We start from the raw sequence: 72,089 nt of genomic DNA, 5'->3' as shown, positions 1-72,089 counted from the left end.
GCGAGATGCATTATGGTGCCCATACTTTTCCAACCTGCTGCTGGGATATGACCACTCACCTAAATCTGTGAAAGGGCAAGTCCTGAGAAAATTTGGTTGGAAATCTACTTAATATGACACCAGAAGGTCCTCAACCCAGAAGTAATCTTTTCATCTCGAAGTTTCCTTTGATTCTTTGCTCATATGTTCTTGTGTGTATATGGGGGGTGGGATGGGCAAGATTGTTTGCCCTTTCTGCTGTGTCTGTTTGCTTCTTACTTCTATGCTTTTTCTGACCCTTGCTGGTTTTTTCTTTTCTTTTAGACCTCAGGTACAAGCTTGGTTTCAGTTCAAGATAACTGTATGTTTCAAAGTTGTGATAGCTCACTGTTGAATTTTTAAAGAGTTCTTGGAAGCCACATCTCTCTGATTTAGACTCCAATGATGTGAAGTCTCCTGTTTTCTAAAAGCTGATAGCAGCCCAGGCAGCTTGTGAGGTGAGGATAGATGGGATAGAGACGGAGAGAAAGGCTGTGGAAATCCTTTTATCTTTGGTCATTTTCCAGCTCAGAATCATTCTCCCAAAGCTTCTTTTCCCCCTATCTGTTTGGTGGCTGTGCTGTTGGTAGAGAAGGAGATATAGAAACTTCTGCAACTGAAAATGCAACCTCGGGAGGGTTGATTTTGATCTGGAATATAACCAGGATTTGGGGTGGGGATGAGCAAGCAGTATACTACTAGTAACATCTCATTTAAATAATATTTTTCATGCAAAGTTTATTGTATTAAAGTTGTAATTTTTAGCTGTTTAATGCACTGCCCATAACATTCTCCCCACTGTATTTTTTCACTTTGTTGATTTCTCTTTTATTTTTGAATACAACTCCCCCCACTTAACTGAGTATATCATGTTAACTTTCTGACTTGCTACCTTTCCCCTCCCCCTGGAAATGTATACTGCTGTCAACAGCGTTTTCTCCATCATGAGATTTATAGGCCTGCATTCACATTCAAATATTTCTTCTTATTTAAATTCCCACTGCTTATTTCCTGGCTGTTACTAATTGTCCCATCTAATCCAATCCTATCTAATTTTATTTGTTTTAGCCCTGGGCAATAGCAAAGTTACAGATAAACATACATGCCAAATAAGGCAAACTGATGCTGGTGGAGAAAATTATATAAATGAGAATTCATGAAGATCTAGAGTAGAGATCCCACTTTCCTTCCTTGCTAAGCAACGTTCCATAGTTAGATTCATTTTATAGCAAAATGAAATAAAATGAACATGATAAAAAAGTGAACAACACACCAAACTATACCCCAAACGATGAAAATCCCATACAAATTTGTATAAAGCCTTCAAGACCTTCCCACCAGGTCCCAAGGACCCGAAGAATGCCAAGAGGTCTCTTATCTCCTAGTGAACCCTCATGCTCAGCCCTCTCAGCCTGGGTCTGGAGTTCTTGTCATCATAGGATCCCTTCTTAATTTGAAATTCCTTCCTCTAAAGCAACAATGTCCAACCGGTCAACTGTGATCAACAGATAGATCACCAGGGTTCTCCAGGTTGATTGTGGGAGTTAAAAAAGAGATTGCCCGGTTGCTCTTGAGCAATTGTGATGCCCCCACCCCCAGTGCTATGTCCCATCAGTGCCGTTGGTGCTGCTGTTAAAGCTTTTATTCCCTTCGTCTGCTGCAGTTGGAAGGAGAGAGGGGTGCGGACTGTTGGGTCAGCAAATTTATGCAACCCTTCCCCAAAAAAGCTCAACAACTGTGGTCACCCTCCTGCTGTAAGAAGCTCAAAATCTCTTGCCCATCCTTATTAAGAAAAGCACAACAACTCTGGTCTCCCCCCCTAAAAATGCTCAGCAACTATGGGCAATGACAATGGGTAGACCACTGCCAGTTTTATTATATTGGGAGTAGATCACAGTCTCTATAGAGTTGGACGTGGCTGCTCTACAGCATGTATTTCTTATATAACCTACCTCTGAACCAGCTCCTGCTTCTTGTCCATGCTCTAGCTCACTCCTGAGGTGGTTTATGACACTCCACAGAATTTCTTTACAGTATGTGTCTCTTTAAGCAGAAGTTTCTCAGGGACAAATCTTGCCCAGTTACTTCAGTTTTGCTACCTTCCTCCCATCCTTCAAATATCTTGGTGCCAATTCCTTCCTCCCTGCCCAGCCTTCACAGGACCTCTCTTATCTTTGTTTAGCCCTTCACAGCTGTAATGGTTGTAAGGGGTTACTTGTGCGTAAATTGCCTTCAGTTTAGTCAGTTTGTTTGCTCAACCATGTTTAGGGTTAGAGCTCGCCCTCCGTGACCTGTTAGTCACTTGCAGAATCCGTCAGTGGGCGTTTCTTGAACCTCTTCCAGCATAAAAGCTGTTTGACCCCAAGTCTCCTCCTATGTTCCCTGCGCGGAACGTGTCTGCGCAAGTGAGGGGAAGGCAGGGGCGTGCCAGCGCTCTCTCCACTAGATTCGGGTGAAGGGTCTTGGAGCCCTGTCACCAATTCCTCCATCTCCCTCTCATCTCTATTGGTGTTACGCTGAATTCCTTCCCCCCTGCTGGTCCCCTCTCCGGCATCGCCCTGGAGCCCTGCCTCCGCCTCTCGCTCTGCTCGCTCTGATGTCAGTTCCCTGACAACAGCCTTTGTTTTTTTTTTTTTTATTACCATATAATTTTTATTATTAAACATAAAACATAAACATAAAACAAGACAAACGACAACAACAACGAAAAATAATATATATATATATACAGTAGTTTCACATCATTTTCATCACTACATTTTCTTTCAAACTTCCCTCAGCTGTCCCGTAAATCATCCGTATTCATCACTTTCATTACGCATTCCTCAATCTTGTATTGACATTATTTATCTCTTTTCCTCCTATTCCCTTTAATCAATACTTATTACTTTTTTACAGTGCTTCTTTAAATCCCTTAAGCGTCATCTTTCCTTTACTTAAGCATTCCAGATAATCTACATATTTCTTCCAGTCCCCGATGAATTTTTGGTCTCTTAAGTATCTAATCTTTCCTGTCAATTTATCTAACTCTGCGTATTCTAGCAATTTTGTTCTCCAATCCTCTATGGTCGGTATTTCCTGTTGTCTCCATCTCTGGGCCAATAACACTCTTGCGGCTGTGATTGCATATCTAAAAAATTTGCAGTCTTCCTTTTTTATTTCCTTTCCTATTAGTCCTAGTAAAAAGACTTCTGGCTCCTTTCTAAACGTATACTTTAAGATCTTCTTTAACTCATTGTATATTTTCTCCCAGAAGTCTTTCACCTTCCCACAGCCCCACCACATGTGATAGAATGTACCCTCCTTATCCTTACACTTCCAGCATCTATTGCATGTCTTATACATCCTCGCCAATTTCACCGGTGTCATATACCATCTATAAAACATCTTCATCGTGTTCTCTTTTAACGTCATACATGCCGTGAATTTTAAGCCCTCCTTCCATAATTTTTCCCATTCCTCAAATTGTATATTGTGGCCCACATCCTTTGCCCAACTAATCATTACCGACTTAACTTCTTCATCTACCAGATTCCAATCCAATAACAGTTTATACATTTTTGATAAATTTTTCGTATCATTACCTATAACCTCGCTTTGAAATAACGATTCTTTGTCCATGAAACCTCGTTCTTTACTGTCTTTTTTAAACACCTCATTCATTTGGAAATAGTGCATCCAGTCATAAACATATTCCTTCACCTGCTCATACGGTTTTATTTTCCACTTTTCCCCTTCTTTATATAACAGTTGGTCATATGTTATCCATTTACTTCCCATATTTAATCTCTTTATACTCTTTGCTTCTAAGGGTGAAAACCAGCGTGGTGTTCTAAGTTCTAATAGATTTTTGTATCTATCCCAGACCTCAATTAAGGGACCTCGGAATATGTGGTTCTCAAAGCCCTTATGAACTCTCTTTTTTTCGTGCCATAAATAAGCATGCCACCCAAATCTGTTGTTGAATCCCTCCAAATCCAACAGTTCGTTATTCTTCAATTTAATCCACTCTTTCGTCCAGCAAAGACATGAGGCCTCGTAATACAATTTCAGATCTGGCAGGGCAAAACCTCCGACAACAGCCTTTGTTTACATGTCCTATTTTGCTTTCAGCCTCCTAGTCCTTTATTTCTCTCTGAGTTTATGTCCGGAAACATTCAACTTCACCCAGTCCCTTCTGAGTGCGTCTCAAGTTCTCCTGCTCTCTTTCCTTCTGCTAACTCTCCCAAGGACCTTCTCTAGCTGCTGCTCTGCAGTCTCTGCCTTTATTTAAAGGCCTGCCGAGTCTCTCTTCTTTTCTGCAGCATGGCTCTGCCCTGCCCCTTTTGAGTTCCCTTAAATTCCTAGGATTCGCGCAACCTTTGATTTTCCGAACCATGAAGTATGTCAAAGCTTTGCTTGCGTTGGTTTAATTCCTTCATCCCAGCCACACTCTCTTTTCTGATGTTTATGTTCCGTCCTCACTTGCCATTGTCCATTTTTGGAATCATCCAGCTGTGGATGTAAAGCTTCACCATTTCCCCAATCCTGGGTTTTATTTATCTGTGTGGAACTTGCAGGATGATGGTGATGAGGGGAACCACACACACACCCCTCAAGACTTTCTTGGAAACCTCCAAGGTCTCCACCATGAATACATTTCTGCCACCTTTCTAAATCCATGACCATGGCACATCTGCTTTACCAAAAGGCGGAGTGATGAGTGAGGAAAACAAAGAGTAAGCAGCCATGTGCACACTCTCAGCTTTCAGTTTGCGCTATTAAAATTCGAACGATAATGATATGCCAGACTTTGCCATCCATCCTGTGAAAGCTTGTCAGATTTCATTTATTCAGCTCATAATAGTCATTAATTCTCTAGCATTACAAGAAAATAACCTGCATGAAATTTCAGGTGATCCTTGGAGTTTGTGTAACAGAAATGCCTCTATGCTCAGTTGCCAGCCACTGGTACAGAAGTTGCTCAGTAACAAACTGAATGCCTGTATTCTTATTTAAATTGTGGCAGCACAGTGGGATTTTAATGGTGGATGAAAAATGCATAAAATGCTGGGAAACTTTAAAATAGATCATGCTATCTACTCAAAAAGAAACAAACAACTCCCTCCTCTTTTTTAAAAAAAGCCGCAAGGTGTGTGACTATTCATATACTTAGAATATCCTGACAATGAAACATGCTACTTCTTTTACTTTGGAAAAATATGTTGTTGTTTTTCTGAGGAACAAATGATAATGTAGTTTAAAGGCTGATTGCTGCCACCGGTGTAATTTATTGGTTTCTCTCATAATACCTGCTGGGAAAGCAAGTAAGAATAGACACAATGGAATTTCCTGCAGTAGTCATTATGCGTTGTGTGGTGATAGCATCAGAAGCCAACATGCAATAACAGCAGTTGCGTTTTAATGTTCTTGCTATGATAGAGAACACAGGAATGGGTAAAGTGGCAAGAATTGATTTGCACACAGTAAAACCATGTGAGTCTTCCCCACTTGACCCACACATGGTGCCATGTTGGTATTGCCAGTGTATGCTGTTTGGTGTGCTGCTATTATTACATATTTACTGAAATGTCCTTCATGAATGAGCATGATCTGCAGGCACTAACAATGTATTTGTCACAATAGGCTGTCACGATTTTGAGACATGCAAAAATGTGTTTTTCAGTGCTCCTTGCATTCCAAGCTATGAGCTGACTTACTAGCTCATGGGACTGTGCCATTAATTAATGTTGCATTGATCCAACCTAGATGGTTAATGGGCTGATTCCCAGAATGTTTTGTAAGGTCTTTGGAAGAGCCTTATATCATAGAAGAGCTGTTAGGTTTTGCTTGCTAGGGGACTTCCCTATTTGTCCAAGCTACTATTAATGGAGAAAGTATTTTTGTTCACAGGCTTGCCTTGAAGCCGAGTAGCCTTTGCTCCTTGCATTCAAATCTGTGAGCTGGTTTAGTAGCTCATGGGACTAGGGCATTAATTTATGTCACATTGATTTAACCTAGCACACAAATGGGATCAGAATGGAAATGCACATATTTGCTTTTACAATCCATAATGCATTTTGATTTCTTGCTCCATAAAGTATTGATATTGACAATACGCATGGTATCAAAAAGAAATTCAATTGAAATACTTTCTTCAGAATGCCCAATCACACATTGCATTGCTTTAATTTACATACCATTGCATGTGCACTAAGCATAACTAAAGTTGATCCCCTGAAATGCAGAGTGTCAGAGAATCAGCAAAAGGATAAATTAGATTGGGTGTTTGTCATCAATTCATATACAGTGCTTGTTCCCTACATAATTTATATTACTTACGCTTTGCATTTATTTGGTAAGAGGAAAATTATAATCATGCAGAAGCCACAGCTCATCTTGCCTGCAAAGATTAATCTAGTAAAAGCATGTCTAAGATGGGCTAAGTGAGAAACAGCTTTTTCCAACATCTGAAACAATGAACAATGCTAGTTTTCCAACTGCTCTACACATCCTCTGTGTTTAAATTAATAACTTTGAATCAGTTGAGAAAGCTAACACAGTGCATCATGAAGCTTGTCTTCCTCTCATGGTATAATAATGTCTCATACTCTGATTGTATTGCACTATGGGATGTGAAACGAACCTTAATTAATATTCTTTCAACTACAATATCTATCACTTTCATATTGGTCTAATATTCATGAGATACCAAGGACTGGATTAATGAATGGAAAACTAAAAGAATACTACAATCTCTTCAGCCTGTTATTTGATGGGATGTTTAACCCCTTATTTTCCGCTACTCCAAGCAAGTTGCTTGTCTTTATGCATTTTTAGTTTTTCGCTATGGGCATAGGGATTCCTTATTCATTTCAGTCTATCCTTTTGTGCTCTCCCCCTAAAGTAATCAGTTCAAATTTTCAGGTGTTCCATGTGCACATGGGAATGCATGACAACATGAGGACCAAGGCAACTATGTTTCAAAACAGGCATCAGAACTTCAAAATTGGTCATGTTCAAACTTACTTTTGAAGCCATCACAATGAGATAAATGTATGGCACAGCTCATTTTAGTTCTGACCCTTTAGTAGTAGCACACTGAAGTCAGGAGACTCCCTTTTTCTAAAAAGCAATCCTGTTCTCCCCCCACCCCTGCTCATCCTCAGATGCTGCTTCACCTAGATGGACCAGGGAGATGTTATCAAGACCATCTTTTGGGGGGAGAAACTTGATGGATGGCTTTAGCTTGCAGACTTCACTGTCTAATTTGGGATTGTGAAGGAACACCTGTTCCAGCCTGATGCAGGTCAGTTAGCTGATGGTTTTCCAAGTTGAGGCAGGCATGTATTATCAGTGATTTCTCTTTCAAACTTTATACAGGATAATAAACTATGCAAAAGTTTTGAAACCAATATTTACAAAGAGTAATGGTGATAATCAGTCCTTCACATATTAATGAGATTTTGTTTTTGTTTTTTGAAGCATACAGTGCACAGGAATGGCAGCATTTTTAAGAGCAGGAGCTAATAAACTAGTATGTATGTTTGCACTTTAGTTGGCTCATGGGAGTGAGATGTGTCGCTGATATCATGCCAGAAGGTTGGGTGTGAAGCTGTTAAAAGTTTTCCTTAGGAAGGAATAGCCAAGCATAAATATTGCTCCTGTGTGGGTTTTTAAGGTGGCATGCGTGCAAATGAGAAGGGCTCTAATGCAGTTAGTTGGGGACAATGTTAATATAACAGTAGCAGTTACTTGTGCTTAAATATGAAACTGCAGGAAACCTATAGAAAGAAGGCTTGGGAACTCACATAGAAAGTGAGCTTGGAGGGAAGGAAAACAGTTTGGGAGAGGAGCTTGGGAGCAGTATTTAAAAGTTGCCTTCTCTTTTTACACAATTGTGTGGCAGTCCTGTTTTAAAAACGCAGAATGGCCACTGTCTTGTATAGTTTGGCCTTTCCTTTTAACTGTGTGTTAATGTCAGTGAGTTGTATTCAACTGCTGTTTATTTAGAGTTTACCTATTGAAATTATTAGACCTAAGTTCCTCATGGCCATTAATTTCAATGAGTCTACGACAAGTAAACTTTAGCCGAATACAACCCAATGGTTTTCATACTTCTGCTAATGTCTATAGTTCTCATGGACAATACTTTGATTCCACTAAATTAGGGCTGCCATATATCTGGAATTTCTGAGACATAGCCATTGGAAACAGCGTCTGGGCAGAAATCGCTGAAACCCATGTCGGCAGTGTCGTTTCCCCTTCAAAATAGCCCAAAAACTTGAAATTTTTGAACCTAAAAAAAGTTAGCTCAATAGCTTTTCTGTCTGGATTTTGAAATATTCGGTATCGTTCTCTATCATTAAAAACTGATTAGCTATCTTAGTCAGAAGGCAGTCAATGAAAGACCATCAATCCACCATCCAAAAGTCGCATCAGGCCTGGAACACACAGGATGAAACGGTTAAATCAGCTATGATTAAGTGGGCACAAGATGTTGGTCATGATATTATGTTTGCTGACTGGGAGCAGTTATGGACCACAGGTATTAAATTTACGGCATGTAGTGCCTTGAAAGAGAATATAATGAAAATGATCTATAGGTGGTACATGACTCCAGTCAAGCTTGCAAAGATATATCATCTGCCCAATAACAATTGCTGGAAGTGTAATGAAGGCGAAGGAACTTTTTATCATCTTTGGTGGACCTGCCCGAAGATTAAGGCCTACTGGGAAATGATCTATAATGAAATTAAGAAAATCCTTAAGTGGACATTTACAAAGAAACCAGAGGCTTTTCTCTTGGGCATGGTGGGCCAAATGGTTCCAAAGAAAGATAGAACATTCTTTATGTACGCAACAACAGCAGCAAGAATTCTTTTGGCGAAGTATTGGAAGACTAAATAAGTACCCACTCTGGAAGAATGGCAGACCAAGGTGACTGAATTTATGGGATTGGCAGAGATGACCGGCAGAATCCGTGACCAGAAGAGAGAGACAGTGGAAGAAGACTGGAAAAAATTCAAAATCTATCTTAAAAATTGTTGTAAAATTTCGGAATGTTAAGATGTCAAGGGATTGGATATAAAGAATTACAGCTGTAAAAATTGAAATTTTAAAAAAAAGCCTTAAAGAGAATTAAATATAAAAAGGGATGAAGGATTGCTAAAAAATTTTAAAATAAGGATGCAGTGAAGGGGAGGTTTGGGGAAGTCGTGTTATGTTTGTCTGTTTTTTTGTTTATGTTGTAAAATTAATAAAAATTATTTAAAAAACAAACAAACAAAAGTCGCATCAGGCCTTCATTGTTGTGTACCTGCCCTTTGCAACTCTCTGCCATAGTAGACAAGTACCTTCTCTATTGTCTTCTCAGTGCCTGCTAAGGACTTTCCTCTTTCAACAAGCCTTCTAATAATTTTAGCCCAGCTGGTATCTGTGTTGGATTTGGATTGGTTTTCTGTATGGGCTCTTTCTGTTTTAAACTGTTTTTTTAAAAAATATTTATAACTTTATAAGAATAGCTTAGATATGCAAGTGTTTTAACTGTTTTTATATTTGTTTAACTGTTTTATATAGGTTATTATCTTGTAAATCACTTTAGGATGCTTCATGGGATGTGATTCATAAATGAAATTAATTAATTAGCAAGTCTTCAAGCCCCATATAACCCAAACCATAGCACCATTTGATCAGTTCCCTCTAAACTTTTTATGCTCACATGCATTCTTTTCTTAATTAGAACAAGCATACACTTGATTTGCATTTTTAATACCTTAAACTTGTGGTCACTTTGGAGCCTAAGAAAGAGGGTATATTACACATAGAAACAAACTGATTAGGTAGAATAATAAATAGATACTTCTTATGAACATGTTTCCAGATTAATATATTTCAGTTGGAAAACCTGTTATAATAAAAGTTGTCATGAAGAACAGTGCTTCCTAATAGGGCATGATATAGAAAATCTGACAGTGTGTACTCATAAGTAAAATCAGCTTTTCAAAATTTGCTCTGCTATGTGCAGTAAATAATTGTTGATGCCCATGGTGAATAAATAAAAACTCTTGCTCACAAGGGCTGGAGTTTTGCAATAACAGCTGACAAAGGGAATACACGTTTGCAAATAACGTAAGCTGAAATAAAACACTTTTCAGTTGACCTACTCTAAAAGTCATTAGCTAGCAGTATGCTGACAGCATGGAAAAAATAATATTCTGGAGATTTTTATTAGTTTTTCAAGAGTTACATTTAAAGCTAGGGCCAATTTATTCAGTTATCTCCCCAATGATCTAATGGACTCCTAATGATTTCATATTGCAGTGTCTTGATGGTGGTGCCTTGTATATTTCAGCTTCAAGCTCATAAAATTCACTGTTCATCCTGGAAATCATGTGCCAAGTTGCTTGTTAATGAAGATAGATGTTTTCTGTCATTTAACATCCAGTCAATTATATGTGTACCTGGGATAAAAGGATTCTTGCTAGTCGCTATAAACATGATGGCATAAATAAATTCTGACTTAGGTTAATGGATAGGTTATCTCATTTAGTCAGGTGTTACTTAGAGTAAAGTAAGATCTACAAAAACACCCTGGAATAAAGATAGGAGAAAGTATCTGAATTTATGGCAGGCCACAAGTTTATTGAGTAGCTACAGGATAGTCAACTCAACTTAACTCTGAACTTTTAGTGGGGTACCATAGAATATAGACTCTAAGTTTTTGCCCTTACCCATAGAAATTCCACCCTAGATGTGTTCTTGGCACAGCTCAATAATTGGGGTTTTCCTTAAAAAAGCTCAGCAACTTTCAGGGTCTTCTGGTTTTTAGTTTTTGAAATATGGCAACTCTAGTGATGGGGCACCACTGCTCATCCAACCTCTGGTCAGTCACATCACTGCTGTTTATCAGGAGGAAGAGAGTGAAGGGTGAGACAACTGTGAGGTTGACAAGATGCAGACACAGCAGTGGAACCAATCCAGTGCTCCGCCAGTGTGGTTGCACCATGCCAACCCCCTCACCCCTTTCCCTCTAATGCCCAGTGGTGATATGAACAATTGGAGGGAAATCTTAGGGAAATCTCAGCAACTGCTCAAGCTGCTCAGCATTTAATTACTTCCTTGCCTCTTAGTTTCTAGTCAGGGAGTTGAGGGAGCTGTCTGCATTTCCACCATGAGGAAAATCACTTGACTACAAGTGGTAGCTTTTCAGTGAAGACCCTTCTGGCCCAGGACTGAATCTGGTGACTCATACTAGACATTTTTATTTATATAAATACTTCCATATTGAAATTTCATTTTTTTAAAAATCAAAGTGCTTTACAAACAATAAAAACAATAAAATAAAGGTCAAAATGAATCATTGGATCCTGTTGGACAGGAAGACACAGAAGAAGGCTTCCTGCAGCTAAGTTTTGCTCAAGCAATAAGGGCATTCTGAGCTCTGAGTAGGTTGACCAGGTTCTCCACCTGAAAGTCAAGTTCCAAGTTTGTAACTGCAGCCAATAAAAGAAATCAAGGGGGGGGGAGGGAGATATTCAAGAATAATTTTACACTCCAGAGTTGATGTTCGGTTTTTCCTTTTCTTTCTGTACTCCTACTTAGCAGTAGTTTGAAGACGTCAAATGAAACTTTTAGAACATGAAAGAAACCATGAAGATTAACCATATGGCAAATCATCCGAGTGTGGTTTCCATTAATAACCTCATTGCAGATTCATAAGAGACTGTGCCAATTAGCTTGTATTCTCAAAACATGTTGAGAATGGACCTCATCGAGTGAATTACTTTGAGCCTCTCTCCTCTTTTCACCTTGGGGGGAAAAAATATTGCACTTTGTGCAAGTATATCATGTCGGTGATATTAAAATTAACTCTCTGGCATCCAATTCTTACATTAGATTACAAAAATTGAGTGCCAGAAAGTAGTAAATCTAGTTTTCAACAAACAACCACAATGTTATATGCATGCTTACTCTTACATAAATCAAAATGATTTCAAAGAACCTTACTCCTGAATAAATATGCTTTGCATTGCATCCTAAATCTGAGAATTGAATGACAGAATTGTTAAACTGGATGAAACAGGAATGCAATTTGGCCACACATTGATTGAAGCAAGGTAATCTGCGCATACGTACATCCCTGACAAATATTTCAATATTGCCCAGATTTTAGTATGCCAGCAAGTGAGATGACAGCATGTGCAATGGATCAACATCTTGCTATTCCCTCAAATTATTCAAAAAAATCTGCTTTCAGTAATTCCACTGTACATTAAACCAGGAGGTACTCTATTTATTTGTTTATAGGCCTCGTTTCAAGAAATGTTTTCAATGCACTTTACAACATAAACATCCTCACAAGCCTGTGAGAAAACCTGAGTCCATCAGTGCTTTCCCCACTTGTGATGCCAAACAGCTGGTATTCAGAGGCCTACTGCCTCTGGCAGTGAAGACAGAATTTAGCCATCATGGTTAGTAGTTATTGATAGCCTTACCTTTCATAAAGATGTCTAATTCCCATTCAATGCAGTTCAAAATGGTGGCATCGTGACACCTTGTGGGTGTACTCTGTAAGCTGCCCATTCCTTCCTTTTCCACATTTCTCCAAATTCCCAACTTGTGGGTGACAGAGTGAAGGTAAAACAGCAGCTGAGAAGAAGTTGTGGGTTACCCTCGAAAGCTTTTGAGCATGCCTACAGCCTGCATTGCTGCTGGCAATTCTGCCTTGCATCTGTCATGTCCCAGATTCAATCCCTGGTGTGTCCAAGTAGGGCTGGGGAAAGACTCTTGCCTGAAACCCTGGAGAACTGCTGCCAGTCACTGTACACAATACTGAGTTAGGTGGCCTGGCTCAGTACAAGACAGCATCCTATGTTTCTAACTGCATTTTTTTTTTTTCATATTCTTCCTTATCAATGAGCATACCACACTTTCCGAACATACCATAGTATGTTTGCATTAATGCAGTAGCTCCATGAACAGCCATAGTCTTCTAGATGTAAATGCTATCCTGAGAGGTTATTTCCACATCTTATCCACCTAGCTGCAGATATCTGACCGTAACCACCAATGATACACAGGATCTACAGAAGCATGTAATATGAATAGACTGGGGAAAAGACACACAGTCATAGCATGAATATACTGCTTTAGTTCATTCTAAAGCTACCCTGGTTTCTACAGTGGAGTGTTGTCACCCAATAGTGATTTCTGGATATGTTCATGAGATGTTCCTATCTAACTGCAGTGCTAAGCTAACAGTTTTTGAGGTTTAGTTGGGGTAGGGAACCTTTCTGGCTCCATGGGCCAGATCCTTATCAGGGTCAGCCTCATAGGTCAAATTTGGCAGGTGGGTGAGGCATCAGACCCATTCTAGACCTGAATGTTTCACCAACCTGAAGCTGGCATAAGGATCAGGTTTGCTTACCCTGCTCTGCTACATTCTAGCACACCAACTGTGAACAATCTTTGGCTGCATATGTGTCAGGGAACTGCCATCGGAGCCAGAGGGAGAGGGAGAGCTCCAGAGGGATTCTGGAGAGCGTCCCGAGAGGGAGAGAAGCAGCCCATCTTCTGGGGAAGGAAATCAGCGTAGCACCAGTGGAGAAGGGGGGCAGATGGGGGAATTGGCGAGGTGGCTCCATGACTCCTCGCCGGAGACCGGCGGGGAGAGCACGGGTCCTCCGCTGCCCACACCCTCCCTGCGCAGAAGGCTTCCGCGCAGGGAGAGTAGGCGGAGACTAGGCGTCAAAGAGCTTCTTTGCTGGAAGAAGTTCAAGAAATGCCCACTGACGGATTCTGCCAGCGATTGAGTCAGCCACGGGTGAGTGGCTGTCCGGACAGAAAGGCTGTCCGGACAGAAAGGCAACCCAGCCAGGTCTGGTGCCGATTTATGCACGAGCAACCCCTAGAACCATTACAATATGCAATGACGGTTCCACCACTCTATGAAGCCCTGCTAGCAGTGGATGTGGGTTTGGCTTGCACCCTAATTCACCACATATTTTCTTAACAGAGGTCCAAAGTTTAAATAGTGCTAACTTGGAATTGCCACAAAATCTGAGGACCAGTTGTATTCATCATTATCATTTGTAACCCCCCCCCCAAATCTGTATACCAATAAAAGATGCAACTTCTGAAATAATATCTAGTTTTTTCTTTTGGCATGAATATACATAAAGTCATCCATAACAGCAACAAAGTAGAACAGATTTCACACTTATGCATTCTGCTGTTTGCATTACTGCAAGTTATCTTCTATGTCCACAATAGAAGTTAAACCACGGAGATCCACTACATCGTTTGACATACCTATTGGCATTATACAATTACAGTACACAGTGCTTTCTAAGGAGATTGCGTTAAACTCTTGACTTTTTTGTGGTCTATGATATTATTTGAGATGTGCAGCCCTTCAGATTTATCATTAAAACCAAGCAATATACAAATCATTTGCCAATGTAATCATTCATCCTTTAACGGTAAGTCAGATAACCAATGCATCCTGGATAAGCTTCGGCTTGCATCTGTGTGACAGATAAGAAATTCCATTGGACAGGTTGCATCTATGATAGACAGAAGTAATATCTCCAGCAACAGGAGTACTCAACCATTTAAGTCTCTATAAAGTTAACACCTTCCAAGTAAACAGGTTTTATGCAACAAAGGGCTTATGAGAAAAATCTCACAAAATGTTGTATAGCCTATATGAATGATAGGCATATCTTACAGTGATTCACAAAAACTCAGGAAATATGAGAATATTGTGCAGAGTAATGGCTAAACTGCTGGCCATGTTATATGTCAGGATTGGCCTTTAAGAAAGAAAAACCCCAACCTCTTTCCCAGCCTTATTTAAATCATGGGCAGATGACATGGTGGAACAGTACCACCACTCACCTGAGTTCTGGTTGGTAGAGGCAGGTAGAGGCAGAGAGGTGAGGTGGCAGGGAGGTCTGTGTGGTGCAAATGCACCAGCAGGAGCACCAAATGGCGCTTACTTTGCTTCCACCTCACCCTTCCTAGTAAGCATGATTGACCAGTGGTCAGGTGAAAAGTGTGACCCCACCATTACCAGTTTAAATGGAAGTTTTGAAATGACCTTTCCTATACTATAGAGTTGGGAAAGGTTCAGAAGAGAGCAGCCAAAATGATCAAGGGGGTGGAGTGACTCTTCCTTGAAGAAAGGTTGCAGTGCTTGGGAGGAAGAGTTGAGTAGGTGGTGACATTGTAGAAGCTTATGGAATCATGCATGGCCTGGAGAAAGCAGGGAGAGAACAGTTTTTCTCCCTCTCTCATAACACTACAGCTTGTGGACATCCAATGAAGCGAAATGTTGGAAGATTCAGGAGTGGTAACAGAATGTAATTTACGCAGCACATGGTCAAATTATGGAACTCGGTCCCACAGGAGGCAGTGATGGCCACAACTTGGATGGCGCTAAAAGATGATTAGACAAATCCATGGAAGAGAGGGCTGTCAATGGCTACTAACCAACAGGTCTATGCTCTGCCTCCTCAGTTGGAGGTAGCACTGCTTCTGAATACCAGTTGCTAGAAACCACAGGAGGGGAGAGGGCTCTTGTGATCAGGTCCTCTTTGCTGGTTTCCCAAAGGCATCTATTTGGCCACTGCGAGAACAGGGCGCAGGACTAGATGGGCCATTGGCCTGATCCAGCCGGCTCTCCTTTTGTTCTGATCTCCCCAGAATGCCTCTGGGACTGATAGTTGTTCTCTTTGACATCTGGTGGGAGGGTGTTCCACAGGGCTGGTGCCACTACCGAGAAGGCCCTCTGCCTGGTTTCCTGTAACTTGGCTTCTCGCAGTGAGGGGACCGCAGGAAGGCCCATGGCACTAGACCTCAGTGTCCGGATAGAACGAGGGGGGTAGAGACACTCCTTCAGATATACTGGACCAAGGCCATTTAGGGCTTTAAAGGTCAGCACCAACCCTTTGAATTGTGCTCGGAAACACACAAGATAGCATTTATATAACCAACCTGAAAAAGCAACAATTAGATCAATACCAGGGACAGTCTAGTTGTGTGTAGGAGTCCTTTTGGAAGCATTCCCGCGTTTCAGCAGTCTTTCAAAAAAGTGTTTCTTTAACTCTGATTACTCTCTCTCACACACTCATTTTGCTCATTCATTGAGACTTTTCAATGGCTTGTCTTCACCTTGCTTATGAGTTCCCTCCCTCCCTCCCTCCCTCCCTTCCTCCCTCCCTCCCTCCCTCCCTCCCTCCCTCCCTCCCTCCCTCCCTTCCTTCGTGTTTTGTGAAGCGCTTAGTAGTTCGAATTTATAATGGCATTTTTTCTTTACCTTTCAGTTTTGTTTTTTTTATAAAATATGGCTTACCCCCCCCCACTGAACTTTAACACATCATTAACTTTTGCTGCTTTGTGCATTTTTCTACAGCTTTTTGTATTTATTACACTGACACTAATACAGTTGTTGCTATCCAATAGTCTGGAACACAAAGGACCAGGCAGTGTCTGGGCTAATAGTCAAAATATTTGTACAAGCTGTCTCCCAATATGAAAGAATGCATAATTTAAAGCAATACTATCGGGGGAAAACATTTTCAGCTTGCAATCAAGCAACATGCTCTAACAAAATATGCTCTCAAATCTGGAATGTTACAGAAATAATCTATTGGTTCCCCACTCAAAAGATGGTGGTGGGATGTTTTACGGTAAAAGGGTATTTATAGAGCATTAATTTACCATATAGTAATGGTAATCAAATATTAAGAGGAATCATTATGAATAAGTTAACTAATATATTTTTGTGTGGTGTAGAGGTCAGGGGGTCGAATCAGCATCTGGAAGACCAGAGTTCAAATTACCTCTCAGCTATGGAGCTCACTGGGTGACCTAGGGCCGGTCACTGCCTCTCAGCCTAATCTTCCTTTATTGCATAAAGTATTTGTAGCAGTTACAGAGGCATAAACCTTTCTCAGTTACTACAGCCTGATATTTAAGGCAATGGACACTGAGAATTTGTGAAGTCTTGACTCAGTCGATTGAACTGAAAGATGTAGCACCTGTGCTTTTCAGTACATGGGGTTTCCACCCCCCTGGGCATCTCTTGTACTGTCGCCCCCCAACTTTGCAAGATTAGGGAAAAATTGGCAGAGATATGGGTTCCACTCATAATGTTTCCCTGGATGGGTGATCTGTGACCAGTTCCATCTATTCCAAATATTAGCACCATCACTATTGCTTGTGACAGTGTTTCATTTTCAGTGCCATAATACCAGCCAAGTCAGTTTGTAGAAATACTGAATTTACTTTCTTAGCTACTTGATAACCCAGTACAGAATCAAGGAAACTTAAATGTGCATAACTAAGCATTGGACGGCGGCCTAATCCTGGAACTGCTTTTATATTTAGTTTCCTTTCTAAAGAACCAAATCAACAAAAGATCCACTTGCAAGAAAAGTCTGGATTTCCCTCCTCCCCACAAATAGCACCACCTCTAAGGATGGTGACCGACAAGAGAGTTAAAAATGAAGGTTAACTGAAGCTGATGAACAGGGACCCATGAAGTCAGGTCAAAATGAGATTCTGCTGAAAAGCAGCAATATGGGCGGCTTTCATAAGATGTTTCTTTTGTCTGTTGAAAGGGAGAAGAAAGTAGGTGGATTTGTCTCCCATTTTTAAAATGCAGCTGTTTCTACAATCTTTGTATTACTTTTAACAATGTGCCCTTTTGCATCTACCACACATTCGCCCAAGCAGAGACACAAAGCATCCTCAAAGAGCTTGCTGCTACCGAATTATTTATGTTTGCTACTTCCCTTAAATATTTGTACAGCCCTACCTGATGCCATTGTTTTCCCCAGCTTATGCAAAGTCTGCTTCTCCTGGGTGGGTTTGAATTCTTGCCTGCTTCCCCTGGTTGTGCCACAGAGAGGTCTGAAGATGGGCACAAACATCTGTCTTCTTTTGGAAAAGAAGCTCTTAGGTAGTGCGTCAAAGGAAATTTGAAATCCTGCCAGTGGATCAGATGCACCTATTATTTCAGATGGCGGAGGTTTATTGGGTGTAGTACTTTGACTGCTCTTTCTAAAGTTGTCTCCCACACATTCGCAAATTTTTGCTCTAATTGTGGCAGACAGTTCTGGATACTTGTGTTTCAAGATATGCTAAGCAAATCAAATATCATTTCACTATGTAAATAACATTATCACAATGAATTATTCATCTTGTACTCTGATGCACTTTCCTGCCTCTTCAGAAATAGAAATGTACACTTATATAAAATATCTCTCTGAAGACACATTGGAATATTTATGAAAACAATTCATAAAATTAAATCCTGTTAGTTTGAGATTAGTGCTTGACGTTTGTCAGACTAATAACTTTTCATTGCTGGAGGGGACACCCTGACTTTCAATAACGGTAATGAATTCTGTTTGTAAAACATTTTCGACATTCACCATTTTTACTTCTAGAGCTGATAGCAATTCATTGAAAATTTGCCCAAAATGCTATTTATATATAATCTCTCCTCTTTCCTTTGCATCCGACTGGAAGAATCTGTTGTTTCTATTCTTTAGGTAAAAGTAAAGGGACCCCTGACCATTAGGTCCAGTCGCAGCCGACTCTGGGGTTGTGGCGCTCATCTCACTCTATTGGCCAAGGGAGCTGGTGTTTGTCCGCAGACAGCTTCCAGGTCATGTGGCCAGCATGACTAAGCTGTTTCTGGCGAACCAGAGCAGCGCATGGAAACGCCGTTTACCTTCCCGCTGAAGCGGTACCTATTTATCTACTTGCACTTTGACGTGCTTTCAAACTGATAGGTTGGCAGGTCGGCAGTTATTCTTTATGTAAATCCAAAATAAACAATATAGCAATGTCAGTCCATCACCTTTTGACATGAATTGCTTGATATATTTGATATTTGAAATATCGATATATTTCCTTATAGCCGTGGCCAATGGGAAGAAGCCCCCAAGCTCACCCTTGATTGGCTGTAACCACAGTCAAGTCCCAGCAGCCAGTGTGACTGGCAAAGGAGGAAGTGATGTCTTCCCCCAGCTGTGACAAGGCTGGAACATCGCCCCACCCCCACAGCTGGACCAGACTGTAACCACCCTCAAGCCAGAAGGAAATGGCTAATAGTGCAAATCTGCCATGAATATAAGGCTTCAGGAGATGCAGAAATGTGGGGGGAAAGTATAGTGTTCTGTAGCAGAAGTAAAAGTTTTAGACTTCAAAATAAATCATTGTTTGCAATTACAATTACCCCAGAGTGTAATTGTTCTCCCTCCCTCCCTCCCTCCCTCCCCCCCCTCTCTCTTACACACACACACACACACACACACACACACACACACACTTGAGCATATATAGACTAAGAAGATAGGAAAAGAATAGACTTTTGAGTTTTGGTGGCCGACTAGCCAATACATCAATCCCAGATTCTTTGCAGAAATAGGCATGATTTAATTTTGCTGTCCTCTCTATTTAGAAGACCAGATATTTTATCTGTTTCCAATAACATTAAGAATTAGCCAGATCTTAGGGAAAAGATCCAAGGGTCATGACAGGTAGCTCAATGAATATTGTATGCCTGTTCTATTTGTTCGTGCAGTAATTAACACTAAGACAGTCCTCATGGGTATAGATCAGGGAATCCCATAAAGAAGTGAAATTAGATATTGCAAAAATTCTTTGCCCCAGTCATTCAACCATCTAATGTGCTCATCGTGGAAGAGTGGGCCCTCATTTAGGTAAGCATGAATAGGGCCTGCAGCGATGTGGAGTGTGTCTTTTCAAGGTTCCAGGCAGCCATACCTTAGTTTCAGATGCTCCACTTATCATTTCCTTGTTTTACATCCCTCCCACCCTGAACACACTCATCATTCTGCGGCTGCTGAGGATGCTCAGTCCTCATTGGGCTGTGTTGGGAGATAATTTATTTGCTGAGGTTTTTATTTGGAAATTGCTTCAATATATTTTATGGTAAGCCATTCATAAATGGCAATTAATTAATAAATTTGTCCCCTTAAACATCCTGTCACCCTTTTAAAGATCTTTTTCTGCTCTTGCAAACCTTGTGGTTCCATCATGCAACTTGATACTATCCTCTAGTTTCCTGATAGCCTTGTTTTGGCTACATAACTAAAAGGTAAAGGTAAAGGTACCACTGCCCGTACGGGCCAGTCGTGACCGACTCTGGGGTTGCGCGCCCATCTCGCTTAAGAGGCCGGGGGCCAGCGCTGTCCGAAGACACTTCCGGGTCACGTGGCCAGCGTGACGAAGCTGCTCTGGCGAGCCAGCACCAGTGCCGCACACGGAAACACCGTTTACCTTCCCGCTATAAAGTGGTACCTATTTATCTACTTGCACTTAAGGGTGCTTTTGAACTGCTAGGTGGGCAGGAGCTGGGACCGAACGATGGGAGCTCACCCCGCCGCGGGGATTTGAACCGCCGACCATGCGATCGGCAAGTCCTAGGCACTGAGGTTTTACCCACAGCGCCACCCGCGTCCCATCCTACCTACATAACTACATAACTACATAACTAGCTACATAACTACCTACCATAAATGATGTACTTGAACTAGTTCCTTTTTAAAATGAACTTTCCAAGCTCTGGTTTCCAGTAGCCTTGAGTCTTGAACAGGGTAGTGCACATTGACAATTTGAATTTTGCAAATTGTCACTTACATGAAATGTGGGATCTTAAGTTGATTTAATAATAAAGAAATTGCTTTTCTGGTTCATGTGATGAGCACAACTGAGCATTAACATAATTGGTTTACCAAACCGCAAGCCTCTTTTATCCAAAGATGTGCCTTTATTGGCCATATGCTTGCGTAGAGTCTTAAAAAAACCAGTGGAAACAATTTTATAGCTTCTCTAGGTAAGTTGATCAGTTGTGTATTTGTTTTTATTAGAAAACAGCTATTCCTAATTTCTTAGAGATCACAGATGGCTCTTAAATAGTAAAATGTTTACTCCTGAGTAAAACTTCACTGAAATAAATGAATAAGTACATTTAGGATCACATCCCCATAGGCAACGAATAGCAGCATGTTGTAAGAACGGCTAATTGAACTGGCAGCTGTAGTAAACAAATGAACTAAAAAACAGACACAATATATAAAGCTCTAATACATAAAGAGTTGATCGGGTATTTACTCAGGCTGCTGCTAGGTAAACTTGGCCTAAAGCATAGTCTTACTACATTTCTGATTTCTTTCCTGGTGGGTGCAAGATCCAAGCAATTATTCCCAATGGGGTCTCCCCTCCCAAAATGAATATTTCTTTTGTGTTTGGTGCTTGATATCCTACAGGTGTTGCTATTTAAAACGATATTAAATATTGTTTGCAATTTTTTTTTGTTAGTAAGCCATCTGGAGCCAGATTTTTGTTGTCATCTAAGTATGCTTGTGAGATTAATTTGTCTATTGTTCTATGTAGTTCATATTTAACTAATTATCTTTTTCAGCAGCATTGTGCACTTTCTCCTGGGATTAAAAAGTTGGTTCAGTGTTTCTTACTTTCAACACAAGCTATGGCAGGAATTCATAATGTGCTTACAACTAAATCAAGGAGCCATTAGCTTGAAACTGACCATACTAAAATCAAAGGGACAATTTCACAGCAAGTTTAATATATAAGGTCAGTGAAGCATTTTTTTCCTTTACTGAGATTCTGTTGGCCAGGGCTGGGAGAGACCCAACCCTGTAAATGGAGAAGCCCCTCAAACTGAAAATGTAATGACAGAGATTAGGGTGGGGGATGAATCTCCATTAATAGACAACAGCTGTAACAATATTTTTAAAAAAGCTTTTATTCAACAGTGTTGGAGACAGAGTGACATCACAAGTCATGTGTTTGCAGACCCACCAAGTGTCCCTCTTTTCCAGGGACAATCCCAGATTTACAGAAGCTGGCCAGGTTTCTGATTTGATACCGGAATGTCCCGCTTTTCCTTAGGACACCCCTCTTTTCATCACAGAAATGTTGGAAGATATGGAGTTATCTGCCCAAGCCACCTTGGGTTTTTAATGCTTAATTATTATTTTATATACAGTGTATGTTGGAAGTTTCCCAGAGTGGTTGGGGCAACCCAGTCAGATGGATAGGGTAGAAATAGTAACATTACTACTACTACTACTACTACTATTACTACTACTACTGAATAGGAGGTCCCTATTTTCAATGGAGAAATGTTGGAGGCTATGTGTTTAGGCTTGCCAACGTTTCTGTCCCAGCAGGATTCCTGGGGCTTTGAAACCTGCATGAGTAACAACAGAGAAACAGGAGGAGTTTCCCCCATCAGTCTGTCCCTGAACTGATCTATAACTGCCTGTCAAACAGCTTGCAGAGATACAGGAGACTGCTAGAACAATAAAAGGGATATTGGAGGAGTAACTGGATGTGTACTGGTCAGCCTTGCTTCTGGTTTTGCTTTAGTCCTCCTCACATGGCACTGATTGCAGGCAACTTTCTGCTTCTGCACCTATTTAAGAGCTACTTTTAAAACTTTATACACATGAAAGAGCCAATAGACACATGGCGACAGAAATAATGGCCAGATGATAAAACGAAAAGTATCTCTGGCCAGAGATGCAGGAACTGGTCAGTGTGAGACAGGAAGATGCTGCCCAGATGCCTTTATGGTGCTTTTGTCTCAGCCTCTTTCCCCACATGGGTAAGAGAGAAGACACACCTTTGGTGGATCTTTGCTGGTTGTTGTTGTTCCAAAGGTCAAAGGATTGTTCTCGTATAATGGTTTCGCTGCCCTGAACCCTTTCCAGGGAACACTGTGCATTGTAGCTCTGTGCTGGTTGTCTAAGGATGTCTAAAGCTGCAATTCAACCATTACCACCCCATGTTGATGACTGGGAGGAGGATGAAGTGCAGCTTCTAAGTGGGTTGCAAATAGAGAGGATCCACTGTGGGTCTTCTGCCATCAGTAGCCAGCATAGAGTCCCATTCTGGGGTAGAGCTGGGCTGACCATGGCTCTAGATAGGCTGGCACAACAACTCCTTCCCCCCAAAAAACCCACCCACACCTTGACCAGCAGGAGCCAGTAGGGCTATAGATGCAATAGCAGCTCTGGCACTTCAGCCATACCCGGAATCTGTCTCTTAGAATGCGTCACATTTCTTTCAGAGTACCCAAGACGATTAAATTGCTTTGAAACTGATATATTTTAAGCATAGGCAGGGCCTTTGTCAATGTTCCTTTGAAGAATGATTTCTGAGCATCAGGCAATTAAAGGGAGGAAAAGTATATATTATTAAATTGTGTTTTTACACTGGTAGCAACGTGCAAATAACAAGTCTGTGGCTGCCAGCCTGATCGCTGAAAATAAAAAAACTCCAGGAACTATTTTTATTTTAAAAAGGAAAGAAAAGTCTGTCCTGTGGTTTGTATATTATGTATATGGATGTTGTATATTAATGAAAGCCTCTACAACAACAACACTTTAACTTTCAGTTTACTTGGAAACTACAAGAAAAATCACCAGTCTAGCATAATAGTAAGCTTCCCATAATAAGTCCTGGGCATTGTGGTAGGCTAGTCTGCCCATGGGGTAAATCTGGCTGAGCGAAAAAAAAAAATACCAGCACAAAAGCACCATGTGAAATGCTCACATTCCATCTGTGAACAAACACCACCCTGCCTCATGCTCCTGGCATACTTTTATTGGCTTCCTACTTATGGAAATTTTCATCCTGGAGTATTATTAAAAACCAAACAAAGGGATCTCATTCTTCAGCACATCAAGTGAAACCCCAGTGGATTTATGGAAGGCAAATAAACAAAGCCTGCTTCTTTGAGGAATTGTCTTGGAAGAATGTGACATATGGCCGTTCTGCTCTTTGCAACAGCTATCTCTAGAGCAAATACTTTAACATTTGCAATAACAGGAGCACAGAATAATCAAAAGTAAAGCTAAGGAAGAAGAAGACCAAAAGTAATGGGATTCAGTGCAAGTTCATTGTATCTGCAACAAATATATCCGTATTCATATTTAAGTACATTCGAAGCAAGTAAAACCAGCGTTCCCCAGTTCAGAAGTAGCAACAAAACAAGAATGCATTCAGGGATGGTTCAGACATAATACTCCAGATTCCTTGTGATGATTGAAAGATTAGGAGTGGGTGACTGTGCTCACCACCCTTCCCTAACCTGGTATCCACCAGTTCTCATATTTCCATCATTCCTATCTCTTGGTGATGCTGGCTGAGACCCATAGGAGCCAAAGTCTAACAATATCTGGGGGGCACCAGGTTGGGAAATGTTAGAATGCCCTTTCAACTCAAATAGAGGCACACAGCGCTCAGACACTTAACTGTAGTTAAGACTGTAATGGTAAGGGTAACAGAAATTGCCTTGGAGAGGCTGAATTGAAGGAAAGGAAAGGTAAAGGTAAAGGTAAAGGTAAAGGTAAAGGTAAAGGTAAAGGTAAAGGTAAAGGTAAAGGTAAAGGTAAAGGTAAAGGTACCCCTGACTGTTAGGTCCAGTCACAGATGACTATGGGGTTGTGGCGCTCATCTCGTTCTATAGGCTGAGGGAGCTGACGTTTCCGTAGACAGTTTCTGGGTCATGTGGCCAGCATGACTAAGCCGCTTCTGGCGAACCAGAGCAGCACATGGAAACGCCATTTACCTTCCCGCCAGAGCGGTACCTGTTTATCTACTTGTGCTTTTGAACTGCTAGGTTGGCAAGAGCTGGGACTGAGCAACGGGAGCTTACCCCGTCGCGGGGATTCGAACCGCCGACCTTCTGATTGGCAAGCCCTAGGCTCTGTGGTTTAGACCACAGCACCACTCGCGTTCCTTGAAGGAAAGTACCAATCTCATAATTAGGGATAAATATCCACAGCACTATATCTTCCCTGATGTCAGTAACACAAATATGTATGGACTGGCATGGCCCAGGGAATGCGGTGTAATAGACACACAAGCTATTTTCTTTGAGGTTGCTTGCTTTTAAAATTGAGCTTCCCTAACTTTCTTACCTGTTTTCAGAGGATCAGCCCTGTTAGCCTTTAATTTGCCATATTAACTCTTTGATTGTGCTGGAAGGAATTTAATATAGCAGAAGCTTTTGTGGACCACAGTTCACTTTAACTAAAATATTCCTCAATTGCTTATGTTGATGGACTGTAAAATATTCCTCAATGCAATCTAGAGGGGTGTAATTTTGTGCAAAGAAAATATGCAGTTTACCAGTTGGCTTTATTTTGTGTGTGCTCTTTCTTATATCTAGTTTGTATTCTCAGGAACATACCCTAATAGAATGCGTTTCTGGATTTCAGGGCAGAAGCTAATTGAAGTTGCTTTTCAAAGCAGATTCCTGATTTATCTATTTTCTTTCAAGCTGTTTGTTTATCTGTCAGCTATCTGAAGATCTGCATTATCATGAAGGGTGCTCAGTGGCATTTATTGTCTTGTTGATATCTACTGCCCTACAGGGAAATGAAAGCTGAAATGCAAGCTTGGATAACCGTTTAGCTATTCAGCCATTTTGTCAGTTGTGAACCAGGAAGGCTCCAATTTAGACTGTGCCCCTCCTGTGAACTCACTACACAGTTTTAGTCAAGTCTCAATCTTAACCCTTCTCTTCCCCTCACCCCCCAGTATTGAGATACCAATACAGACAAGGTTGCTCTAAGGTTTCCTGAGGCAAGAAATTGAAGTTTGTAAAGTTTTGTTTATTTAGAAGGCACTTTCCCACAGAAACTGTGCTTCAAGCAACTAACAATATTATTATTATTATTAGTAGTAGTAGTAGTAGTAGTAGTAGTAGTAGTAGCAGTAGTAGTTTTTCTTATTTGTTATTCACCATGAGGTCCCAAGGCAGATTAGGGTTAAAACAAGTAATCAAGTTTTTAAGGCATTTTCATATATTTAATCATTAAGATTATTTTTTTTGACAGCAATGAAAACATTTTTGTATTTCCTTACTGCATTTATGCTCACAGCAACTTGTATGTCAAGAAGCAACTTAGACCAAAAGACTGTTGTCCTGAAGCCAGATATTGACAAGAATAGTGTCACACGCTACCCAAATCTCTGAGCACTGCACAATTACAGGAGTTCCAGACCCTTACCCAGGGTTTGTGTTTCCTTAGGAATGAGGCACAGTGGAGACGGTGGTGCCTTTATGATATATGGTTTATTTACACATATATACAACTTGAGCCCACAATGGAGGGATTCACGGCATTAAGAGCCCAACAGGGCCTTGCATTCTGAGTTAAATACAGAATGCCCCCTAGGTAAATAGAAGGAATAGACTGAGATTCAACTGACACCTTCTAGAGGAAGGGGTGGAAGAGGCCATTTTTACCCACATCCCACACATCAACTTTTCAGGGAGTTGCAAGGAAAAAGAAGAATAAGCAAAAATCACCTCATTTCTCCAGTGGGAATATCCCATGAGTGGAGTTCTGTTTCTGGGAAGTATTATTCCCACAGTATTATTTTATGCCTATAAAGAGCTTGGAGGAATAGGTGAAGATTTATGTCCTAATGCATTGTTTTACTACTGAAGCTCATAGGATCAGAGTCCCAGTTTATTAAAAACCAATGGATTAGTGCCCCAGTAATAGTGGGTGGGCACAATGCCAGTCTCTGCACCTGTAACAATTCACAATGTAATTGTACAGGAAGAGGTGGTAGAGAAAGGGATTATTAGCAATCATGTTCAGATAATCTGTTGTTAAAGGCTGAGCTGCTAAAGGGGTTTGGGCGGGTTCTGGGGTTCCTGCCCCAGAAGTAATTCTAGGACACACCCTATTTGGGATTCCTACCCCAGTTCCCTCCATCTTCTTGGCAGGGGGTTGGACTCGATGGCCCTTGTGGTCTCTTCCAACTCTATGATTCTATGATTCTATGATTCTGTACTACCAAGGTATGTGCCCATGGCACTGATCGTCCTTGGGTTTATAGAAGTGGTACCTGGGGAAAATGTGCTCTTTTGTGTTGCATTTGCAATGGCCAAGCTAGGATTTCAATAGCTAGTTCTGACAACCCCCTGCATTCTTAAAGCCGAACTGCATAAAATCCTCTAGAGCAGTGATATTTTATGCCAAATGAGCCGATAATAGATCATGGTCATATCTAACCATTACACAAAATTATGTGCTCGGAGCACTCTTCTTCAATATTGACAACAGAAGTAGAAATCCCAAACATACTGCAATATATTTCTCCAAGGGGGGAGGGAAGCAATCCATTATTTATCGCCATCATAACGTGAGGAGATGTTGACAGCTACAGACCAATGCATTGTATAATCCTGGGAGAAGTAATAAAGGCAGACACATTTGCATTCAATAAATGCAACAGCAGCGCACTCCAATAATGATATTACCTTATAAATAATTTAAAATGAATGAAAATGCAGTGTAAAAATTTCACAGATAACGGGGTCAGAGCCATTTCTTTTGATTACTTGCGATCACAGCAAAGCAATTCATCTCCAGGCAGTTGTCCTGTTAACGATTTTGAAAGAGTAATTATCTAATTCAAGTTTGTTGCGATGCACATTTAATCCCAGGATCTCTAACAGGAAAGCAGGAAGCTTAACTCTGCCTCACCAAAAAAACCCCAACAGCAGCCACCAAACAGCAGCAGTAGCAACAACTCTTTTGCCCACTAGTACAAGGATGGGGTCCTCCATACTTCTCCACATGACCCTTGGAACTCTCACAAGGCCACACTCTCACAAAGCACACCTGTCACCAGCCACGCCTTAGAATAATAGAAGCATAAAATGGGAAGGGATCCCTGAATAAATAAATAATAAATTAATATAGTAAATTAATATTGTACAGGTCTTTCAATGGCTATAAACATGTTGGAACATGCTATTGGTACTGCACAGATGCATAGGCAAACACACACTTAAAAATAATATTTAATAATATCTAGCAATCATATATTTAAGTCATATGTTTCTTTTTAGGCCACTTGAGACCTTGAACAAATATCAGATTCCTCCCAGTATATCCAATTTTGCAGCCATTAAAGCAGTCACTTTATAACCAATAAAGTTTGATATTTCCATATTTATTGTCTACTGTTTATATTTCCGACTTCAGAGACAACAAGATTTTTAAACACTCATTTCCCCTGACTTTGGCTTCTCTGCCTGCTTCTTTATCTTTTCTTTCCACATGGGCAGGAGATAGAAAGCATGCTGGGCGCTCAGATAATTTATTTCCCCCGCCCTGAGCTTTTTTTTTTTTTTTTAATTCGCTTTGTAAGGATTTTTTCCCTTTGATATTTCATGTTAAAGTGGCCTTATAAAAAATAAAAAAAGGAAACCTAGCTTTCTTTGTGAGAGAAGACTGAATGTATTAAAAGGTATACATAATTGCATTCTTTTGTAACTACTCCCATTGGGAGAATGGCTTTCAGGAGACACAGAGTGTTGTCTGGATTATAACGAAAGTTCCCCTTGTATTGCTAGCCTTCTTTTCCTTCTACGTATCTCTCCTCCCACCTCCCTTTTTGGAAAAGCTCTGTTTGGTATAAGCGAGATTTTCTGAGTGCAACTTTAAGTACACCTGTTCTGCTGGTAACAATGCTTTGCAAAGGCATGCCTGTGGCGCTACCTTGAGATACATCCATTCAAAGCGCATTCCAAGGGAGGCAAAGAAGCTTGAAAACACATTGCTGTGGATATTTACAAATGTTAATTCTTAACTGATGGCACATCTCTGCCTTTTTTCAAGATACTGTAGGAGAGGGACTCTGATTTAGGAAGGAAGCGTAAAAAGAATAGAGGGTGATTTATTGTAAATGGAAATAAGTGGAATACAGTCATCGTTTTGTTACATACCACCCAATTCTCAAAGCAGTGACAGAATCCAGGGTCAGGTTTCCCTGGAATAAAGGTCAGCGGAGACTGTCATGGCTTTAGAATATATGGTTTTAATTACACATATATCTGCCCTCCCTTCCCTACAGGTGGGCGGGGTTTGCGGCACCAAGCGAGGCTCACCTGGGCGGGTGCCACCCACCTGCCTGAGCTGGCCTTTGACCCGCCCTCGGCCAGGAAGGACAATGGACAGCCGGCCGGGGGTGGGCCTAAGGCCAAAAGAAAAGAGGCTGACTCCTGGGCTCAAGCCTCTTTTGCCGTTCTTCCTTCCAGGATCAAGATCAGAATCAGGAGTGTATCCAGGCGGCTGGACTGAGGTAGGTAACCAGCCTTCTTTACTTTTGCCTGGGTGTGTGTGTGGGGATTTGCCCCTCTGCCAGGTTAGGCTGCATTTTAGCGTGCTCGGTTGGAGCTTTTCCCTGGCAGCAGTGGGGGGGGGGGGAGCTGGCTCCTCCACCGGCAGCTGCTTGCATTTGGGCGGTGGGGGGGCATTGCTCCCCACCGCCGCCTTCCTACCCAGGTGGGCGGAACGGGGCTCCAGCAAGGCTGCAGCTGCAGGCTGCTTGCTTTTATGTTGGGGGGTGGCACCGGGAGGACAGCGCGGGCATGGGAGGGGCTCCCAGAACCAGTACCCCAAAATATATTGATTCCCTATTAGGTTTCTGGGAGCCACGCAAAGCCCAGCACAGAGCAAACATGTTTCTCTCCCCAGCTTCCAGCCTGCTTCCACTTCACACACATGTACAACTCTGGCTATTGTACCAGCATCTCTTAAAGTTTATGTAGCTAGTGTGTTTATGCTTGTCTTGTGCCATGAGACAATAAACGCTTCATATTCTAAACTGAACTGAGTGGGAAAGGAGTTTTCTTATCTCTGGAAAAGGCTGACTACTGGAAAGCAGGAAAACTGGTGTTCTGCTGGAAGACTTGGCTGGAGCTGTGTATTCGCTGCTGACCACACTGGCTGAAGTGTGGTGTAGTACCAAAAACAGATGATGGGGCCAGGTCTAACAAGTTATGGGCCAACTGACTTCTGCACAGTGCTATTTTTCTAGCAAAAGAAGTATTGGAGCTCACCATGAACTTCTCCCTTGTTCTCTTAGAATAGCGATGGTTGCCCACCTGAGAGGCACTGGAGCCGAGGTCTTGTGAGCTCTGGCTGAAAAAAGCCCTGCTTCTACAAATCATAACAAGGATTTGATGAGGAACAGACCTAGCATGCTCCTCCCCACTTGCCTTCATTGCTGGAAAGATCAGAACACCTGAATGGGGCTTAAATATTAGAGAATATATATGGGAAAGTTTGAAAGGATGGATGCCCTCAAGGTGTGTTATCAAAATGGAAGCAACCACTGGCACTGGTCAAAAATTAGCAGCCTGGTGTTTGAGACTCCCCTCTGATGACTACAGTAGCATTAGCCCCAATCTTGCTTAAGTAGCTTGATAAAAGAACATAAGAAATGGAAAAATAGTAGAAAAGATTGACATTATTTAGCCTTCCACTATGTTGTACAAGCTCTAAAATAATCAGTTTTCAGAAACTTGGAAGTTAGAAAATAAAGCACAGTGAGGCGTCAGTAGATACAATTCTTGTTATATACCTAGGCAATCAAAATGGAACCTTCCAATATAGTCCCAGGTGAGAACAGTACAGGCTCTCAACACGGAAATAAAAGCTAAGGTAGATCTAATGGTAAAGCAAGATTTCCTTTTGTGTCATTACAACAGATGTAAACAAGAAATATATTCTATTCACTTACCACTTAGAGCTGGGAACAAGTTTATTTTCTCCAAGAAATGCATTATTTTAAAATGTGTTTTTATTTTATTGGAAAAAGAAAAGAGTAAAACTCCAAACTTATTTTTGCGCGGACAGGCGGAGTCCCCAGATCCCGAGTGGTCCCTCCCGTCATGTGGAATAACGACTCTAGACAACGTGCTATGGGATTAAATTGGCCACAACTTTATTAAATTTCAAATGTGGGTAGACCTTGGCTCAGGCATTGGGCGTTCTCCCTCCCCAGTCCCCAGCCGGGGACCTAGGGAGCATCAGGGTTATCCAGTGTGTGTGTGGGGGATGGGCCGGCTCTGGAGAACATATGTTCAAGCAGAGATAGCCGCCCCCGTTACGCCGCCGCAGGAGAGAGCAATAACGACCTTTCGGCGTACGGCCAAAGCCTCCCTTCAAAAACCCCTTTAACAGGGAACCCTGGTATCGCCGCCGCAAAGAGGAAGATGGACTAAAGGATTCCGCCCAAGGCCTGATACCGCCAAAGTTGTGACGTTTTGCTATGGGAAAGGCAAAACCTGCCAATGCAGGGAAATTCCTTTCCGGCCCTTTAACAGCGACCTTATCGTAGCAGCGCCCACATACCTGTGGAGACAGGTTAACCTGCAAAACCTATGAAGAAAAGTTAACCTGCAAAAGAAGACATTAACTGAGGGTGGGTAGGGTGGGAGAAGCTCTGGAGCCAAGTGAGGATTACCAGGTAAGATCCACCCTCTATTGTGTGGGCACGTAATCCCTCCCCCTACCTGGCCTGGTTTCCCTGGCAACGCTTCCCCCAGGTGGGATTGGACAACTCACTGGGGTAGGTGGGGACCTCCAGGTATCCCACCTGAGGGAAGGCAAAGCCTATGCTGATGGGGCCACTCCAGATCCAGGGCTACACGTGTCCACGCAAAGGGCGCCCCCCGTTTTAAGTGGGGAGCGGTCATTGTTGCTCCTCCTGATGGTTTATCTGCTGAAAGCTCTCAAGCTGCTAACAGCATCACCAGTGACCACAAGATTCCAAACTTCTCGAACAATATATAAAAATCAAAACGCAGCTATGCTTCAAAATTCACACTCTTCTGAAGTTTGCAGCGCAGCTCTCTAGCGCTCCCTCCGAAAGGCATATAAAAATGCATATACTGGGAGAAAATGCACAAAAAAAGATTATTTATATTAAAAAATGGAGGAGAGACATAAGACTTCCTATGCATGTTTAATATTTGTCACTGGTTATTCCCATTTCAACACATGCCAAACACCCGGGTAGAAAAGCGTAAATGACAGGCTTGTGGGAACAAATCAAATCAAACTTCAAATTCATGTTCTATCATAACGGTGAAGGGAAAACAAATTGTCCAGATGCCAAATTAGTTTTGGCAGCCTCATTCTTGCAGCATTCTTCCTATTGATTGTATTTATCAGTTCAGAGGAAACAAATAGCTGGCTATGGATGAAAATAATTAACAGCAAGAGAAAAGGAATGGCGAGGCTCAGCCGTCAAGGAGAGCAGCGTCTTAACGGATATATTGATGTTCTTTCGCAGAAGTGTCAAGAAGAAATGGAAAGATAGCAGGGCAATTTCCTTTGCAGTTATAACTACAAAATATCTTTAAACTCTAACAGTCATATATACCAGGATGTAATTCCGTTTCCAGCAGGCTGGTTTATCTTGGCTTTCCTCTGATAGGAAAAGAAGAAAAATGGGTTCCAAGAGAGTTTTTGTTTATTTGTCTTCCCGGGACCATTGACTGTTGTCTCTGTGTTCCTTGCCCTAATGTGTCACTGTGATGGGGAAAAGCAAGAACAATGCACACATACAGGGGATATTACAGTGAGGCCCAGTGGGGCCATTAGACTTCTTTAAGGAGTCTTGCAGCCATTTCATCCAATGACTTCCTTTTCAGCTGTTAATAACTTGACTGAGAAATATACTCTGGGTGAAGTTTGGCGTGCAGGCTCTCCTTGAAGCACATTTATACTTTATAAAAATGAATTCTATTTTACTTCTGACTTGAAAAGGGCATGGAGTATGGTGTTGAATGGCTAAGTGACTACGGGGAACAAAATCAGCCTTAACCTCTTCTCACTTGGATGTAGAAAGGCACTGATGCGGAAGGAATCAGCCCAATATAGGGATCCCCAGTCAGAACTGGGGAATTTGAGCTGACACCTCCTGCATGAGCAGGGAAGAGGGATAACTCACGCCACGCTCTCTCTAGGACCCAGCAGCAGAGGGCAGAGCAGCAGCAAGTGATGGCACCTCATCCCTGCCAGCCTTTACCCTGAACAAAGTTTAGCCCTTACTAAGGCCAAGCTTTGTGCCTGTTGGGGAAAAAATGGGGAGGATGATTTTGTGTCCAGAACCTGTTGAGTGAACAGGGGTTAGTGTGCATCTGGTAGGATGCTGTAGCAGTTGGTGGGGTGGCACTGCTCACCTGATTTCCCATACCTGTTGTTGCTGTGGTGTACCAGGAGGTTGAGAGGGTAGTGGTGGTGAAGTCAGTGATGCACAAATGCACTGATGGAGCCAACATGATGCTCCAGCTGCTGCATTTGTATCACAAAAGCCTTGCCACTGCCTCATCCCTCCTGCTTGCCCTGTCAGAATGACACAACTGTGGATGGCTGCATGTATTTCTTTATGAAGAACAATCACCTATTTCAAGGGTCCCTCCAAATCTGAAGGGCTATCCACTACAAAACTGGTTTAAAGATAAAGAGCCTTAAGAAAGAAGAACAGGGAACTCTGGGGACCGGGTGTGTGTAGGGGAATCACCTACAACTCTCAGAACGCTTAACAAACTAAAGTTCCTAGAATCCTTTGGGGGAAGCCATGGCTGTCCAAAGTGATATTATAGTGGCTTAAATGAATGGTGTCAGTGTAGCCTAAGATGGAGGAGGCTCAGGTTTAGATGCTTGCTCAGCCATGAAATTTAGTGGGTGGCGTTGGCCCAGTCATTATTTGCAGAAGGAAAACCATGCATGGTGCCTTAAGCTCCATGGGATCTAAATATACAATAATATATAAAATACTGGTCGATCTGGTGTATAGGATTAAACTCAAAAATGGGGGCAGAGTGCCTGTGCATTTAATTATTCTTTTTTTGCTTGGTGTGACTGGGTGTTTTGCATCCGTTACCTACTCTGACCCTTCAAGACATATTTTAGAAAGTTGCAACATTAAATTCTGCCAGAGGTACAACTTCCTCATGGATGGGTGGACTGTAAAGTGTTATCAAAACTGGACACCCTCTTTGTATTGCCACACACGGGGCGAATGGTAAATTAGGGAAACTCAAGTTTGTTGTTATGCAGCTGCCTGTCTCTAATTAAATGAAATATTTGGAACTACTGAAAAAGTTGCCCATGTCAGTGACAGATGCTAGGCATTATTTAACAGAACTGAGGAATATGCGATCATTGCTAAAGCTGTCACACTTTATATATATCTCGTAAAATAATTGTGCAGCCTCAAAGGGCTTGGTTAACACTTAACACAACAAATTTCTAGGTCACAATATAAAACATGACATTAATTTACTGCTACTGTACTTCATAATGCCTGAACACAAAGCAGTGTTGCCTATTGGGTGGTAGCGGGAAGGGATTTATTACTGTCATTGTAAGTTAGAATTTCAGGTTTTAATTTCAAAGACGCTTCCTTGCTTTCAGATGGGAAAGACAGGAGACATTCGTTAGATTGCTTTGCAATACCACCTTTGGCTTTTGCAAAGAGAAAAATGACAGACATCAGAAGTAGCTTTGCATTAAGGTAAGGCAAGGAATAATTTCAGCTAATGGATGATTACATTCCATTTACATATATTTTTCCTCTAATTATTTTGTGCACAAAAATCATTGCCCTGCTAAATGATGTGAAGCCTTTTCTACAGTGAAGCGCTAACAATTTGCCTGGCTCATGTGTGTAATTAGTTTAATTAGCACTGTAATTTTAATGGGAGTAACAATGTCTACTGTGTGTGCTTTCTTCCTTGCCGGACACAGCTGAAAGCTGTATTTCTCATTTCAGCAGATTCTTTAAGTGTTGTAGCAATTACATTTTATTTGTGTGAAATCTGAATAGAACAAAAGCGTTCTACCTTGTTCGTAGTGCTCAGGTTTGTTCCTTTCAGATTAATTATACATGCTCACTTATCTGTATTTAGGGAAAGAGCTAAAGTGCTGTGAATATCCACCATCATAGGCACATCAGTAGCTTTTTAAGACATGTTGCTCAAGAAGGAGAACTCCTTAAACATGCATTAAGGCACATCAGAATTTGTCTGCTGCAACATCACCTTAAAGCATGTGATGATCATCTGCCCTGCAGCAGATAAATGGAAATCTGCTTATTTAGTATTAAACATTCTGGTTCTTGTGATGTGGCTTGCTGCAAGAAAGCTTTATGATACAATACTTCAGAATGTTCCTCCAGGATTTTTTGGGTAACTTTTTCTTACTGCAAGAGACTAATACAGCTAACCCTTTTAGAAGTAATGTTTTGTCTTTCTGACGTAAGGAGTCCCAAAATGGGCTGGGAAGATGGTCAGAGCATTTTGCTGCTCAAGTTGAAGTACAAAATGGAGTCTCCCCTCATTCCATATAATAAAGCCAACTCAACTGGAAGCTTAATTTTACCACACCTGAAGGCAGCACCTCTGTTCTTCAGCATCTCATTGCTGCTGCCCAAGCCCCAGCATCGGCCACCAGAAGCAGCTGTCTCACTCTGCCTATTAGTAGGGGTGATTCAGATAAAACTATAGATGCTTGTCACACCTGCTACCTTTTGTATTGATAGGGTGGTGGTGATCGTCCATGATTTACCTAGCCAATGGCCTTAAATTGCAGCAAAACAGTCTTGTTCCTGGGACCATATTTCCATGTGCCACTATAGTAACAGCTATGGACCATAAATGCGTTCCCAACTCAGGAGTGGCACAAATGTGCAGAAAAAAACCAAGTCATTTGGCAACTGGGAAAGATGCACTGCAGCAGCTGTGCAAATAGCAGAGCAGGCAGGAGCTGTGCTAGGCATAGCTGTCAACTTACAGATTGAAATAAGGGACCAGCAGCCTCAAAAATAAGGGATCAGCAGCCAAAATAAGGGATTTTCCAGGCACAGGTATGTTTAACTTCTGAGCCCCTCTGAGCCAAAGGCAGAAAGCCCAGCCAGCAGCCAAACAAAGCCTCAAGCCTCAAGGAAAACCACCATCACCTCTCCGCTGGGAAGCGCTGAGTAAAGGCGAGTCCCCAGGCAACGCAGCCGATTTGATCAGCCCAAGGCATGCAAGCTCCACCCCCCAGTCGTTCTTAGACTTCTTATTGGGTGAGCAATGCAGCCAAGCAACACAGCTGGAGCCTCCCTCCTCCCTGGCCAGCAGGGAGGGAGGGAGAGGAGCTGCTTCCTTTGAAACCCGGGAAATTTAAGGGACATCCTCAATAAGGGACAGCAGCGGGACATGGCACTGGGATAAGGGACGCTTGACAGCTATGGTGCTAGGCTATGTGTGCTGAACCATCTCATGCCAAAGTGCCTACTGGAGAGATCCCTAAGTTCTGCCCTTTGCTTTGTACAGGGGAAAACACCAAGCAATAGCATAGACTACATCATTCCTCCAGTGGTGAGAGGTCTCACAGGCAAAGCTTATACTTGCAAGGTTCCAATGCATCCATGAAGGCCCAAATCCTGGCACAGGTCACATGCACACCATACTTCTCGAGTACATTTCACATACTTGGCTCCCCCCCCCCCCCCGGGCCAAAGAATCCTGAGAGTTCCTGGAAGCTACACAGAGCTACATTTCCCAGCACCAACAACAATCCACAGTTCCCAGTATTCTTGGGGGAGGCGATGCATTTTGAATTTGCATTGTATGTGTTTTAAATGTATGGTGCAAATGTCTTCCTGCCTGCCTGAGCACACACATTCATTTCCTTGCCCTTGCCGTGTTGTGTGAATGGCATTAGGTAGGGTTTTCTGCAACTCAGAAAGTCTTGCATACTTTGTTAATCAGATATTGGTTGAACTAATTATATTTGTGTACAAAAGAGAGAGGCCAGCCTTTCCCGCTCCAAAGAGAAGAAACTAGCATTTGTAAACTGCACAATAAAATGTACATGCCAGCATCCTCATTCAGACACTATCAACTCCTTCTACCATACTGCAAAATCCAAAATAAGGCATTACTTGAATAGATACAGAGAAGTGAAATGCACCCACACTTTAGGCTACTTTTATTTTCACGGCATCCAAAGAATCCGCAACATATCACAGCTGATCTCCTTCATTAGGACCTAAAGACCATTTCATTTTGCAAGGTTAAATCTGACCTGCAGGTATTTGTTGTAAATAAAATAGCCGCCTTGTTGTTTTGTTTATGTCTTGGCTGCGATAAAAGTCATATTGTGCTTAATGTTACACTCCTGTTGAGAGGAGAGATAATGGTATCAATTCAGAGACTGCAGAAATGGAAGATTTTATTTCTGGAATCACTGACATTAGTAGCTGTTTTATGTTGCGTACAAACAAATTGAATCATAGCTTTGTGAAGATAGTGTTATGTTCCCCTGGCCCATGCCGATTCCTACATGCTGTGCTGAAGAACACTTCTGATGCAGTAACAACTGAATATATTTGGGTTTGTTCCCCAGAAGGTTGGATGCAAACCAACGGATTCAAACTGCAAGACAAATGATTTGGAATAAATATTGCGAAGAACCCCTTTGATGGAACAATGGAGCAGAAGGCCTCTGAAGGTGGTACATTCTCCATCGTTACAAGTTTTTAAGCAGAAACTGAATGATGACCTACAGGGATGTTGTGGTAGTAGTTTTCTTGTCCGGGGGGCGGGGGGGGGGGGGGAGTTGCCAGCTGAATTTTGAGGTTGCTTCAATGATTCTCTATAATTATAATGGATTGCTTTTTAAATGGAAACCGGCCAGGTTTTATCTAGTAAGGGAGTAAAACGGGTATCTGTTCATTTCACAAAGTGGCTTGAGTCAATGGAGTAAAAATAAGGATGCACCAATCAGTCTATTTCTAGTCTGTGTCACTTTTACTTGTGTACTTACAGGTCTGATTTGTCCTGTTTCTATGTTAATTTGCATTTTTTAAAAAATCTGCGTGAAAATCCAAGTTAAAAATTCAAGTTAAGCCAGCCTTGTAAATAAGTTTGCAGAATATACTAGCCTGAAAATGTGTTTACTAGGTTGGGCGGGAGAGAGTGCCACCTCACTTGCAGCAACCAACTGCATTTCTATGCAGGGCATGGAGCCAGGGGTAACCAAGTTCCATTTCACACATTAAGTCCTGAAGGTGCAAAGAATGGACTTAGCCATCATCCCTAAGTAAAATGGATGCAGTGTAGCATCCCAGTGGCAGGCTATGCTTTGACCTTTTGAGCATTCATTAAATTGTCTACAGGGAGCCCCTGCACTTATGCAAAGGATATAGATGTTCCAGTGGATGGGTCAAGTACACATTACTGCTTACTTCACACACACGTACACTCCAACACAGTTTTACCCTTAATGAATTTTTAAAAGGGCTTTGGTTTGAAACAAATGTGAAGGAGTTGGGTGAAACTCAACTGTTCTAGCTTAAAGAGTTTACGGAGCACAGGTGAAAATGGAATTGGAAAAAAAAAGTATAGTGGTACTTCGGTCTATGAACAGTCCTGTTAATGAACTATTCGGGTAATGAACTCCGCAAAACCGAAAGTAGGTGTTCTGGCTTGCGAACTTTGCCTCGAAAACCAAATGGTGGAAGGGCACCGGTGGCGGGGGGCCTCAGTAGGGAAAGCACGCCTTGGGTTGAGAACACTTTGGTTTAAGAACGGACCTCCGGAACGGGTTAAGTTCATAAACCGAGGTACCACTGTAGTAGCTACCTTTTGAATATACAAAAACTGTGATATCTACTCATGTCCAGAACAGGTAGAATGGTGGCTTTAATACTCAGTTTATTATGTGCACAGCAACTCCAAACCCCTGCTTCCATTTGCATGCCGCCCAGTCATCTTCTTCTGCTTGTGGATAACCTTAATTACTTCGCTTCATTTCTCTTGCTTTCTAAAAACGTTACAGAACTTCACAGTTAGCACTGCTACTGCCATGGCATTCACTGTTCCATGTCAGTTTGGATGATGTTTTCCTGTCAGTACCTGACTGCTTCTTCCTCTTGAGGAACTGGAGGCATGATGAGGAGTGTCTTGTTCAGCGATGTGATATCCTCCTTGGCATCTCCAGTTCCTTGTCAGCAATGCCTACCGAACACCTGACATCATGCCAGACTAACGCGGTCCCAACAAGGCATGACAGCAGGTGGCAGGACAACTGTTCCTCTTGACAATAAATAAAAATCTGGGTTCACTTTGAAGTTTCAATTGCCCACAATTCTTCTCTTCCATGTTTTCCTGCTGATCCCCACCATTACACTGAACAAGAAGAGAACATCTGCAATGGAAGGGCCTGATGGACAATTTATGGGTCCAACAAATCACTATACAGGAGAGACAATATTATGGAAATATGCAGGAGACACCAAGGAAACCCAAACTCTCTTTTTTGTGCAATATTATTTCTTAGATTCCCCACCCCCTGCTAGGTAAGTAATATTTTACTTTGTAGATGATCGTACCTGTTTGATATATCAGTTGCACTGGTGTAGTCATGCTAAATGTGACACTAAGTGGGTTAGTTTTTTTACAGCAGGGTTTCATAATCCAGTGGATATTGCACAGGCATGCTCAAAACACACACTGTGGTTACGGCCAATTTCAATATGAAAGCAGCTACTTGGGATATTCTGTATGGGGAAGCAGTTTCAATGCACCTGAACATCATGTTTAAATAAGGTCTGGGATGTGAATGACTGAGGACTGTATAAAACATTATTATTGAGATGGGATTCCTGAGAAGAGATGTGGGTGCTGGAACTACAAGGATGTGTTGACAAAAGTGCCTTCACTTGGGAATGTTGGCAGGCATTTCTTGGTATAGAACTAGTCCCATAGTGACATTTTTTCACTGGAGTCTCATCCATGGAAGGCTGTGGGAACAATGTTCTCACATAGGGAAAGAATTAATGAGGCGTAAGAAAGATAACTTTCTCTGAGGAGGGAAAAACACAATTCTGTTAATTATAGATAGATGGGGGGGACGGACACCACACCAATTGTTTCATTTTATTTCTCAAAATTTTATTTATTATATTTATTTCTCAGAAACAAATTCCACTGAATTCTACTCCCAGCTAACCATGCATAGGACTGCAGCCTAAGTCTGTTTTGTGTTTATCATGCAGCAGCATACCTGTTTACAAGTGTTTATTGGATTAAACAATTAGAAAATATTTATCCCTTTAGTGTTGTTGGTTTTTTTTTTTTTTTGCAGGATTAATATGTTTGCTACATAGAGATCATTTTAATCCTATCCCAAGCCCATTAGCAATTATCAGGAAGCTGGTGGATTTTGTTTAACTAGCCCAGCTTAGTTTAGAAACCATGTTTTCCATTCTAAGTCTTATCATTAATAACTCTGTCAAATAAATTAGCACTTAACCCGCTACCCTCCCCCTGGCTAATCCTGAAACATTCAGAGTATGTGACCTTTCGAAACGTACACATGGAACCTATAAGCAGCAACACTGGTACAGCACTTCATTAAATCAGTCTAAAGGGCCCAGTTTCGTTTTGCTCTAATCAGAGTGTGTTGGAGGCAATCAGCCTCTGGGAATACCAGTTGTTGGAAATCACAAGTGAGAAAGTACTGTTGCACTCACGTCCTGCTCGAGGGCTTCCCATAGGCACCTGGTTGGTCACTATGAGAACAGGATGCTGGCTTAGATGGCCCAATGGCCTGATCCAGTCACTGAAAATCTTGGGAACTATGATTTGTTTAAAAAGCTGGGGATTTTAGTTCTGTGAGGTAAGCACCATTAACTAACTATGGTTTTCAGGTTGTTTCTTTTTGAGGAAGCCATAATCGGTATAAAGTGGTATAAGAGTGCTTTAAATCTATGGTGTGGCTAGGACCTAATTTTGCTTCCTGCTCGGTCATTGATTAAAGGCTATTATTTGTTCTGTGATGGCTCATTTATTCATAAATGTAAGGGACTACTTGTGGCTGCGGTGGATGAGTGACGGACGCAAGTTAACCACCAAGACTGCTTGTCACCCCCAAGTATGCATGGCATTTTTTTTTTAAATCCATCTGTTCCTTCATACCTCGCTCACCTTTAGCTGCAGATTCATTTGCTGTGCTTTGAGTGCTGTTTAAAACAACAGCACTATGTGCATGTGCGCGCACGCACACACACCTACTACACAAACACACACTTGCCAGGCTAGATATCATGCAAGGCTCTTTGAAAATTTCAGTGAAAATCAATGCACAAACAAGTAGAAAAGGAATATTGAACTAGAGATATCCTAAGGGAACCATTTGTTGTGACTTCACAGGTACTTTAGCAGTCTAGGATGGCATATGTCAACCCCCACGCTTTGTTGGAGCGATGAACACAGGAATATCAGCTACTCTTTGCACATGGCAAGGGTACAAACCAATTTTGATAGCATATCTAGACATTCCTAGAGGATCCTTTTGTTAACAGCATTATATGCTATAAATAATAGATGCATTAACAATAATTTCTGCCCGCCAGGTAAGCCTAAAAGAACTGAAACCCAGCAGAATCATTTACCTGGTGGAAAATAAACTGACAAAATATCAAACAACTCATGGCTTCTTTTTTAAAACACACACACGCACAAAATTAAACTCATCACCAGCTAGAATTGGTGTATCACAATCTACTGCTATCCATTTCCAGTTCTTATAGAGGTATTTGCCCTTTCTTGACCTTGGAGCATCAGCACGGTAGCCTTGAAGATGGATTCAATTAACAAAAGTGATAGATTCTGACCTTTTGGCGACTGTTGTTCTATCCTTGATTCAACTGTTGTTCTATCCTTGATCTGTTGAATCAATACAAACTAAAAATATAAGCAACCCAACCACTGTAGCTAGAAAAAAACACAAGGAAACAACTCCTGGAAGAATTGTATGTTACCTTTATAGCGTGAACCCATATCATACTGAACCATGTGATTGTATTGTTCTTTGCAGCTCAGCTCCAAGCCAACAGCATTCAAGGCTTTGCCTGTCAAGGTCTACTGTAATACCAGAACAGATCAACAACTACTTGCTGCCAGACAACACTTGGAGCCTGGAGGCTGGATAGGTGGCTGTTCCCCATTCTGTTCCTTTATTGTTTCAGAATTTTGATCTAACTGCATTCTGTTACTCTGCTAATCCTTAATTCTCTTCTAAGTAGAATAATACTTTTCACCATCAGATAATTTGCACCTTTATCTTTGTACAGTACTAATGTGCACAAGCATATTGAGAAAAACACAGCAAAAAATGCAGTCTTGGTCTAATTGTACATAATATGATTGCACTGAGATTCTTTGGTGTTGTGTTTTACAAAAAAACCTACAGTGTGCACACATCAATGTACAGAAGGGATAAATATATGAGGGTCATGCTGAGCCCCAAGATTCTCCTTGTATCTGCAGTAGCTTTAAAAAAAAAAAAAATTCCAGTCTGTTTCTGAGTCCATCTATGCTCCCTCCACATTGATCTATAATTCAGATTCTGAGCTGTTCTATGTAAAATAAAGCTGTGTTTCCCATTCACCATAATGGGGAATCTAAAAAAATGACTATAATTCCTCCCCCCACTTTTGGCCAAAGTGAATGAAAAGAATAGGCACAGGAGGTCCTCCAGAGTAGATTTAAGCCTTCCAAATTGCAGACAAATATGTTCAGGGTCTTTTTGAAGGCGAAGTTAAAGGAATTCAATTTCATAATCCCTCAGAAGGAAGAGGGTGGGGCTTTATCTTTTGCTTTTTCTTATCTTACAATAACGAACAGGGGCTCAGTGGTGTGAATTGTTCCTTGCACATTTATTTATTTAAGCTTTACATTGACCCTTTCCTTTCACTGCTTGTATGTGTCTTCCAATATGCTTTAGAATGTGAGGCTGTCTAGAATGCTGTCTGAAGAGTTCTGAAGATCTCTGATGGGTTTCTTAGTTAAAGCAGAGCTTGTAGGATTTTTTTAGCAAAATGAAATGCTGTTGACTGGTTGGTTTTTTAATATAAAAAACCCACACCTGCTGCTGTGCTTTAACCCCCCCCCCCAATCTTCAGTACCTTTTAGGCATCATTTTGGAAAGGTTCTCCAGGGCTCATGGATCTACCGTAGATAAAAATGAGATAAATGGAAACAAACAATCATATTGAAGAAAAGGACAGAAGTTTCTTGGGAGGTGGGAAAGACCCCCAAATCACTCAAATTTGCCTTGTTATTGCCCCCACCCAGAGCTGATGATGCACCCTTAAAATATATGAAAGGGCTGAATGTTGAGGCAAACAGCTCATGTACAATGTTCCTTACAAACTTTCGGAAATATTAAAAAATAAATGAAACTATGTAAGAATCCTAATACATGTTCCAGTTAAAACACTGTAATTCGGCGAGTAGAATTTTTGACTCACCCCTAGCTAAGAACATGAATCCTGTGATTACATGGTTTCTGGGTGTGACAGACTGTAAGTGACATTGTAGATTTAATTTGAAGTGCTGGGGAAATTGTGTCATTTATTTAATGTCTGTAAGTGCTGAAGGGCTTCGGGACACTTGTGTATTTTCTCCCTTACTTGCTCCATGGAAACGTGAGTGTGGAGCTGGAGCAGGCCTACAAATATTCTACAAATATGCAGAACTGTATATTTTACTTGTTTCCATTCCTGACTTCGCTGAGGTACTGTGAATAGTGTATATATGTGCGCACGCACACACACTTCCCACTCGCACACTACCATGTTTGTGCGCTGTGAAATCAATCAATCAATCAATCAATCAATCAATTGGCCTTGTCTCGCCAGGGGCTGCTGCCCAAGCAAGGGAAGGCCGCCTTTGATTGAGGAATGGGGGCAGGAGTTGTCTTCTCTCCACCTCCACCATATATCTGCGCCCCCATCCTGACATCAGTTCGCCCTTCTTAGCCATCTCCCTTTGTGGCCAGCCACCACTGCATGCACTGGCTCCCCTAGGGCAGACAGGGAAGCAGGCAGGCTTGGGAAAGGCTAGGCAGCGGCCCCAAGCGATTTCCAGTGTGAGCCTCTCTCTCTCTTCCCCATGCACCCTCACTTATTCACACAGGGCCCCAGAATGTAACTCCCCACTTAAGTGGCGGGACACTTGTATTTCATAAGCCTTCCTGCACAGACTATACAGGGACATTTATCTTTCCACAGATATCATTCTTTTGTACCCAACTTGGGTGTGTGTGTGTGTGTGTGTGTGTGTGTGTGTCAAATCAATTGAAATGGAGTGGGTTATAACAACAACAACAACAACAACAACAACAACAACAACAACAACAACAACAACTTAATTTCTATCCCACCCATCTGGCTGGGTTTACCCAGCCACTCTGGGCTACTTACAATATATATGAAAACACGACAAAACATCAAACATTAAAAAACAAAATATCCTACACAAGAAACAAACAAACAAACCAATAAATCAATAGAAACCACCACCACCACCAACAACAACAATAACAGTAACAAACAATAACAAACCCAAATTAAAACAACCGCCAACCCCAACTAAACATTTAACCAACACCAACCCAACAAAAACAAAACAGAGGAATCAAAACTAGAAACATTTTAAACATTTTAAACCATTTTAACCAGTTGCCCCAACCCAAGAGTTGTTCCAGCAATGTCCCCCCGGTATCCCAGCAGCCTTTTAGCTCAGGCATAGGCCAACTTGGCCCTCCAGATGTTTTGGGACTACAACTCCCATCATCCCTAGCTAACACGACCAGTGGTCAGGGATGATGGGAGTTGTAGTCCTAAAACATCTGGAGGGCGAGTTTGCCTATGCCTGTTTTAGCTGTTCAGGGTGAGTCTGGGCCCTGCCTCCTAGACCAGGTGGAAATGGGCCTTGCAGCAGGGAGCAGCCTTCTGTCTAGCACTCAGACAGCAGCAATGTCCCTCCTGCCTTCCAGGATTGTCAGGGAAGGCCAATGAACAGTGGGGAGGGTTTAGCGGTGTATTCCTTCCAATCATTTCTTCTCTCTCGCAAGCATCCTCATCTGTGCCACCCACTCTATATCTTCGCTTTAAAAAGAATATATGTGATTGGGAATACTGTGTATTCTCTGCAGCGCTCTACCCTCATGGGGAGAATGAAGTGGGCAGACTGCAGGAGAAAGACTCTCAGCAGCCTCCAGCTCTGACACTATGTTTTGTTGCCTTTATTGAATTCCATCTCTTGCTATATATTTGTTCGCATGCTTCTGGGCAAAATGAAAAGGTGAGTAATCAAGGCCCCTGGTGATTTTAAAGTGGCTTAAAGCCCTTCCTTAGCCATTCTATCAGAACTTTTGCTTTTGATCTCCTGTCCATGCCATACGCCTATATCTATATTTACACTATGTCTTTATTCAACACCCAATACTGGGAATACCGAACTATCTCTTGGGAAGACTGTTTGGTACACTACTAAATCAGCTTTTCTAAACAACAGCAACTTTTAAAAAAAGAGTAATCCCCAAGCCAAGCTGTCTCATAAAAATTGTTAAATCACACATTCGCTTCGTACCTGTGCTATTAAGTTGGTCCTTGTGATGGGATAGTGAGCTGCTTGTGCGTAAAAGCTTGATCCCTCTGGGGTTTGGCTGGTCATCCAAACCGATGCACTAACGGAGCCCCCAAAGCATGACTCCGTCAGTCGCTGGTAGAATCTGACAGTGGGCGTCTACGGAATTTACGCCAACATAAAAGCTCTTTGACAGACATGCGCTTTCGAGACTCTCTGCGTGACAGTTTCCGGCGAAGGGTGGGCGTTCCCAACGGGGGTCCCGTTACCTCTCCACTACTCTCACTGGAAGCATCCCAGAGCCTCCCCTCCGCTGTGACTCCTGCACTCCCCCTGCTGGTTCCCTCTTCTACTGCAGATTCTCTCCTATTCTCCTGTAGCCTGTCCACCACCTGTCTCTCCGATGGCAGTTCCCTGACATCCACCTCCCCCCCAGGGCCCCCTTCACCCCCTCCCGCCTCCTCTCCCACTGGCGGTGAGGGCGGAAAGCCCCTGAAGGAACTCTCCTCGTCGTCCGAGGATTCTAACACTTCCAGCCACGGCGTACCGTCTCTCTCCCCGTCTTCCTCTTCTTCGTCGGAGTCGGCTTCTTCACCCACCCCTGACTCTGGGAACCCTTCAAACTCTCCTTCCTCATCGGTGGTCCCAAAGTGTTCCCTTCTAAATCGAGCCACGGGTTGCGGTTTTCTTGGGAAACGCTGATGAAATGTTTCTATTAAAACCTCGTCATTGACTACCTCTGCTGGTACCCAAGTGTTTTCCGACTCTGCTTCCCCCTCCCATTCTACCAGATATTCCACCTGATTCCCCTTCCACCTGGAATCAATGATTCCTGCCACGTTCATGTCGCGCTCTCTCTCTTCTATCACGGGCGTTTGGGTGGCCTCTCTCTCACGCTCCCCCCACTCGCGTCCCTCTCGGTACGGCGACAGTAATGACCTGTGAAATACTGGGTGTAATTTCATGTGACTGGGCAGCCTGAGTTTGAATGCCACTGGGTTGACCTGCTGTATGACCTCAAAGGGTCCCAATCTTTTGGGCCTCAATTTCTTACTCCCGCCCTTGAACGGTAGCCCTTGGGTGGACAACCACACCCGGTCCCCCACCCTTATAGTTTCACCTTCCCTCCTATTTCTGTCTGCTTGCTTCTTATATTCTTCCTTGGCTTTCTCTAAGTTAAGTTGAAGCTGACGGTGGATCGCCTCCATCTCTTCAAAAAAATATTCCGCCGCCGGCACGCTCCACCTCTCCCCTCCCTCTCCTGGGAATGCCCGGGGGTGACACCCATAATTTGCCAGGAAGGGACTCATCCCTGTGGACACGTTCTCCGCGTTGTTGTAGGCAAATTCTGCTAGAGGTAACTTATCCACCCAATCATTTTCTCTGTCTTTTACATAACACCTCAGGTATTGTTGTAAAACCCCATTTGCCCTTTCCGCTTGCCCATTGGTTTCTGGGTGCCGGGCAGTTGAGAAATTGAGTTCTACGTGCAGTAAGCTCATAAGTTTCCTCCAGAACCTGGAAGTAAATTGTTTCCCTCTGTCGCTGACCACCCTCAAGGGGGCGCCATGCAACTTGAAAATATGCTCTACAAACAACTTGGCGGTTTCCTCCGCTGTGACTGCATGTGAACAAGCTATAAAATGACACATCTTGGTTAATTGATCTACCACCACCATGACAGCTGTTTTGCCTTTGGATTTTGGCAGGTCCGTCATAAAATCTATGGATACTGCCTCCCATGGCCTTTCGGGCGTGGGTAAGGGTTGTAATAGCCCCGCTGGCGCCACCCTCTCTCCTTTCGCTCGCTGGCACCTGTCGCAACCCCTGACATATTCCCGTACGTCCTCCCTCACCTTGGGCCACCAAAACTCCCTGGTAACCAACCACATGGTTTTGTGCTGTCCAAAATGTCCCGCTGTGGGGCTGTCATGCAACTGCTTGAGTACTCTGCCCCTCAGTTCCCCGTCGGGTATGTACAGTGCCCCTTTGTAATACAACGCCCCGTTCTTTTCTTCGAACCCCCCTGTGTTCTCCTCTGTCCTCCGGAGCTCTCTGAGTTTCTCTTGGGCGTATTCATCGTTCTCCGTACCCTCTATCAGTTCCCTCTGCCCCACCAATGCCGCCCCACACACCCAGCGGTCTTCAGGGATTACATGCCTTGCCTCAGGCGCTCCCTCCCCCTCTAAGTACTCAGGTTTCCTGGAAAGAGCGTCCGCCCTCACGTTCTCGGAGCCGGGCACGTAACGAATCTCAAAGTGGAATTTGGAGAACTCCTGGGCCCATCTCACTTGTCTCTGGTTCAGCACTCGGGCTGTTCTCCAGTATTCCAGATTTTTGTGGTCAGTTCGGACTTGAACCTTGTGCTGCGCCCCAATCAGCAAGTGCCGCCATTTCCGGAATGCTTCATGAATGGCGAGCAGTTCTCGGTCGTACACTGTGTAGTTCCTCTCTGATTTGTTCAACTTCCGCGAGAAGAATGCACACGGTCTCCATTCAGACGTATCTTTTCCCGGCTGGAGAAGAACGGCCCCCACCGCTCGGTCTGACGCGTCAGTCTCCACTCTCATTGGTTGTTGTAGATCCACGTGCAAGAGTTGCTCTTCCGACGCAAACGCCTGCTTTAAGCGTTCGAACGCTTGTTGCGCTTCTCCCGTCCAAACAAATTTCTTTTTGCTACTAAGACAATCCGTGATGGGCGCTGTTAAATGGGCAAAGTTTTTGATGAACTTCCTATAGAAGTTTCCGAAGCCCAGGAACCTTTGCACGTCCTTCTTGGTCTTTGGTGTTTTCCATTCCAGTACCGCTTGAACCTTGCTGGGATCCATGGCCAATCCCTTGTCCGACAACCGGTACCCCAGGAATTCCACCTCCTTGGTATGAAACTGACACTTCTCCAGTTTCACCCACAGCCGGTTTTCTCGCAGCTTGCTCAGTACCTCTCTTACATCTCGCACATGCTGCTCCTCATTGTCTGAGTACACCAGAACGTCATCTAAGAACGCTACGCAGTTCTTGTAGAGCAGTGGCCCCAGGACGTGATTCATGAATGATTGAAAACAGGCGGAGCCCCCTTGTAATCCGAAAGGCATAACGGTGTACTCAAAGGCCCCCAAGGGGGTGAACATAGTGGTCTTCCACTCATCCCCCTTTCTCACACGTATCAAGTTATATGCCCCCCTAAGGTCCAGCTTGGTAAAAATTTTCCCTTTTCTCACCCGTGTTAGAATGTCATCAATTCTGGGCATAGGGAAAGTCACTGGTTCTGACACTGCATTTAGGGCCCTGAAATCACATACAAGCCTGGGCTTGCCCGTGTTTTTTTTGTCCACAAAGAACACTGGGCTGCCCCCCACCGCTCGTGACTCTCTGATGAAACCTCGCTTGAGATTCTTGTCAATGAACTCCCTTAACTCCTGCATCTCACTGTCTGACATTGCATACAGCTTGCCCACTGGCAATTGTGCTCCTGGGAGTAAGGTAATTTGACAATCAAAGGGTCTGTGCGGGGGCAGTTTATCTGCTTCCTTTTCGCTGAATACGTCAAGCAAGTCAGCGTATTGTGGTGGCACCCTCCCTTTGTCCATCACTTCCATCCCTGCTAGAGTGCCCCTGGCGCCTGCCTGAGCCTCTCCCTCCTTGCAGTGTTCTAGGCAATGTGCTGATCCAAAGGAAACCACTCTCTGATGCCAGCCTACTAGCGGATCGTGTAGCGCCAGCCAGCTCATACCCAAGATAATAGGAGCTCCTCCCAAGGTGGCTACGTTAAACGCTATCAGTTCGGTGTGTCGTGCCACCCTCATTATCATTGGTACAGTCTGTTGGCTCACTTCTCCTCCCAACAGCTCCCTCCCATCAATCGTGGTAACCTGCAAAGGCTTACTCAATGGGATAGTCTGTATTTGGTGTGCAGCTGCAAACTCTTTGCTCATGAAATTACATGAGCTACCTGAATCCAATAGCGCCTTTATCTTCAGTGGGTGTCCGTTTGCCAGTTCCAGCAACACCTCTATCACAAGCGCTGGTCTTGGAGGTTCCGGCGTGGGCACATTCATTACTCCCTCGCCTGGCTGCTGTGCCCTGATGTTGGCAACCAGGCGTTGGCTTTTACTGGCTCCGTGATTTCTTCTTCCTCCTTCCCCCCAACAGTTCCCGCCATCCCTTGCCATTCCTTCCTTTGCGGACAGACTCTGGCAAAGTGACCTGGCTGTTGGCAGAGATAGCATCTCTTGCCGCTCTTTCCCTCCTTCTTCCGCCCTTCACTGGTGTTTGAAACTGCGCGCGCGCGCGCTGTTCCAAGTTCCATCGGCTCTGCTGGCGGGAAAGGCTGCTCCGGAATCTCTGGAATGCGGAAGTCCTTCCAACGTTCCCCCTTTCCTTCCCGCTTTTCCATAGCTCTAGCTTCCTGGCGTGCTCCAATGGACAGCGCTGATTTAGTCAGCTGATCCATAGACTCCGCCCTAGGCGCCCGGGAAAGTTCATCTTTCACTGCCGGAGAGAGACCTTCTTCAAACAGCATTTGAATAGGTTCACTAGCAAGGTCCCACCCAAGTCTATGAATCAGCATGGTGAACTCAGTCCAGTACTCACGTACAGATCGGCTCCCCTGTTTACACGCCATTAACTGCCTGCGCACCACTCCCTGCTCGATCTCGCTGGAAAACATCAAGTCCATGGCGCGGAAAAACTTCATTGTGTCCTTTAAGATTTCATTATTGGCTGCCATCAGGGGCCGAACCCAGTCCCTCGCCCCTCCCTCTAGATGGCCAATCACGTACGCCACTCTAGAGTTCTCGTCGGGGAAGTCATCAAACAGTAGATTGAGAGCATATTGCATCTCTGTCCTAAAGGCTTGATAGTTCCGGGGATCCCCCCCAAATTTCTGCACCAGTCCAGGCACCCGTCTGGCAAGTGGGGTGGTCTTCCCCTTATCTGCATCTTGAGCCCTCCTCTCCTCGAGCCTCGCCGTTTGCAGTGCCAGCTGGACCTCCAACGCCCTGTACCTTTGTTCCAGGCTTGGATCTGCGCCAGCTCCCGCTCCTGCTCCTCCGGTTCCGGATGGTTCGCTCATGATGCCTTCTGCTTGCACAAGCTGCTTTCAAAGACTGTCAGATTGCTGTGATGGGATAGTGAGCTGCTTGTGCGTAAAAGCTTGATCCCTCTGGGGTTTGGCTGGTCATCCAAACCGATGCACTAACGGAGCCCCCAAAGCATGACTCCGTCAGTCGCTGGTAGAATCTGACAGTGGGCGTCTACGGAATTTACGCCAACATAAAAGCTCTTTGACAGACATGCGCTTTCGAGACTCTCTGCGTGACAGTTTCCGGCGAAGGGTGGGCGTTCCCAACGGGGGTCCCGTTACCTCTCCACTACTCTCACTGGAAGCATCCCAGAGCCTCCCCTCCGCTGTGACTCCTGCACTCCCCCTGCTGGTTCCCTCTTCTACTGCAGATTCTCTCCTATTCTCCTGTAGCCTGTCCACCACCTGTCTCTCCGATGGCAGTTCCCTGACAGTCCTGAAATGAATGCTTGGCTGAACAACAAACACATAAACAGGGGAAATTCAACACAAATGAGTTGAGAAATAAGCCATGTGTTAAACTATCTGCATACCAGTGTCTGTCTCCACACACACACACACACACACACACACACACAAACACACACACCAAGGAGATGTTCAAGATCAGATATTTGTGTGTTCAGACCCAGAGACCTCCCCCCTAAATAAAGACACATTTGACTCAAATTTTAGTTTTGGTTTTTGGCAGAATTTAGCCCACAACTTTATTGATTACAGAAAAGTGAGCGGTTGCATAGGCTCTGGTTCGACTAGCTCCCTACAATTTTGCAGGTAACGCTGACCCAGAGCTCTATCATAGGTCAGCCAAGGGTGAACACCTGAGGTAGCTGAAAAGCCTGGGAACAGACTCTGTTCACTCCCCAGATGCTCCCCTGGACTCAGGCACAGACACAACCCCCTCACGGGAGTTGACCAAACCAAGTTGAGTCCCTGGATTCCTTTAACAGAATACCCTTCACATAGGGATGGTGAGACCATTCTCCCATCCCTATCACATGAACCAGTACCTATCCGCATCCTTACAAGTTGTGACGAATTGCTACGCGGCAGGCGAAACCCAAATGGCCACAGCCTATCAGCCAAGTGGGGAAAATTCCTGCCGTGCCCCTGTTCCAATGACAGACGACACATGACGGCATAGCAACGTCAATCGCAAAAATACCCTAAATATAGGGAGAGGTGGGCGGGTGTTCCGATGCACAACTGAAAGAGAAACCTCTGGGACACGTGCAAGGGATTATATAGGTCCCTCAATCCATTTAAACTATACCCATTGGCCAGATTACACCCAGCAATGAGGGACCTACCAATCGGGCGTTGTGGCTATCCAATAGACCCACCCACAACCAGGAGGTCAGTCTCCAGGTCTCACCACAGCATGTGCCCTCTTTTAGGGAGGACACAATCTCCAACTTTTTCAGACCAAGGACCCATTTCTTAATCTTTTACTACATATTTGCATGGTGGTAGTGCTTCTGTTATAACCCACCTTGGATCAGACTGCAACTCACTAGCGGGTCCCCACCGACCAGCTAAAGACCAGTGTTCAAGAGAACCTAAATAATGGTTTAGATCAGTGGTGAGGAATGTCAGCCCTGGGAGCTCAATAAGTCCTCTAGACCTCTCTACCTGGCCCTTAGGGCTCTTTCCAGGCCACAGACCCCATTGCCCCTGCTCACCTCAGCCACAGTTGCCTAGCTGGCAACCTCTAGTTGCCTAGCTAATACCTCTTGCTTTCCTGGATAGAGGATGGAGAGATATGTGGGAGGATGGGTGCGTATAATTTTTTGACTCGGCTAGAATATAAGCCACGGGACAAGGACAAGGGCCAGCTACTTTCCCCCTTTACCTTACCCCAGCACATGCCCTCCTCCAAGCTTCCACATGATGAAATATGGGGGGAAAGGATTCCCCACCCCAGTTCAGATGATTTGAGCTATTGATTCCAAATGGTGGATTAGGTCCTACTAGTTAATGTGGCATCTCCTACAATGTGTTTTAGTTAAGTCGTGGAGCATCTGCTTTGTAGGTTCCCAGCTTCAATCCGCAGTATCTCCAGGTAGGATTGGAAATGTTCCCTGTCAGAAACCCTGGGAAACTTCTGCCAGTCTGTGTGGACAATGCTGAGCTAGGAAGACCAATGGTCAGACTTTTGTTTCTAACAAGGGTGGAAACTAGACTTGAGATAGTCAAATCCAAATCTGGATCATTCTCCTGCTGCATATTTATTGCCACTGCCACTGCCACATGCTAAGACCTGTGGGTTGAGAATCTTCAGAAAACCCTCAAGTTGGCTGTTCTAGCATGGGGCAACTAAGAGAATCCTATATAATAATGCAAACTCATTTTGTTTGTGCTGATCCTAATTTAGGCAAAATTCAGCGTCCACACAGAAGAGGGAAATACCATCAGTGTTGGAGGAATTGCATAAGTAAAAACAACAAGAAGAAGAACAACCAACCTTGGGGAATAATAACCCTAAGGGATGAAAAAAGTTAAAATAGGGGGAAATAGCCCTAAGGGCCAACACTCCCTACAATGCAGACTAAGTGTGCTTAGTTTAAGGAGGACTGAGAATCTATGATGATGGTGGAATGGAAGTTTGGAACTCCCTGTCCCTTGAGTTGCATTAAAATTTCAATATGGAATTTTTTGATGTCTATTAAAGGCACATTTATTCACTTGGGCTGTTGGGGCATCCTAATTTATGTGCTTATGTGGATGTGTTAACAGATGCAGTCTTGGTTATTGTGTTTTGAAAATTGCTTGTATTTGGTGCATGGTGATTTTATTGTATGGTATTGTATGGTATCTTCAGCTTTTAAAAAAGCATATTATACTCCCATGTGGTCTTTGATGAAGGGTGGTCTATAAATGATGTTGATGATTAAACAGTAATAAGACATATTTGGCTGACACTCTGAACCAGACCAATCCAAACTGCAACATGTTTCAGTGCCCACTTTTGGGGGGTTCTAAATTTAAATTTCATTTTCAGCCTTAACTACTAATCATCCAGATCATTTTCAGAACAAACCTCATGATGGAACCTTTGCTGATATGATTTCAAAAAGTGATCTATTTTTTGTTTTGACAGAAACTCCAGGCTTTTCTGCATAACTTATTAAAGTATAGATTAAAAGTGACATGTTGATTTGCTGCAGACTTTGAGGATTTCTTTTTATACTTTCTGCCTCCAGCATTATACAGTCCACTGAACAAATAGCTTGTATATGAATCCACTTCCCCCCTCCCCTTCTCCCCCTTTTAATCTTGGGACTCAGTGTTTCTCATTCTAATATTATGCATTCCAAATACATCCAACAAAAAGGAAAACAGAATGACTGAACTAATGCCAGCTAGACTTGACACACACTTCACAGGGGGGGTGGGGGGATTCAATGGCTCTAAAACTGGTCATTGAGCTTCCCTGCAATGTATTGTTTTGGCACCTTTTTTCTTTAATTAGTTGATACACCTGATAGGGTTTATGTTTTGGCTCAGCCTTCACTTCATAGCCTCAAAGCTAGACCATTCTCCTTTCCATGCTAACATCACTTTCCATTGTAGGAACATCAGAATGCATCTTACACTGAGCTGGACCATTAGTCCATTTCGCTTATGATTGTCCACTCTCCCTGGCAGTGGCTCTCCAGAGTTCCAGACACAGGTTTCTCCCAGCCCAACCGGGAAATACCAGGGAAATACCTGGGACAGATGCTCCACCAACAGACGCTCTGTTGTAATCTCAGTTGTAGTCACATAGCAGTCAAAGTCAGGGGAAGGGTAGAGAACATGCAGATTATGGCAGAGAACATGCAGAAAGTATCATGTCCAGTCACTGATATGTCCAAAGATTTTGATAGCAAGTGGTGGTATCTAAGACCTTGGAGAGAGTAGACAAGAATATGTTCCATGAGAAAATAGTTTAACCTGGCAGAATCCTATGTTCCTAAGTGACCTCAGATTTTCTTGGCAAACCATATCACCCATATTGCACCCTGTTCTGCACCAGTTCCCAGCACAGGACTCCCAATTGCCTATTCAGATATCCCTTAAAATATCCCTCACACTCCTTTAGTAGATCTGAGCAGCTTCCTCCAATTTGAAGGTCTTATTCTTCATATGTCAGGATCAGGCCACCTGATCCAGGCATATGATCTCTATTTTTTTACATTGGCATATGCTAGCAATGGAGGACCTTTTGCATACCAAACATATGCTTCTGTGCATGATTACCCATGTTACATATTGCTAGACACACATTTCCTAAGGCCCTGTTTTGGTTCTCACCATGCATATCCTCCAAGTGTCCCTCTGATCCATGAACAGTCCTAGAATTACAAAAGTAATACCAGCTTCTGATTTAATCTTGGAATGTCCCTATTTTGCCTGCCAGCATGGGGAGGAGGATGAATCAGCACTTATCCTGAGCGACAGCGGTGGTGGCAGTGGTAGCTGCAAGGAAGCATCCTGTTGCCTCTCCATGGCCTCTCCATGGCTGCCACTGCAGGCCAACCTCTCCTGGGCAGCTTGTAGTGGTTGCTGGAGAGAGGGTGAGGAGAGGCTACCACCGCTGAGGCCCAGCCCCATGTGACGCGGCATCTCTGAGGGGCAGGCAGAGGGCAGAGAAGAAAGGAGCAACAGAGCAAAGCACAAGGAGTCTTGATTTAAATGAAAAACAAAAACAATACTTTGTGTGTCCGCATCTAATCTTGCCCTTTTCTAATATTTATTTATCGATGTGTGGTTGTTGCTGCTGCTTTTTTTTTGTGTGTGTGTAAATCTGAAATAAAATTGGGGTTAAGGGGTTTTCTCGGTATGGTGGAGGATTTGTGTGCTGTGTCCCATTGGTTTAGTGGTGGTGGAAATGCTCTGTGGGGTGGGGACAAAAAATGGGGGGAGGTCGAGGAGGGTCAGTTAGGAGGGGGAGTGAAAAATGTCCCTGTTTTCATCTGTGGAATGTGAATGATGTGACCACAGGACCAAAATGTTTGAACTAGACCCATGCTTAGTTAATAATATTTTAGTCATGACTAACTAGAAAGAGACTCACAAGATTCCAGTTCATTATCTAATTTGTTTGCGTTTTCTGCGTGACAACATTGCTCTAATAATAAGGCTTGTGCAACTTGCATGCTGGTCTACATAAAGACTAATATTAAGAGTTTCCATACTACAGTCAAACAACCACAACCCTCAGTGGTGTTTTAAAATGTTTTTAGTGCTATTCCTCATTATTATTTCTGCATTGATGCTACAATAATAGTCACTTGAGAGGGCTTGATAGATAATCTAATTTAGATTCAGTGCACACCCAAGAATTTTCCATGCTTGTTCTTCTTATTAAAGTGTGAGCCATTTTTTAAAGCACTAGTCATGCATTCAGCCCAATATTTGCTTAGTACCACTGATATTTGCTTTTCACCCATCTATTTCAACTAAGACAACTATTTTTGTTCCTGTATTTAAGTCAATAAACATCTGATCATGCCCTTCCATTCTAAACTGATACCAGACATAGTTGGATTTATTATTAACATTTGTGAATCCAATGAACACTGAAATACCACAGAGAAGAAACCTGGAATTAATATTGCTAATTTTATTAGGCTAAATTGGATCTTTAATTAACGCACAGCTATTATTCTGAATTTTTTTTTTACCCTTTACCTCCAAGTGTTTAAAGGGCATTTGAAAAGGAAATAAGCTGTAGAAGATGACAGATAGAAGCATAGTCAGAAATTGGGAATGAATATTTATTAAGCATTAAAGCTTTCCAGCAAAATTGCTGCTTATATTTATCAGTCTGTTGATAAATTAAGGAAGAAAAGAATTGCTCTGTTCTATTCTAGACATCTTTAGGTAGAGCTAGAAATAGACAAATCTATCAATTTTAGTTTCTCATTTTTCTAGTTATAAATTCAGTTCACCAAATTTCTATATTAGTTTGCATTTTTGTGTGTGAAAGTCATTGTGAAAAGTCATCAGCATTTTTCTACACATTTCTCCTCATAAACACATTTTCATATGCATCTTTGCTTAATATATATACATTTTTGCTAGCAATTTTCTATAATATTATCTACCTTTATATTAATTTCACCAATATAGTCATTTTTGTGCACACATGCCATACTGGAAAACTGCATCTAAAAATTTAGACAACTGTGAATTTTGAATGCTAGTTCCGTTTCTTCTCACATATCGTTTCAGGAAGTGTGAATTAGGTAGGTTCACATTAATGCAAATTCTGCCCTCCCATCCCTAGACAGATTCAGATCCCCTCCCTTAAAATGTACCAAAAACTTCAGTCTGGACTCCAAAAATGGATCCCAGAATGGCTACAAGACCTAACTGCATATGCACAGAGGCTTCAGGTATACCACAAGATAAGGATGCCCATGACCCATTAGTGTAGTAAATGACTCTGCATGTACTGTGATTGAGCCCAGGATGACCAAGGGACACCACAGGTTTGAGTAGACCTTTCCAAACATGCACAGAGGTCTCAAGAGCACCCCAAATTGATCCAATTTGACTATAGGCATGTCGACATTTAATGAGTGGACACTCTGTGCACCTATGTACACAGTAGCTGAGGCATATACTTGTACAGTTCTTCACATATAATGTTCAACAAATGTAGAGTCTGTAGAGCACACTTGTAGATGAGCTATACAAATAATCAAGTGCTGATTTGCATATGTCTGCACTTTTATTTGTGTAGTAGAGACCTGCATTCATTGTAAAGTATGAACAAGCCTGTTGTCATAGACTTGCATGGCATTCTCATGGATGCTGGTAACAATATCTCTCTTATGTGATGTTGTCATCCCACACCAACTTTTTTCATGCTGAAAGAGAATAATGCCCTCTCCCACCTTTATATTATGTATCTTTTGAGAGCATGAAAAGGACATACAGTGTGCTTATAATACATATTTTCATGGCCCTCCAATAATCACATAACACAGCTTTGGAAGTTTAAGATTCCCTGTCATTTGCGTCAAAGACACACAGAATACAAATCACAAGCTTTCTAAGTCAGGGGTCAGCAAACTTTTTCAGCAGGGGGCCAGTCCACTGTCCCTCAGAACTTGTGGGGGGCCAGACAATATTTTGAAAAATAAATAAATATGAATGAATTCCTATGCCCCACAAATAACTCAGAGATGCATTTTAAATAAAAGCACACATTCTACTCATGTAAAGCGTGCTCTCCTTCATGGAGAGCACAGGTTGCAGTGGGGGTTGACAAGACACTCCAAAAAATTGTGGGGCGGGCTAATTGATTATTGGCCACTGTTGTGATTGGGCTTCCCTTGTTGTTGGGAAGAAGTTAATGTTGCCATTTTGTGATTGACAGCTAGAAACATTAAAACTTCCTTCATGAAGCGTAGAGCTTCCTCTTTTCGCTCCGTGCATCAGATTGCCCCTCCCCCTCCCTATATTTAGGGCTGTTCACATTGACCTTGCTATGCCTGTCATGGGGTCGTCTGTGTTAGGATATTTCCGTTCCTCCTTAAAAAGGGAGCAGGCTGTTGTGAGTCACAAAGTCTGTGTACTTCCGGCTCACAGGAAGTTTCTTTTTTGTATATAGCTGTTGTTTTCTCTCTGTGCCTCGACACGCAGGCAGGCAGTCATGTTTTTCCTTGTTCTGACCAACGCTGAATAAAGTTGTAAATAATGCTCTCCTGGGTGCATCTTTCATTGTGCGAACTCTGCTGAAAAAGCGTGCACCAGTCCTTGGAATGTGGAAAGCTATTTCTGAGGTTCGTGTCGCTAATTGACTGATACTGTATCTACGGGTGATCGATGGATCGTCTGGAATCGACGTGGAGGCATGATGGCCTTTGTCTCCCTGGCAGTATCCCAACAGTCTGCTCTTGGGGCAGGGTCCCAGTAGGAATTTTGTCCATTTGGCTGATTGGCTGGTGCCATTTGGTTTTTGCCTACTGCGTAGCAAATCGTCACAACTTGTAAGGTTGCGGTTAGGCATTGGTTTTTGGTTTGGTTGGTTGAGGGCATGGATTGGCTGTGCCTGCCCCTCTAATGCTGCTGCTGCAAGGGTAGTCCATTAAAGGAATACAGGGGCTCACCATTGCTTTTGTCCGAACCCTGCCACGCAAGAGCCCCTGGTTGCATTTGGGGAGGGCAGGTTCCCTGCTCCGTTGCTATCCCCAAAATGTATTGCCATTTTCTGACTTTCGCAGGCTTGCGAGATGTCAGTCTGTCCCCACCAGGGGCAGATAGTCGCAAACCATTGCCTAAGCAACCACTCACATTTTTGTATTTTAATAAAGTTGTGGCCAAAATTATGCCAAAAACCTTTTAAAAAAATCTGTGTGATGTGTGAGTTATTTGCGGTGGCTTGGGGACCTCGACACGCAAAAACACCAGGCAGGCCCCACAAATATCCCAGAGAATACATATTTTCATAGCCCTCCAATAATTACATAACACAGCTTTGGAAGTTTAAGATTCGCCATCATTTGCCTCAAACACACACACACACACACACACACACACACACACACACACTACAAATCGCAAGCTGTCTAAATTATGCAATCAGTTCATTCAGGCCTCTACAGCTGAGGCACACTGGAAAGTCTTCCATAGCACAGAAACAATACTCCCCACATATAAACACAAGGCTTTAATACTATGTTCCAGAGGCACTAAATTATTCTTCCCAGATGGAAGTACAGTGAAGATCTGTAAATTCTATTAATTCATTACATCCAGCCCAGCCTTATTATTTACTATGTACCTATCTGAGCTATAATTTAAGAACACAAAAACTACCTCCAGGAGCTGAGCATTGCCCATGACGACCCTGCATACGCCCTCTACACTCATTACCAGTGTGAAGACAAAGTTATTTATAGCTGATGTCAAAGAAATGATGAAGGGTCTTTTTAATATCACACTCAGCCTAGCACCAAAATCACAGCCGGATAAGTACAACACTGCGGCAGTTTTATGTGTGCTTCTATATACATATTTTTTTCCCCCTGTTAGCAAAGGAATCCATAAAAGCTAAGCATAAGCACACATCACCTATTTCATTTAGTTATTTCATTTTATAGTTCAGCCAATTCTGAAGAGTGAAGCCTGCCTTGAACATTGACTTTCCCACCCATTTCATCTTCATGGACTTGTGGCGCCAACTCTGAAAGAGGAACCATTTTCCATACAAGACACTTTCCTAATCATCCCTTTCTGTATATTCCCATAGAACTTGGTTGGGAAACATTTTTTGACAAAGGATGCATTCCCTCTGGGGTGCACTTGCAAGTGTTGGTCAAGGCCACAGGCAGAAGTAGAAAGAGCAATGAATGCAACCCCCCCTTTGGACAATAGGTTAGCTTCTACACTCACATCTCTCTATTCTTCACCAAGGAAACTGGGAGCCATCATCAAAACTCAAGGACACATTCCAGTCATGTCAGTGAAGTATGTGGACTGTGGAGAGGAAGTGTTGCCTGTGGACAGTTCTGAGAGTCAGATAGGCCTGGGTTGAGGTCCACACCCAGGGCCGGATTAAATCCTGTGAAGGCTTCTAGGCAGCCAAAATCTTGGTGGGGGCCCCCCCTCACATTGAACTAAGAAAGCTTAATTGTAATTTTCTTTCAAGATCAAATCAATATTGTTTTGATCCATTGTCGCAGGCCCCTGAAAGGCATTGGGTCCATAGTGACTGTTCTGCCTATCTGGTAACCTGGCATTGTCCACACCCTTACCATGGAAGAAAAGAACAATACTAACTTTCTCCCTTCCACTTTTTCCTCACCTATATCAAGGTGGTAGAATAGTAACAATTATAAGGTAAATATAAAACTGGAAAAGACACTTAGGAGCTCAAGGCTTGGAAGTAAATGCTGTGGACCATACTGCCATTTAAGTATCCATAGGACTGCAGCCTAAGTGAGTTTATTCAGAGGTCAGTTCTTGGTCAACTATTGTTCAATACCTTCATTAATGCTTTTGAGGCTGGAACAATGAAAAAAAGACTGGAAGACAACACAAAGGTGCTAGAGCAAAGGTTAAACACTTAAAATGAAAATAAACTGTAGAACAGGGGTGAAAAAACTAACAACATCAACTGGAGAATTACAAAGTTTAATGGCTGGTCTGGGAAGACAAAATGCCCAAGAAAATGAGTAACACCTACTGAGCATAAACTTTTACAAAGTGCAGTGCTGAAGCATTAAAAAGTTTTTTCTAAGTTGGTCCACTGAAGGTTATTGCAATGGCAGAATAACATCATATAATAGTTACTGTTGTAGTGGCAGAGGGTCAGTTAATTCTGGAATCACAACAAAGGGAAAACTGCATCAATTCATTTTAAAGCCTATACTTTCTGATGCGATAAACATATAACTACAGTACCACAGTTAAACAGGGGAATGGACATATTCAAAGCAAGCAATTGACATTCTGAACATTTTTTTGTAACTGCAATTTCATATACTTCCCGATGAGTGAATACAGATAAGACAAGAAATAATAGTTTTTGGAGACCCCAGTCATACAAAGTTCATTTTAAAGATCTGTCACTTACTTCTACCAAGCAAAATACGTTTTCTGTGTCTTAAAATGTGTGTGTGTGCATTTGTATATGTGTGTATTTGTGTGAGAGATCAGAGACTTTAATAGCCTGTTCATCTCTTACAAAAAAGCCTTTGTTCTAAAAGGCATACTGAACTGGTATATCATTAACAGTGCAAGCCTATGAATGTCTACTCAGATGTAAACCCTATTCATCTTAATGGGACTTACTCCCAGGGATGTGTGTATTTCTTAAACAGACCTACTAAAGTAACCTTTTCTTTCTGTCGGTCTTTGTGCCTCCTGGGTTTCTCTCCTACAGCCTTTCCCTCTATCACTGGTCACATCTTTTTGGCACAGTACTAGCAACAACACACAACTTCTGTGTTTATCTGTGTTTTACCTGGTTTAAGGGCTCGCATTTAATGGCCAATCCCCAAACATTTCTTCTTTCCATGTGATCAGGTGGAATATTTTTGCATAACCAAATGTAATGCATGGATATGTTGGCAGAAGTGGAGGATATCCATTGAGAAAAAGTACGAGAAGTAAAGATTGTTCTTCTTTTGCATTCCTCTTTTCCTTTGGTTTGCATGGTTCTGCAAACATGATGACTGGTGACAAGTAGGTGGTGGTGATTACGATAATTTATACCCTCTCCAACCATTCACATAGGGCCACACTTCCAACATCTTTATTCTCATCAACCAAGATCACTGCTCCGGTCCAGCCCTCCATTGCACATTGCTGATGACTTTGCACCACTTCCTGTGTGTTGTTTTCCTTTCCTCTACACCAGTGTTGGCCAAACTTGAGTTTCCAGCTGTTTTGGGACTACAGTTCCCATCATCCCTGACCACTGGTCCTGTTAGCTAGGGATGATGGGAGTTGTAGTCCAAAAACAGCTGGAGACCCAAGTTTGGCCAACGCTGCTCTACACCATCTGGTCTTCCACTGACAACAAACACTCTGTAAGGTAAGTGAGGCTGAGAGACTTCAAAGAAGTGTGAATAGCCCAAGGTCACCCAGCAGCTGCATGTGGAGGAGCGGGGGCGCGAACCCGGTTCACCAGATTACGAGTCCACCGCTCTTAACCACCACACCACACTTAGCTGCCAGATGTGACTGCCTAATGGAAGGGTGGTGGAACTTGTTAGCCCTGAGGGTCATATTCTTTTGTGGGCCAGAGACTCTTCTCCCAGTGGCAGACTGGAGCAGAGGGAAAAGTGGACAGAGCAATGAATGTCAGTTTTATCTTCATGTAACAGACTAGTTTCTACACACACTCTCACATTCTTCACCAACTAGGCAAGCCAGGAGCATTGCCAGAGTTCGTGGATACATTCCAGCCAAGCAAAAACACAACTGGAAAGTGCAAAGCTGGTCTGGTGAGGGGAATAGACTGGGGAGAGAGGTGTGTGACCTGGGAATGAAGTGTGTTGCAGGAAGCGACAGATAGCGAAGCTTGGAGGGTGCCTGGCCTGAGGTTCCCGAACCCTGGCCTAACGGTACTGCCAGCCCTTATTGTGTCTGACTGAAACAAATGCATCTCCCTCCCCCTCCCAACCTACAAGAGACTCAGGGTATGAAGTGTAAAGGAAGACAACTTGAACAACAACTTTATTTCTAATATGGTGTCACCAAATGACAAAAATAGGGACAGCAATTTACCTGGGACGGGGACAAGAAAATAAAACAGGGATGCCTCACTCTAAAGAGAGACAGCTGGAGCATATGTTTATGTAAATCTTTGCACAACTGTCAAAGCACTGTCTCCAAAGCCTCCCAGCACACCAAGTCGGAATCAATAAACAAGAAGCCATAGACATCCCAGCACGGCTTTGTTATTGTTGTTTTTTCATCCCTCTAGAACTTAAATAATTTCATTTACTGTGGCTGTCAATATATACAAGGAAAGTAACTAAGAAGGGATGAAATTTCTGTCTTCAAATCAGCATCTGTTTCTAACCACTGCTCTCCCCACCCAAGCAATGCAGCACAGCTTAGCTGACTTTCTTAACACTCCAGCTTCTCTTATAAACATGCAAAATCATGTTGTTTTCTGTGCATCTCAAGGGAATTCAGTCATGAACAATCATGCAGGCCTCTCCCCTGGGACCTGCAGAAACGAACATAATCAATCTAGCCAGGAATAATTTTCTTCTGTTGTTCCTCCATGTGCAAGTAGAATTTTGCTTCTTCCAGCACAGTGTTAGGTAGTACATCGATAGGTGTACATCAGTCTACAATGATGCTGAGTCCCACCAACATGCACCCCACCCCACATTTTAAAAATGTGGTTTTCAGAATGCCAAAGCTCTTTCATATGTGCTTTGGGCCTTCTGCTCTTTGCCACATGTTTTCTCATTTAAAAGTGGTTCTGGCACCTCTTTAAAGGTAAAGGGACCCCTGACTGTTAGGTCCAGTCACGGACGACTCTGGGGTTGCAGCGCTCATCTCGCTTTACTGGCTTTACAGCTTCTGGGTCATTCTGGCAAACCAGAGCAGCACACAGAAACACCGTTTACCTTCCCACCAGAGTGGTACCTATTTATCTACTTGCACTTTGATGTGCTTTCGAACTGCTAGGTTGGCAGGAGCAGGGACCAAGCAACAGCAGCTCAGCCCGTCATGGGGATTTGAACCGCCAACCTTCTGATCGGCAAGCCCTAGGCTCTGTGGTTTAGACCACAGCACCACCCACGTCCCTTGGCACCTCTTTAGAGCAGCAGAAAACAAGAGACTCCAGAAGATCTCGTCTGAAAATGGAACTGAAGCATTTCACTTAAGGGGGAAAGCATGACCTCCATCACATCTGAAGATGCATCCAATTGTATCCTGCCCAGATTGGGGTTGTGAAAGCTCCAAATACCTGCTTTCTAATAAAAATTGAGTCAGGCTTTTATATTTAATTTTACTTCCTTTTATAACACAGTATCCACTCCCTGATGTTATTCTCATTTTATTTCTGTTTGCAGTCGTGATTCCCAATTTCAGACTCATATAATCTGTTCAGGAGTTTAATAAATGGTGGCATTTACATTGTGGGCTGTAAACTTTAGATCTTTGGGATGAGGTAACACTCAGTATGTAGTAGAAGATTTATTATGAACATTGTGAGTCATGAAAATATCTGAACGTTATCCAGTGTACAAGATTTGCCCCTTTGTTATTTACAGGATATAAGTATTGGTGCTGTTTTTTTTTGCTTTTTTAAAAAAATGACCTTATGTGTGTTGGGACATATTTCTTGTATGAACAATCACATATGCATGAAAAGACCTGGTTGAGCACAATCACATTAAAAGGGAGAGAAACTCTGTGCAGGCCAGCAGGTAATTGCTTTTTTCACCTGCCTTGCCCCACCCTCAAGCCCTGTTACTAAAGGCATTTCAAATATGGTTAGCGCTCTTGTTAACAATATTTGCAATTGAAACAGATTAATTGCTCTGCTCTCAAAGGTACAGAATGATGGATTGTACTACATGTCAGTCTACAAATACATATAAAACCCATTTTGTCCTTTTGGAGAACATGGAAAGGGTATATTACTATTTACAATTTGGATTCCACTTGTTCCAGTCACACACATGATGCTCTTTAATGTCAGAATTCTTATAAATCACCAATTGTAATCCACAGCTGTGAATAATCAAATATCTGGCTCATTTAAACAAACTTGGCTTCACAGATCTTCGTAAGCATTGAACAATATTTGTGCCTGAGAATTTATTTTGGCAAGCAATGCTTTTTTTTCTTTTTTCTTTTTACAAAACTGTCCATATATTCACAAGGTCCAGTTCATTGAGAATTCACATTGATCTGCTAAATTGTAAAGCCCTAAATAAGTCCTGTGCATATCAATTCACTCTCTAATTCACCAACATGATCCTAGGGCCAGCAATTAATTTCAGAGGAAAAGACAAGCTTGGCTGAGAAACTTTGCAACAGTCTGCTATTGTAGTTGATCTCCATTGGGACTCCCCTCCTTTTTTATATAAAACAAGGAATTTCACAATAAAGCGATGGAATTGAAATTTAAATCACAATGAAAGCTACACCATTTTGGCCCTTGCCTTCCCCTCCATTTGATCTCAAAGGGCTCTAAAATGTGAAGCCAGTTGTGGAAGTCTTCAACCAAGCCACATGGCACAAGTTGCAGAAAACTGAGCCAGCCATTACTAAGGCCTCCTTGGCACAAGGGTTCCAGTTCTGGGCAGGAACTAGCACTTACATCAGTGAGAAGGTCCCTTTGGAGATGGATGGCATGGCAGAACACATGCTTTGCACGCTGACCATCCCAGGTTCAAAGATTGCAGGTGGTGGGAATCACCTGAAGACCTTGGAGAACCAGTAGACAATATTGTTACAGATATGGAGTAGCAAAGTTTGAGGGTTCAAGGACACCCATAACTGCTAGAGTTAGTGTGTGTTAGAAGGGGTTTCTGGGAAGGTGAAGCAGGAGGTGGGGAGAGCATGTGGGGCGCTGAATGGCAAGTGCCATGAGGACTTGATGGAGACAAGCTGGAGCAGAGGCACAGAGATGGTGCTTAGAAAGCCTCTGAATGCAATGCTGAGCTGCTGTGGAGGACAAGCCCCTCTTGAGATGTGAATGCAGAAACTCTGGGCTCCCTCCACCTGCACACAGGTTGTAAATGTGTGTTAATAAGCCATATTTCTTAAAGACACAATGGTCTCTGCCATGTCTTGATTCCCAACGGAGGCACAATCCTGGAGTAGCACCTGGAAATCCCTGGAATTTTGCTACTGCTTGGCAGAGATTCAGGGTAGCACGCCACCTTCGTAACAATACTGTGCTTGAAGGATGCGAATTTTGGAGCTGGTATAGCAGCCTCCTATGTTCCCTATGAATTGATTCTGAAAGCCTCATTCAAATGATCCAGTGTACAGAACTGAATGACAACCACCATTGGAATGGTGCCAGAATCTCAGCAAGGTGATAGGAAGAGAACAGATTTGTTTGATGTAATTTTAGGTATTTGCAGAGCCTCTCATTCATTCATTCATTCATTCATTCATTCATTCATTCATTCATTTTTGTATTATATTTCTAAGCCACACCAACTGTCTGAATGACTTTGTAATTCTAAAATCAGAAATGAATGGCACAAATGTCTTCTTTCCTTAACTTGGAAAATATTTCTTAAAAATAACCCGTGCCTTTGAGCAGCATATGAACATTCATTCTTTAAAAGCAGAAGTATTACACACTGATTGCATTTGTATACCGGGGAGGAGGTGAAATAAGGGCTGGTTGTTCTATAAACATGGGAAAGGGATCAAAAGAAATATTTGAGGCTGCTGTAAACGTCAAGATTTTAGGTCTGGTAATTCACTAAAGCATGAAGCAGAGCTGCCACTTTTTTTCCTGGTAGTGCTCTGGTGCCTTTAACAGCCATCTGTGACAGGCAAACTGAACCGGTGAAGTTTAACTAGTACAGAAATGCTGTAGTAGGAAAAACTTAACTGGCTCAATTTTGCTTGCCATACTGCTGTCAAAAGGCCCAGAAGCCCTGTTAGAAAGTCCACAGTAGTAATCCCAGTTTAGTAAAGTGAAAACAGGCCTTTACAATAATTAAACCAGAGAACCAGGAAGAATATAATGCTGCTAAGTAACTGGATGACTACTAATTCTCAGTCTTGTGTAACCAGTGATGGGATGGAAAACATTAAGGAAATGAAGGGAAGAGCTAAAATCCCTACATAATCTGAAGCTCCTTGCATCACAAGACTGGCTGACACATACATACTCTCTCCTATTAGTGAAAGCAGAGATGAACACATTATGAAATATACTGTTCCTGGCATACTGTGCATTATTCACTGGGAGGAGGGGTAGGATAGGAATTTAAGAAATATATAAATGCTTAAGGTCTCAAAGCACTTTAAGAGGTGGATATGCTAAGTCAAAGTATGATGGAGAGTGCCATCGTACCTCTTAGTTTAAGACCATATGCAAGCTTTGAGGCGCATACATTTGAACCACAGTGCATATCCCTAGATTCAGGTAGGTAGCCGTGTTGGTCTGACACAGTCAAAATAAATTTAAAAATAAAAAATTTGTCCAGTAGCACATTAGAGACTAACTAAGTTTGTTCTGGGTATAAGCTTTCGTGTGCATGCACACTTCTTCAGATATCTGAAGCACACAAAAGCTTATACCCAGTGCATATCCTGCAAGTGTCCTGGAAAAACCTGGGACATCCCTTTTCTTCTTGCCAGAGGATAGTGGCCATTGGGTGTGTGATATTGTGCAATTATGCATTGTGATTTCCCCCCCAAAAGCTCCCCCCCTCAGGGCTGCAATCTTGTGCAGCACCTGAAAACCCACATTTGTGGGTACTATGCCCAAAAAAGTGCTTTTTCAAGGGAAAATTGCGACGCGAAATTTCATTAGATCACAGTGGCCAAAACAGCTGCTGTTCTCTGGCAAGAAAAACTGGAAGATGGTGTCCCAGGAAATGGTGTCCTGGTTTCAGCAGCAGAGCAAGCTGATTGGGCACCTGGGGCAGTGCAAGTGCCCTACGCCCAGGGGCTGGGCTAGCCACCTGCGGGGCGGGGCCAACTGGGGCAGGACACTCCACGGGGCCTCTGAGGAGTCTGCCTGCCTCCTCCCCCTCAGCCGCTCTACAGCTGAGGGGGAGGTGACGGGTGGACCATTTGGGGCAGCGTGGAACCTGCAGGCACCCAAGCCACCGTGTCACTCCCGGGAGAAACACATGCCTGGGGCGTGCTGCAGGCCCGGCAGTGAGTGCCGCCCAGCATTTTGTCACCTCTCTCATTGGTGACACCTGGGGTGACCCGCCCCACCCCCACCCTCTTCCTCCGCCCCTTCCTGGTTTAGCCTTCAATATGCTGGTGGGTATGCAAAGTATACCTAGCAGGAACAGCAAGGGACTGGAGCAAACATCCTACATTATTTTGTCTGCTTATGGCTGACATTCAGCTTTAGTTTTTCTTTCTTTATTTGAAACTTTATTGAAAAATTTAAAAACTATTACCAAACACAATATATTGTCTTCCAAGCCAAATACATGTACAGATGTTAAGTCTTACATGTTGTCACCCACATGGCATCAAAACAAACTTAGAAAATCTTTTACATTACATAATCAGCTCACATCCACAGAGTATACTTCAATCAAATGCATTAAGATAATTTCTCCATAGTGGCTGCTGAGACTGAGATGGAAGAGAGATTACTGTATAATTGTTAATACACAATATAAATTGAGACTATATGGAGACAAATGCCTCTTTCGTTGTTATTCCACTTATCACTCTCTGATGGTGAGTATTTGTTCCATAAGTGCTATATTCCATACATACCGAGTCCAATTGGAAGCAATTTGAAATCCATAGACTTCCTGACTTAGCTGGTTGAGATAATTCAGGACTCCAACCTTAGTGTTGGCTGGATTATGCTCATTGTTTTTGTAAATATGTGTTTATTTGTCTTTTCACTATAATATGTACAATGAAATGCACATGAATAAAATCCACAACCAAACCATGTGTGTGATCCATTAAATGGAGAACAATGTAGTCCTTTAAGAAGCAAGAGATAGAGGCTCATTGTTTTAACAGTTGCTGTATCTCTGCTTGAAGCTGTCCTGAAGTTAAGTGACTTGCTAAATCAAGAATTAATGAGGATTGCTTTTCTCACCCTTAGCTTAATTTATGTTTTGCTCTGATATTCACCAAACTGGTATCTATCCAAGTGTCTTCTTTGCAACAGTACAATGCTATTTGGCACTAGAAATTGTAGGGTTGTGTCATGGTGCATGTGTATTATATAGAAGCATTTCCTTCCTCTGCTATAGCTGTGTAATCAAGACATTTAAAAAATGCACTTAGGGAGCCTTGGCCAATACGCAGGCCATATATATTTCTTTCTTACCAAAAAAGGTGTATATTGAACAAGTTAGAACTAATGTAAGAAAGGTGTTTTCTCCTCAAATATTGTATACATGCTGACAGATCAATAGTCCCAAACTGTAATCAACATTATAAAATATTTCCTAAATTCATTAGTTCACACCTCTGACGGTGTGAAGACATGTGGTGGGTTAAGTTTACATGAACACCTCTCAACCAAACAATCTAAAAGGAAATATTTAAGTGAAGATACACATTCAATATAGAATCAAAACATTTTTTTAACATCTTGTGCCAAACAGATTTTATAAACAGCTCAAGAAATGAGCAATGCTCTGAAGTCAGTAAAAGTACTCCTTGCTCAGAACACAAATACAGAAAAATGGGAATAGCTTGCCAAATATTGTGTTTGTTCATCTGCAGACATCTCAAGAGAACTGCAGGCACTTCTGTTGGGTTTTTCATTTTCAGTGGAAAGTTAGCCGGCATATAATGTACATTAAAGACTGTTTTTTCCCTTGCTCTTCTAAAAGCACAGATTAAAAGAAATCAGTTACAATAGTTGTTATGGACCAAGCAGCCCTGATAAGCACACAAAGTAAGTCCACATACAAATCTATTCATTTTAGAGATAGTGTAAACTAGGTTTGTGTGCCAGATTCAGCCTAGTCCCTATCCAAATTGGGCATATTCAGAGGGACAGGAGTTGGACAACTCAAGAAATAACATCCACAGATCACTACAGGGCTGGTTGGGTGACCTAGAGCAATCCATGGTTGTCAGTGGGTGGGGCATCAGAAGAAAGGAGAGGCAGGTAATGAGCGGGAAAACAGTAAAAAGGCCAAGGCCTACCATATCCAGGGGCCATGTCTTCATGGGAGAAATGGCACTATGTAGGATACTTACAAAGCATCACCCCAAATAACTTATCCCCCCCCAACAGCTCTTTGTTGGTATCAGGAGGAGACACAATGTCTCAATGGTTTGTACCATTACAGTTCAGAATGTAGAGAACAAGCGTGTCAAGGGGCAGCTGGTTGGAATTTCTTCTCGCCATAGTTGTTTTTTTATGTGCACAACCTTTTACAGATACTCAAGTTCATGTGAGCCATTTTAGTTGTGAAAGCTGCACATGTGCTTAACAGAGCTATTCTATAAGTGGTACCTCAGGTTAAGAACTTAATTCATTCTGGAGGCCCGTTCTTAACCTGAAACTGTTCTTAACCTGAGGTACCACTTTAGCTAATGGGGCCTCCCGCTGCTGCCGCCATGCGATTTCTGATCTCATCCTGAAGCAAACTTCTTAACCCGAGGTACTATTTCTGGGTTAGTGGAGTCTGTAACCTGAAGCATTTGTAACCTGAAGCATCTGTAACCTGAGGTACCACTGTACATTGCTATTTGAAAGTCAGTCAACTGAGTTTAATGGGACTTAACTTAACATCAAGGCAGCTGAAATTTCTTCTTTCTTTGGGAAAAAAAAGCAGAAATTATCATTAGGAAAGGACTGGGTTCCATCTTCCCTGGTGAAAATGTGTGAGCCATTCCCAACAGAAGTGAAACGTGTATTTTACATTCCAATATTTTATCAGAATTCCCCATTGTCTTCCATAGATTTTGAGGGGAAAAAGAGGGGGGGGGGTTGTATACAATGACCGCTCCCCGCCTAAAACGGGGGACGCCCTTTGCGTGGACGCGTGCAGCCCCTAGATCTGGAGCAGCTCCAACAGCATAGGCTTGGCTTTGCCTTCCCTCGGGTGGTATACCTGGAGGTCTCCGCCTACCTTTCTATAATAGTTAGAGAGGAAAGTATTGGCAAAATTAAGTATAAGGTCCTTAAAGTAAAAAATGTTCATGATAAAAGAAGAGTAGAAATGAAAAGCATGCTTAGAAAGTTAGCATTTCCTGAACACCTTTGATATTGTTGTAGAATACAGTGGTACCTCGGATTAAGTACTTAATTCGTTCTGGAGGTCTGTTCTTAACCTGAAACTGTTCTAAAACTGAAGCACCACTTTAGCTAATGGGGCCTCCTGCTGCTGCCGCACGATTTCTGTACTCATCCTGAAGCAACGTTCTTAACCCGAGGTATTATTTCTGGGTTAGCGGAGTCTGTAACCTGAAGTGTATGTAACCTGAAGCATATGTACCACTGTATATCATTTGCCACTTATTGTTTATTTAAGGGGTATATTATACACCTCCATTCATAATATTTTCCCAGGGTGGTTTACAATATTAGGCAAAACAATTAGGTATACAGTAATTAAAGCAAAACAAAAAGGTATACAATAAAGCAGTTAATAGGTAACAGAATTAACTACTTATATGATTAAAATAGCAATTAAAGCAGCAGAATGGGAATAAATACATTTTTACTAGAACTCTATGTCTATACCAACAGACATCAAGCACTAGTTTCTATTTTAACACTTCAAACCATCAAGGCAACTGATACTATAGATTTAAAGTTCTTCCCCTCTCACCATCGTAATGGATTTCCGCATCTATCAAGAGTAATCTTTTGTCATTTAGTGACTGTCCAACACAACCTTTACTCAGGTTTTCAAGTGTGACATCCAGCAAATTTATGTTTCAGCATTTTCTCTGCAGAGTCTCGGAATGATGTTTTGCTCTTACAGCTATCACAAAACAGGGCATTTTAGATGGGAAAGGAAAGCATTCTACCTTCCAACTACAGCTCATCCTTATCATGCGAAGTGTTGTATTTGCTCAGTGTCAAGAAGCACTCACTTCCTACTAACCAAATCCCCAAACTCTCTGTAACCACTTTAAAATCAACGTCACATAACTGCCCTGTCAATCCAACGTTGGGGATAAGGAAAAGGCTACTGAGACCAGGACTGTATTTTATGGATTTTCCTTTTGGAGGTGGAAGGGGTACATCCAGTACAGGATTATTTTCTGGAGCCCAGTTTAGATTTACCTGAAACCCAGTGTATTCCCACACCTTGATTAGGAGTATGTTTGCTATTGTTGGAGCACCAGAGCAGGGCAGCACTATGAAATCGCTTTATTGCAGAGACCAGTCAGTTGCACTGGTTGGCACCTGGTGTTGAAACCAGACAGGATCTGAGGGAGAACCTTCTCCTTCTGGTTCACACCTGGGAGGTAAACATGGACCAGCAACATAGCTGCTGCAGTTTCATTGCTAAGTTCCTGATCCACCCCCTACGTGTGGTTATATATTTATTTTGCTGTGGGTGAAGA

General features: G+C 42.6%; 1 long non-coding RNA gene across 1 annotated transcript; it reads left to right on the top strand.

Annotated features, from left to right (window-relative positions):
- The first annotated feature begins 34,304 nt into the window (after positions 1-34,304).
- On the top strand, positions 34,305-43,980 carry LOC309342058. The gene is made up of 3 exons (XR_014156694.1): positions 34,305-34,407; positions 37,287-37,391; positions 41,763-43,980. It is a non-coding gene; the product is annotated as an uncharacterized lncRNA (long non-coding RNA).
- The last annotated feature ends 28,109 nt before the right edge of the window (positions 43,981-72,089 follow it).

The sequence above is a fragment of the Podarcis erhardii genome (assembly GCF_964252035.2).
Source record: "Podarcis erhardii genome assembly, chromosome: 5".
Taxonomy (NCBI): domain Eukaryota; kingdom Metazoa; phylum Chordata; class Lepidosauria; order Squamata; family Lacertidae; genus Podarcis; species Podarcis erhardii.
This window is presented reverse-complemented; position numbering and strand designations above follow the sequence as displayed.